General features: G+C 41.7%; 1 protein-coding gene and 2 long non-coding RNA genes across 4 annotated transcripts; 2 read left to right on the plus strand and 1 right to left on the minus strand.

Annotated features, from left to right (window-relative positions):
• Window positions 1-24,441: 24,441 nt before the first annotated feature.
• LOC116478995 (large ribosomal subunit protein uL23-like) lies at window positions 24,442-25,006 on the plus strand. The gene has a single exon (XM_032762189.2). The coding sequence runs from the start codon at window positions 24,461-24,463 to the stop codon at window positions 24,929-24,931; it is 471 nt and encodes a 156-aa protein (XP_032618080.1). The 5' UTR covers window positions 24,442-24,460; the 3' UTR covers window positions 24,932-25,006.
• A 13,696-nt stretch (window positions 25,007-38,702) lies between these two features.
• LOC131380810 (uncharacterized) lies at window positions 38,703-41,352 on the minus strand. The gene is made up of 3 exons (XR_009209045.1): window positions 40,981-41,352; window positions 40,103-40,198; window positions 38,703-39,207 (listed from the first exon to the last, which is right to left on the minus strand). It is a non-coding gene; the product is annotated as an uncharacterized LOC131380810 (long non-coding RNA).
• A 1,712-nt stretch (window positions 41,353-43,064) lies between these two features.
• LOC131380809 (uncharacterized) lies at window positions 43,065-58,051 on the plus strand. Of its 2 annotated transcripts, none has more exons than XR_009209044.1 (3): window positions 43,065-45,520; window positions 55,051-55,134; window positions 56,137-58,051. It is a non-coding gene; the product is annotated as an uncharacterized LOC131380809 (long non-coding RNA). The 2 variants fall into 2 exon arrangements; XR_009209043.1 differs by having other exon boundaries at window positions 45,277-45,499; window positions 56,137-56,541.
• Window positions 58,052-60,948: the final 2,897 nt, after the last annotated feature.

Consider the following 60,948-nt stretch of genomic DNA (forward strand, 5'->3'; position numbering starts at 1 on the left):
CAGCTACTGCTAATTCTTGAACTACAGCTGGTACAGCTATGTGCATGGAGAAGAGCAGAAAGCTGGTATACAGAGAGAGAATGAAGTTGATACACAGAAAGAAGCAGAGAGAGAGAGAGGAAGATACGGCCTTGGATAGAGTAATCTTGGCTCTGCTCTTCTCACTCACCACCTGCCTGTGTCAAAGCCTGCAGGGCAGCCCATGTACCCAGATCACAACTTTCTGGATACAAATAGTTTTACCTCTAAACCTTTGTAATTGATTCCTATGCAGTAGTTTCCACCCTTATCTCTGGGGGATACATTCCTAGACACCCAGTGGATGCCTGAAACTTCAGATAGAACTAAACTCTATAAGCACTATGTTTTTTCCTATGCATACATGTCTATGATAAAGTTTAACTTATAAATTAGACACAGTAAGAAATTAATGACAATAATAATAAAATAGAACAATTATAACAATGTATTGCTCTCAATTTCTTGGATAGATGATTCATTCTTACTAAAGAAGACCTTTAGCAACCTCAGCGTACAATTTTTTTTCTTTCCTTATTAAGTCAAAAACTTTCACCTTTTCACTTAAAAGAAGCACTTACGGCTTCTCTTTGGCATATTCAAATTGCCAGCATCACTACTCTTGTGCTTTGGGGCCATTATTAAGTAAAATAAGGGTTACTTTGAACACAAGCACTGTGATACTACGACAGTGAATTTGATAACAGGCTGACTACTAAGTGACTAATAGGCGGGTAATGCAGACAGCGTGGATCTGCTGGACACAGGGATGATTCATGCCCTGGGCAGGATGGAGTGGAACTGCAAGAGATTCCATCCTGCTACTCAGAACAGTGTACAATTTAAAACTTTATGACACTTTCTGGAATTTCCCATGGAATATTTTTGGACTGCAGTTGACCACAGGTAACTGAAGCTGAAATGGAAAGCAAAACTGTGAATACGGGAGGACCACTATATAAATTCCATCTATCGAATTATCTGACATGAGTTTTGTGTTCCTGGCTGGATCTTGACTGATGTAGCTAACTTTGCAAATAAGCACATACAACTCTACATCGTTTAAAACCTGCCTATGTTCCACTATATGAATGTTCTATGATTTATTTAATCATTTGGCTATTGATAAACATTTGTTTCCAATTATTTTGCTACTACAATCAGTGGTATAATGACCATCTTTGCAGATGTATGTATTTCTATAGGTCAAATTTCTAGAAGTAAAATTGCTAGGTCAAGGAAAGTATGCATCTTAAATTTTTAATAATATTGTCAAATTTCTTTCAAAAGTTTGTACCAAATAATACTTTCAACAACTGTGCGTTAGAGTACCTGCTTCTGTACACCCTGACCAACTCAATTGCGAATCTCATTGATGAAAGTATTACATCAATTTTGTTTAAGTATTTTGTTTGTTTTTTTGAAACAAAGTCTCACTATGTGGCTCTGGCTGGAGTGCAGTGGCACAAAAGTGTTTCATTGCAGCCTCCACTCCCTTGGTTCAAGTGATTCTCCTACGTCAGCCTCCTGAGTAGCTGGAACCACAGGTGCGTGCCACTATGCCTGGCTAATTTTTAAATTTTTTATGGAGGTAAGGTTTCACCATGTTGCCCAGGCTGGATATTTTATTGTTTTGCTTTGCATTTTTAAAAATTCTGAGTAAGATTGAGTATTTTTTTTATACTTATTATTCATCTGCATTTCTTTTTCTGTGAATGGCCATGTAACTGGTTTTATTTTTTGCTTTTTTTCACTTAATATTATATGTCGTGAACTTTTTCTAGAATAATTAAAAACATGATCAACAAGAACTGCCTATTAGTCCATTCTATGATTATACCATAATTATTCTTTCATTATTAGACATTTAGATTGTTTCCAATTTTTCTTTTTTCTTTTCTTTCTTTTTTTGAGACAGGGTCTTGCTCTGTCACCCAGGCTGGAGTGCAGTGGTGTGATCACAGCTCACTGCAGCCTCGACTTCCCAGGCTCAAGTGATCCTCCTGCCTTAGCCTCCCAAGTAGCTGGGACCACAGGCATGCACCACCACACCTGGCTAATTTTTGTATTTTTTGTAAGGACAGGGTCTTGCTATATTACCCAGGCTGATCTTGAACTTCTGGGCTCAGGTGATCCTCCCACCTTGCTCTCCCAAACTGCTGGGATTACAGGTGTAAGCCACCACACCTGCCCAATTTCTCTTAACATTTATACATTCTTTTTTTTTTTTTTTTTCTAGAAGCAAGAATGATTGAGAATAGGAACGGCTCAAGACGTTCACAACTAAGGTCATGAATAGCTAGGAATTCCCTTTAAGAGCAAAGGTTTTATCATCAGGCAGACCTACTTGCAGGGTGAGTAACTTCCCTAAGCTTCCATTTCCTTCTCTGAGGACTAAATGAGAAAGTGTATGGAACGTACTTTGCACAGTCCCTGGTACATGGTAGGTGCTGAATACATATTAATTAATTTAACATAAAATGAAAAATGGGCCTGTATTTTATGAAAAATATTGTAAGAGATACTTTTGATCTAGAATTCTTTTGTTTGTTTTTCAGGATTAGCATATATTGAGGCTGGGAATTGTTTGCCATATCCCTATTTCCTGGATAGCTACTGTGAAGTCCTGCAGTGTTGTCACTTTCTTAATTGGACTTGTGAAGGGCCTAGAAAACTCCGTGCAGGATATTGGGAACCATAGCACTGAGAATGTCATGATGCAGATGGAGGCTTCTGATACCAGTGGTCCAGTAGTGTATTCTAAGTACAAATACTTTTTGTCTTTTTTTTTTTTTTTTTTGAGATGGAGTTTTGCCCTTGTTGCCCAGGCTGGAGTGCAATGGCGCAATCTCAGCTCACCGCAACCTCCGCCTCCCAGGTTCAAGCAATTCTCCTGCCTCAGCCCCCTGAGTAGCTGGGATTACAAGCATGTGCCACCACACCTGGCTAATTTTGTATTTTTAGTAGAGACAGGGTTTCTCCATGTTGGTCAGGCTGGTCTCGAACTCCCGACCTCAGGTGATCCGCCCACCTCGGCCTCCCAAAGTGCTGGGATTACAGGCTTGAGCCACCGCGCCTGGCCACTTTTTGTCTTAACAATGGTTCTCACTGATTATTATGAGTTACAGATTGTTATGTTAACCACTGGGGTGGTGAGCTGAATCAGAAGAGAACTATCAAGAGTGTCTTATGTGGAGAGGATCTTGGGTTTTACAATCTTCTGGGAAAACTATTCCTGGGAGATGCTGTTGGGCATTGTAAGATCATCGGAGTCATCAAAGATCCTTCGAACTTACTAGTGACCCTTGGAAAGTTGAGACTAAGGAGAGTGTTGATCTAGTGCTAGTAACGTCTTACATTTCTTTAGATTTGATACTAATTTCTCATTTTTATAGATGAGTGAATTCAGGGTGAATGACAGGAGAGAGATTGTAATGGTATAAATGCTTTGCTTGCTGTAGGTTGAGTGTAGCTTACCAAATGGGAGGGGTTAACACTTGTAAATTGGTAGATCAGAAATTATTGGGAAATAAAGGATGTGCGCATGTGCGTGCATGTGTGTGTGCATGCATGTGTTTAAAGTTTTTGATACATGTTGCCAGGTTACCCTGTGAAAAGTTTACTCCAGTTTGCCCTGGCACCAGCAGGCTGTGAAGATGCCCATTTCCTCAGACAAATTTCTCCAGTCAAAAGGTACCTTCCAGAGAATTGTATCATGATGATACAATTGATGATGCTCCGGCCTATGGCCCAAGTAGTCTCCAGAACCGCAGGCTTGAGGCAGCTCATCGCTCCAGCATGAGTAGATTCCTTTGTCCATCAATGTGAAGTTAAACTACAGACTAGACCTTTCAATATGCTCTCATTCCTCTCACAGCTATTTTTGGAGCATCTATTGTGTGTCAGGGGCCTTTTCCTGTCTTAGAGCTCGCCCATCAAAAATAGTGAGACTCACAGTTACACATCATTAGAAATGCCATAATATTTAGAAACTGCTTGGGTCTTAGAGAACCCCAGTTTCAGACTGTGTGAACTTGAGTAGGTTACTGGATTTCTCTGAGGCTCGGTTTTCTCTTGTTTACAATTGAGATTTTAATATATATATCAGACGACGGACTTACACTGCCTGGCATATCTGGACACTGTAGATATTAGCATAGGGATGAACAGTGTGGGCTTTGGAGTCAAGTTACTTGGTTGGAATCGTGGCTCCGTTGCACACTGGCTTTGTGATCTCAGGCAAGTTATTTAACCTCTCTGTGCCTTACTTTCCTCGTGTTTAAAGTAGTCATGATCATACTTGCATCGTAGTGTAATTCAGAAGATCAACTGAGAGATGTATGTAAAGTATTTAGCATAGGACTTAGAACCTAGTTAATGCTCAATTAATATAAGTTATTTTTGGCCAGGTGTGGTGGCTCACGCCTGTAATCCCAGCACTTTGGGAGGCTGAGGTGGGCGGATCTCTTGAGGCTAGGAGTTCGAGACCAGCCTGGCCAACATGATGAAACCCTGCTTCTACCAAAAATACAAAAATTAGCCAGCCGTAGTGGTGCACACTTGTAGTCCCAGCTACTCGGGAGGCTGAGGCAGGAGAATCGCTTGAACTTGGGAGGCGGAGGTTGCAGTGAGCCGAGATTATGCCACTGCACTCCAGCCTGGGCAACAGAGTGAGACATGCTTCTTATTGAGGTATAATTTACATACTGTTATGGACTGAATTGTGTTCCCCCCAAAATACGTAGGTTGAAGTCCTAAACCCCAGTATCTCAGAAAATAACTGTGTTTGGAGATAACATCTAAACATCTTTAGCATGCACATGTCTATCTATATGTAATTAAACTAAAATTAGGTCATTAGGGTGGGCTTTAATCCAATATGACTGGTGTCCTTACAAAAATAGAAATTTGAACACAGCCACATACAGGAGGAATATGATGGAAGACAAAGGGAGAAGACAGCCATCTATAAGCTAAGGACAAGGACCTGGAACAGATCCTTCCCTCCCAGCCCTCAGACAGAACCAACTCTGCAGACCAACACTTTGACTTTCAGCCTCCAGAACCGTCAGAAAATTTCTCCTGTTTAAGCCACCCAGTCTGTGAAACTATATTATGGCAGCCCTAGCAAACTAACACACAAACCATGAAATTCACTCATGTTAGCTATAATTCAATGGTTTTTAGTGAATTTGCAGAGTTGTACAGCCACTACCACAATCTGACTTTAAAGTATTTTTGTCTCCTCTAAAGAAGCCTTTTTGCCATTTGCAGTCACTCCCTACTCCTACTGTCGGCTCCAGGCAACCACTCATCTTCTTTGTACCTCAATAGATTTGCTTTTTCTGGGCTTTTCATATAAATCATCTCCACTGAATAGGAAATTCTATATATTAAGAGTCAGCTCATTCTATATTCTTCTCAGCTTCTTATTAAAACTTCTTATAATGAGCTCAAATCTACTGCCTTGTAAATTATTCTACACAGTTAACATATTCCTATCATAGTTTATTTTTAACAGAAGTCAGGCAAAACTTATTATATGTGCCACATAATTGTTGGAGTGAAGATGGAAACATTTAGTCAAAATGACCCTTGTCATCATAATTTAAGAAATAACCACTTTGTTTTTAGCAGTCGATAAGGAAAAAGACTGCTAAGCAGTCAATAAGGAAAAAGACTGACAAAAGAAACTATAAGCAAGCATGCTGTTTTGAGTCGCCGGAGGATAGAGACGGCCCAAGAAGAATTTCAAGACAACTGCTAATGAGAAACCTTCCATGGTGAGACTTGACTGACAAGCTATTCCCCCAAGCTGCTCGGGAACATCTCATAACTAATCAGGACATTCCATCAAGACCACATGCACAGGGCCACAGCCTAGACGGCAGAGCATCCAAACCGCCAAAGAAAATGTTGAGGCTGCACCAATAAGGGACTTTGTGCAATGCCTCTTTTATTGAAAAAATCTATTTAAATGAAATCTTTCTAGGACATTATGTCAAAACTGCAACTGGAAAAGTCTGCTTTTCTCACCTGGAAGAATTGCCCCTATTAAACCTTAGTAACTATAAACAGTAATTATGTATAGCTGTGCATAAGCATGCAAGTGTGTATCTATAGGTAACCATTTATTTAACAATATATATTAAGCACCTTGTGTGTACCAAGTACTGTTTTTTGTTGTTGTTAGTTTGTTTTTTAGACAGGGGCTCCCTGTGTCGCCCAATCTGAAGTACAGTGGTACAATCACATTTCACTGCAGCCTTGACCTCTCTGGCTCAGGTGATCCTCCCACCTCAGCCTCCCGAGTAGCTGGGACCGCAGGCCTCTGTCACCACACCTGGCTAATGTTTGTAGTTTTTGTAGAGATAGGGTTTCGCCATGTTGCCCAGGCTGGTCTCAAACTCATGGGCTCAAGCAATCCTTCCACCTCGGCCTCCCAAAGTGCTGGGATTATTGGCATGAGCCACCAAGCCAGGCCCAGGTACTGTTTTAAGTGTTTGTGAATATGTCAGCCAATAAATGTCCGTACCATTGTAGTGCTAACATTTTAGAAGGGAAAGTCAGAAAATAAACAATAAGCATAATAATAAATTAATTAATTACAGTGTGAAGTTAGAAGGTGTTTCATGATACGGGAAAAAGAAAATTTGAACAGGGGAAGAGAGTTGGGAGTACTGAAGGGGAGTGTGGACAGGGTTGCAACTTTAAATGGAGTGGTCCATGCAGGCCTTATTGAGACGGTGGCATTAGAGTGAGACATGAAGGAGGTGAAGGAGTGAGTAGGCAGTTTTCTTTGGGAATAATTAATGGTCCAGGCAGAAGAAACTTCCAGGGCAAACTCTCCGAAGCGAAAGCATTCCTGATGTGTCTGGGGAGCACCCCAGGGGCCAACGTGGCCGATGCCAAGTGAGCAAGGGGAAGGTAGCAGATGAGGTCATGGTGGATACTGGGAACCAAACCACGTAGGGGTTTGGGGTTCATTGCAAGGACTTTAGTTTTTATTCCAAGTGAGACAGGAAACTCGAAGAGCAACATGATCTGACTTCAACTTGGAAAAGATCCCTCTGGCTGGTTTAAAAAGGAGCAAGGGTAGAAGCAGGGCTGAGGGACAGGAGCCCATTTCAGAGTCCAGACATGAGGTGATGAGGGTCGGGCGCAGTACACTTAATATGTCTGTGCAACTACAGATTCATTTATCCAGCAAATATTCGTAGCCACTATGCCATGTGCTGGGGTGCTGTGGCAACCAACTTGCTCACAGTCTCTCTTCTATTACTGTAAACAACATAAGAGTTGACATGGATGGAAGTTTCCCTGCAGGTCAGGCTGGCTCTAAGCGCTTGAAAGGTATTCTCGCTGAACCTGAACCTTATCTCAAGGGCTCAGGTGCCACTATTGTCCTCATTTAAAGGTGAGGAAAGTCCGGGCGCGGTGGCTCACACCTTTAATCCCAGCACTTTGGGAGGCTGAGACAGGCAGACCACAAGATCAGGAGTTCAAGACCAGCCTGACCAATATGGTGAAACCCCGTTTCTACTAAAAATACAGAAAAAATTAGCTGGGTGTGGTGGCGGGGGCCTGTAGTCCCAGATACTCAGGAGGCTCAGGCAGGAGACTCGCTTGAACCCAGGAGGCGGAGGTTGCAGTGAGCCGAGATCACGCCACTGCACTCCAGCCTGGGCGATAGAGCAAGACTCTGTCTCAAAACAAATAAATAAATAAAAATACAAATAAAAAATAAAGGTGAGGAAAGTCAAACACTGAAAGAGCTGGCAGCCCAAGGTTGTGCAATCAGGCAAGTCAAGATTCAAGTGCATAGGCTTGGGCTACAGAGTGCCTTCCTGAAGATGACTGTGTGATGAGGGTTATAATAGGATGACATGGGAGGGAGAGCAGGAGGGCCACCTGGAGGAGGTGACATTGAAGCTGAGGCTTCATAGGAGTTAGCCAGGGGAAGAGTGGATATAGGGAGGAAAGAATGCAGCGGTGGGAGGGGGAGGGAAGAGCATGTGCAAAGAAAGACCTAGAAGTGAGAAAGCAGGACATTGGAAAGACAGAAAAAAAAACCCCAGATGTTGCTGGATCCTAAGTGTGCTAGGGGTGTTCACACAGAATGAACTAGAAACACTGGCAGAGAGTAGAAGTTTGGGTTCATTAAATCTGTTAACCAAAAATCTACTAATTGCCTGGGTGCAGGGCTCATGCCTACTATCCCACCACTGTGAGAGGCCAAGGTGGGAGGATCACTTGAGGAGAGGAGGTCAAGATGAGTCTGGCCAACATAGTGAGACTTTGTCTCTACAAACAGTTTTTTAAAAATCAGCCAGTGATTTGAGGCTACAGTGAGCTGTGAACACACCACTGCACTCCAGCCTGGGCAACAACGTGAGACCCTGTCTCTAAATGAAAAAAAAAAAAAAAAAAAAAAAAAACTACTAATTGCAGATTTGTCTTTAAAATTTTCTTCCTGGGATCTCACATTGTAAAACATAGCCATTGAAAGAGTGGATCTTAGAGTCACAGAAGAAATGGCAGCCTAAAAAGTAGCTTGCAGTGGGGTCTTCAACCCCCCCACCAATCTCCATCCCCCGCTCAATCTAACCCAAAATGCACTAAGTAAAGAAATGAGTCTGGGCACAGTGACTCACACCTGTAATCCCAGCACGTTGGGAGGCCGAGACGGGCGGATCACTTGAGGTCAGGAGTTCGAGACCAACCTGGCCAACATGGCGCAACCCCCATCTCTACTAAAAATACAAAAATTAGCCAGGCATGATGGTGCATGCCTATGGTCCCAGCCACTTGGGAGGCTGAGGCAGGAGAATTGTTTGAACCCGGGAAGCGGAGGTTGCAGTGAGCTGAGATCGCACCACTGCACTCCAGCCTGGACAACAGAGCAAGACTTCATCAAAAAAAAGAAAAAGAAAAAAATAAAAGGCATGAGTTAGCTATGCAAACAGCTTCAAGAAAGTCTCCTGCTTACATTTCCATCAAAGGGCTGCCCTAACCCTTCTAATACAAAAATTTTGTAGCCCCTGTTACAGACAAGCCTAATTGAATCCTGCTCTCCCATTTATAGATAAATGACATCTATAAACTTCATTTGTCTACTCTCTAAAATTGACATGCTATTGGTCATCTCACAAGATCATCATCACTCTCTACTGAGCTAATGCATACAAATTGCATATTTGATACTTTTTATTCATTTGCAAAACTCAAATATCGAAACAATGATTGCATGTTCTGAAAAAGAGAACATTTTAATTTTATTTTTTAATTTTAATTTTTTAAAAGAGATACAGTCTTGCTCTGTCACCCAGGCTGGAATGCAGTGGCACAATATAGTTCACTGCAGCCTCAAGCTCCTGGGTTCAAGTGATACTACTACCTCAGCCTCCCCAGTAGCTGGGACTACAGGAACATGCTACCGCGACTGGCTAATTTAAAATGTTTTTTGTAGATACGGGGTCTCACTTTGTTGCCCAGGCTAGTCTGAAACTCCTGGCCTCAAGTGAATCTCCCATCTTAGCCTCCCAAAGCACTGGACTAGCAGGCATGAGCCACCATTCCCAAAGAGTACATTTCTTATTGTCCCCCAAATTGGACAAATTATTTAGTCTTAAGCGATACAGGAATAGGAAAAGATTCAGATTCCGCAAACTCTGTCCACTTCTGTCCAGAACATTTTATTGAGTTTGCGTCAAAATAAGATGACTTTCTTGGCATATAATGTCTGGAGGTAGGACAATGCACTGACTTCTTAAGCACAGAATCCCCTTGACTTCCAAAGTGAGACCTGGCTTGGCCCACTGAAAAGTGCCTAGACTTTGAAGCCAGATGGATTTGAGATTAACTGGGGTGATGTAATTGATTGCTCATTAGTGGCACTGGGAATGAATTCACACTGCTTTGTACTTACATGGCTTTCTTTCTCAGCAGAAATGTTGCCATCAGTTCTTTTTGGGATATCAATAATTTGGCAAGAAAGAAGGTCTCCGTCAATGTATTATAGTGATTGGAGGACAAAAATCTGAGAAATGCTACCTAAATTCCTGCAGGATGCATGCAGGTGTTCACAAAGAACATACACTGAGCAATTCAAAAAGGCACAGAATCATGCATGCTGAGCGCACACTTGCCTACATAAGGAGCAGCACTTTGACCCGGAAGCCAGGGACCAGGAAGGCAGTAAGAGAGAAAGAAACAGGGGATGTTGATTCCCCTGTTGCCCTTTGCACCCCTCTACTTAGTAGATCTAAGTTAAGTTGTTCAGTGGGCAAAAGTCCAGTGTACTCAGTAGCTCCAAACCAACATTTAGTGTCAAAAAGTTATCTGGGGCCAGGTGTGGAGGCTCACACATGTAATCCCAACACTTTGGGAGGCTGAGGTGGGCGGATCACCTGAGATCAGGAGTTTGAGACCAGCCTGGCCAACATGGTGAAACCCCGTCTGTGCTAAAAATACAAAAATTAGCCGGGTATGGTGGTGGGCGCCTGTAATCCCAGCTACTCAGGAGGCTGAGGTGAGAGAATCTCTTGAACCCAGGAGGCGGAGGCTGCACTGAGCTGAGATCATGCCACTGCACTCCAGCCTGGGCAACAAAGGGAGATCCTGTCTTAAAAACAAACAGGTATTTGGAGCAAGCAATGGACCCAGTGACAGTAACAATTTCAAAGCAAGTAGAGATCCAATGGCAAAGATGGGAGAGGAACAGCCTTAATGCATAGGAAAAGGTGGCTATAACTACAAAAGCCAAGACTGTGTATGGGGACAGCTGAGGGAAAGGGTTCACTGCCTGTGATCCCCTGGCCAGTCGGGGATCCATCCATTTCACACATGGATGCCGAGAGAAAGATGTCTGAAAGGGCAGTGGGCAAGAACAGTTGTGGCTGACTAGCGAGGGGATCACAGGCAGAAACATCAACCCTTTAAGATGCCATGAGCATTGCTGCCTGAAGGTGGCATCTCTCACTCTGAAGAATTCCTGTAAAGATTAAGAAGCCTTGCAATACATTTTTGGAAGGTCAGTTCACATCTGTTTTCTATTTGTCATATTCTGTCAGCACTTCTGTGAGAACTGAGCCATTACACCAGCCGTGGAAGCCAGAGGCAGCTGGATCCTTCAGGCCTGGCATCTCCCAGGCCCGCGGTCCTACCTCAGTGGAGGAAGAGTGGGAAATGCTGTGCATTCCAACTTCAGTTCCCTGTGTGTGCCGCTGCCACCATCACTAACCTGCAAACTGCTTCAAAGAGCAAACAGGCACTAAGAATTCAGGCTGGTGAATCCATTGTTCGCCTCCCCATAAAACAACAAACAACTTAGAGTCTTCTCAATCCTCTGATGTGTTTAATTTGTTATCTAGCAACAAAAAAAAGAAAAAGAAATTCTCCCAAATTCTATCCAATTTACAGTCCTCCAACTACGTAGGGAACTGGGATTTGCCTGAGAGACATATTGCAAAACGATCGGCCCCAAGGAAAATTCCAGAACTCAACAACACTCACAGTGGCCTAGTGATGGTTATCAGAATGGTGTTTCTAAATGGTGCTTATCAGTGTGCAGAGGCACTTATCACCAGTAGGCAAAGAGTGCCATGGATGTGGTTCAAAGGCCAGCCCAAGAAGCACCTGGGTCACATTCCTGCCCATCTCCCTGCAGCTCTCCCACGCCAGTAGGTAACCTAGACTTGCTTCACAGGGTCGGGGTTTGGGAAGACAAGGCATCTCTGACAAGCTACTTTGCTTAGATCAGTGTGTAATAATCAATGCCCAGTGCTTAATTTTAACAATAAGAATTTTATGGTGAAAGATGAACAGTCAATACTTAAGTTGGTCGGCCGAGTGTGGTGGCTCATGCTTGTAATCCCAGCACTTCGGGAGGCCGAGGTGGGTGGATAAGGTGAGGTCAGGAGTTCGAGACCAGCCTGGCCAACATGGTGAAACCCCATCTCTACTAAAAATACAAAAATTAGCTGGGCGTGATGGTGGGTGCCTGTAATCCCAGATATTCGGGAGGCTGAGGTAGAAGAATCACTTGAACCCGGGAGGGGGAGGTTGCAGTGAGCCGAGATCACACCACTGCACTCCAGCCTGGGCAACAAGAGCGAAACTGTGTCTCAAATTTAAAAATAAATAAGTAAATAAAAATAAAATGAAATAAAATACTCAAGTTGGTCATTGCTTAAAATTTTTTTTAACTTTTTTTTTTTTTTCTTTTTTGAGACAGAGTCTCACTCTGTTGCCCAGGCTGGAGTGCAGTGGTATGATCACGGCTCACTGCAGCCTCAACCTCCTGGGTTCAAGTGATCCTCCCACCTCAGCCTCTCATGTTGCTTGGACTACAGGTGCATATGCCATCACACCTGGCTAATTTTTTGATGTTTTGTTGAGACAGCATCTCACTATGTGGCCCAGGCTGGTCTTCAACTCCTGAGCTCAAGTAATCCTCCCGCCTCAGCCTCCCAAAGTGCTGGGATTACACATGTGAGCCGCCACACCTGGCTAGTCAGGGCTTAAATTATCAAGATCTTGGGTGATTACTTTGAGGCTTCTGAGCAGATGAGAACGTATGACCAATGCCTGAACATAAGGCTGCCTTGGTAGGAGGCTAAAAATCCTGTGACTCTACAGAAATCGGTTACAGTAGTCTAATTATTTGTGTTCACTAGTAATTCTGTGTTGTTTTAGAACTAGCTTTAAAATGAGGAAATACTTAATTTATTGATCACTACCCATGTACTGTGTTTCTGTGACTATTTATTGGTGTTTCTGTGAAAACAACAGCAGCTACTTGTTACTGCAGGAATGGTCCCTTTGGAAATCAGCAGCACTTAATTTAATGCTGGCATTTTTGTTGCATGTCTCCCCAGAAATGCTTGACTTAATATTCTTACAATAGGGAAAAAAAAAAAAAAGCAGTAAAAGCTTTTGAAGCCAAATTCCCTTAAAAAACTGCTGATGGGGAAATCTTTTCTCACATAGAAAGAGATTTCAGTTAAGATGATCAAATAAAATAAGCTACATTTAAAGTTTCTGGCTTTTTCATTTACCTTAGTCAAATAAAGCTTGTGTATTTTAGAGATGAAATCAAAGGTCATTCTTCTGATAGAGACAGATTCTGGGGATTGTCTTATATTAGGGAAGCCATTTTAGCAGTGACTTCAGCCTTGGCAGGTGATAATGCTGTTCAAGTTATATTCAGTAAATGGAAGAATTCCAAAATCTTTCATTTCTGGACTGAAGATCCTATGCTTGGAATATATATAAGGCATTATTTACTAGCCAGCCTGGCCCGTAAAGTAATGTGGCAAAACCCTGTCTCTACTAAAAATACAAAAATTAGCTGGGTAGGGTGGCGCACGTCTGTCATCCCAGCTACCAGGGAGGCTGAGGCACAAGAATTGCCTGAACCCGGGAGGTGGAGGTTGCAGTGAGCCAAGATCTTGTCACTGCACTCCAGCCTGGGTGACAGAGTGAGACTCTGTCTCAAAAAAAAACATTGTTTATTGGTTTTCTGATCTGCACCAAATCTTGATTGCCAGTTCGCTCTCCTTCTTTGTTAAATGTCTGCGATAAACAAATGCTCATCTAAAACATTCATTTGTCAACAAAGGAATGTATGTGTTGGAGGGAGTCAACAACCAATAATTAGAGTAATTTAAGTTGTTTTTTTTCTCCTACATATTTCCCTTGGTAGAATCTATCCCTGTGTGATAGCATTAATTCTCATCTGTTTCATACCAAACTAAAACCTACATAATCTAAATGCATTTGAGCTAATCCTTCAACTTTGCTACCTTCATCATAATTGCCAATAAGTTATAAATATAGCTGGCTTGAGCCAGGCACAGTGATGCATACCAGTAGTCCTAATTTCTTGGGGGGCTAAGGCAGGAGGATCGCTGGAGCCCAGGAGTTCAAGTTCAGCCTGGGCAACATAGTGAGACCCGGTCTCCTAAAATATATATATATATGTTTTATGTATAAATATATATGTACTAAATATGTTTTATATGAAAATATTTTTATATTAAATATATATATAATTTAAGCCATATATATATATATGAGGCTTAAAATTTACTTTAGTCATTTCCCCTACTCACCTCTGCTCATTCTTCCTTTAGTGCCCAATCCAAATGTCACCTCCTCTGAGGCCTCACTTTCCTGTTCTCAGTCATCCTCCATGAATAAATCCTCCCTATGCTTTGTATATATATCTATTATGCTCATCCTATTTTACTTTTTTTTTTTTATTTAGAGACATGGTCTCACTCTGTTGCCCAGGCTGGAGTGCAGTGGTGCGATCATGACCCACTGCAGCATCAACCCCCTGGGCTCAAGACATCCTCTTGCCTCAGCCTCCTATGTAGCTGGGGCTACAGTTGTGCCCCACCACGACTGGCTAATTTTTAAAATTTTTTGTAGAGACGGGATCTTGCTATGTTGCCCAGGCTGGTCTTGAACTCCTAGTCTCAAGTGATCTTCCTGCCTTGGCCTCCCAAAGTACTGGGATTACAGGCATGAGCCACCACCTGGCCTCAACCAACTTTATAGTCATGTGTTCATGTGTCATTTTCATTAGGTTGAATCAAGACAGGGACTATGCCTCATTCATCTTTGCATGCCAGGCCCTGGCTTAGTACCTGCCATTATAGAAGGTTTATATAAATAGTTGTTGAAGGAAAGAATGTCATGTGTTGAGCACTCTGATAGGACAAAGGATAGAGAAGGAGTCAGTCTCTCCTCTCAAAGAGCATACAATATAGTGAGCCAGAAAAGACCTGGGCATAAATACAATGCAAGAATGTGTGTGACAGGTGGCATTGCTAGTAAGACATTTGAGAAAGGCCTCAGTGAATGCTGGGAGGACCTTCCAAACAATAGACTGCATCAGCAAAGGAAGAAAAAGCATGAAGTTTCTTTAAGTTGCCCAGGTGATGTTAGGTAGGTGTCAAAAAGCAGTGGGAGATGAAGTTGGAAATCTGGCTGGGCCTGGGTGGTTGAAGGTCAGAAGCTTTGGAAATTCTTCTTCAAGTGATAGAGATCCACTAACAGTCTCTTAAGCACCAACAGTGGTGTGGGAAAGGTGGGTCGTCATTGGCTTTGAGGATAAAATGTAACTGGATTGTTGAGAAGAAAGTGGACAAGAATCCGGACTAATTGTCACGTCCCATTCCCTCAGCTACTGAATAGACAGCAGGAGAAAGACATTATCACAGCAATGTTTTAAAAAGATAATTTTTCCAGGATGCAAGGAAGGACATTTGGATGAGAGGGAGGAAGCAGGGAGACCAGTTGGGAAGCTAGGTGTTATAAAGGCCTGAAGAAATGCTGTGGCGGTCAAAGGAAGGGGATGTGCAAAGGAAAGGGTTACTGTGAGAACTCCGTCACAGTTAATTAATTGAAAGGGTCCTGGTTTGGTTAGGGGGAGGGGGACAGAGGCAAGATGACAAGTTGTGTTTCAGATATAATATATGTAAGGTGCTAGAAACACAACCAGGAGGAGATTTCCATCAGATCATTGGAGATGTGTGAAAAGAACGTGAGGGAGAGACAGGGACAGAGAGAAATTTGGCAGCTCTTCACAAAAAGGGATGGATGGCAAAAGCTACATGACTCCACTCATCCCATGAAGATGAATGGGATCCTAGCTGGAAAATTCCAAGACCAAACCTTAGGAGAAGCCTTCATTTAGGAGGCAGAAGGAACACAGCCAGCAAAAATGGTCAAAGGTGATAAATGTCATGTTATGTGAACTTTAACACAATAGAAAACACTGGGGGAGAAAAAGAGGCCCATTAGCTACCACTCCCTTCCCTTCCATCCCCTGCCTCCCAGCCCCCAGTGCCCACCAATCTACTTTCTGTCTCCATGAGTTTGCCTGTTCTGGATGCTGTACATGGATGGAATAATGATGTTATTTGAGGTCTTTTGCATCTTTCATTTGGCATAGTGTTTTTAAGGTTTGTCCATGTTGTGGCTGGCATCACTACTAATTCCGTTGACAAATAATATTCTATTCTATGGATATGCCACATTTTGGTTTTTGTTCTGGGGGGATGGGGTCTCGCTATGTTGCCCAGGTTGGTCTCAAACTCCTGGCTTCAAGTAATCCTCCCACCTCAGCCTCTCAAGTAGCTGGGATTACATCTGTGAGCCACGGCACACAGCTCTGATATGCCACATTTTGTTTATCTATCTGTCAGTTGATGGATATTTGGGTTGTTTCCACCTTTTGGTATTATAAATAATGCTGCAATAAACATTCCTGTACAAAAAAAAAAAGATACTAAGAATCATAATATGAGAAGGTTATCAATGAACATGAAGCCAAAATTAGTAGGAAAAAAATTATAAAGGTGTGTCAGGCAATTATTGAGTAAAAACATTATTTTCCTTTATTGTATAATGGTTTTGTATTTGTCAGCTATTAAAATTTTATATTATATCACATTTTCTTTTCTACTGCAAATTCGTGTTCACATGTGTACCTCAAAAAAATGGCATTAGGAATCTAGGAGAACCAGGAACATAAGGTCTAAGGAAGCCAAGCAGGGTGTAGTTTCTAGAGAGGCGGTCAGGAGGTCCAGAGAGTTCAAGGACAATGGAGATGGAGCAAACACCTGTGTATCTCATGACTAAGAAATCACCAATGACTTTCAAGAGGGCACTTCCAGGTGAAATACAGGACAAGACCACAAGTCTAGGCAGCTGAAAATTCAAATGCTTACAAGAAGGATACTCTGACAACCTGGTGACCACATGCCCCACCCAAAGGTAGTGGCTAGCGGCTGTACCCACATCATTGTTGCCATGTAGAAAAGGTGGCTCAGACCAGTCAGCTGTGTGACCTTTATGGAAAAGTCTGGAATCCTCATTTTTAAGTGAAATTTCCCACTTTTAAAAACACCGTGAAGGTTGAGTAGAACACCCCTATAGGCTCTATCTGGTATTTGAGCTACCAGTTCTAGCAACCCCTGCTCTAAGGGCTTGGTTTGAGGCATTGATGACAGGACAGGAATCTTCTGAAATGTAAGACAGTGCAAGCGTATCCAGTCTGATGGGCGTGTTATGGTTGGGAGGAGACCAGAGTGCTAACAGGTATCAAAGGGAAGATAGAAGATTCTGGAGAGAGACGTCCAAGGAGGGAGTGGAGGATGTGAGATCCTTAGGGAGAAGAGAGACCTTTTCCTTTGAGATGAGTGGGATGAAGAGAGTGAGCAACAGAAATGTTAGGTGTTGAGAATGAGGGTCAGAGTGAATGCAGGAACATCGAAGACCCTGAAATTAGTGTCTCAGTGAACTCTAAATAGAAGTAAAGCTCTCTCAGGTCCTCACTTCCAAGATGACAAAGAAAAGAAGAAACAACAGCCAGGTGCAGTGGCTTACGCCTGTAATCCCAGCACTTTCAGAGGCTGAGGTGGGCAGATCACTTGAGTCCATGAGTTCAAGACCAGCCTGGCCAACACGGCAAAACCCTATCCATACAAAAATAGCTGGCTGTGGTGGCACACACCTATAGTCCCAGCTATGTGGGAGGCTGAGGTGGGAGGATCACTTGAGCCCCGGACGTCAAGGCTGCAGTGAGCCAAGATCACGCCACTGCACTCCAGCCTGGGTGACAAAGCAAGACCCTGTCTCAAAAAAACAAACAAACAAACAAACAAAAAAAACAAGAAAAAGAAAAGAAGAAACTGGTTGTGCCAAAAAGGGCCAAGGCCACACGCAGCCTGTTCCCTGTACAACTGCACCCAATGTGTGCCCAAGGACAAGGCCATTAGCTCGTCATTAAAAACAAAGTAGAGGCCATAGCCATCAGGGCCATTTCTGAAGTGAGTGTCTTTAACACCTGTGCTTTCCAGCTGTATGAGAAACTGCACTGTGATATGAGTTGTGCCATTCATGGCAAAGTAGTCAGGAGTACTCATGAAGCCCAGAAGGATCCAATACCCCTCCCTGATTTAGACCTAATGGTGCTGTTCCATGACCTCTGCAAAAGCCCGTATAAGGTGTTTTCAGTCTTAAGGATGGAAAACAATCATCTGGAAAAAAATAAAATGGCAATTAGACTTTTTTAAAAAAGTAGACATTGAGATCATCTGCTGAGGATGAGAGAGACAAAGGCTGGGCTTTATGCTGTGACAGGATGAGGAGTGTCTGAAATAGTCCCCAGGGTCAGGATCTAACCAGCAACAAATCAAACCAATAAAGACCTGGTTGAGTTTGAAAGCACACAACCATAGGGATTTTTTACTTAATTGTCACTTTTTAAGTGGCTGCTTCATTCTGGGTACCGGGCTAAACTCCAGGGACTTCCAGTCAAGTAAAGGAGATAGATGAAGAAACAAGTAATTACCACAGGGCTGTATATGTCATAAAAGGGGTATAAACAGGGCACTTTTGAGAAAACAGAAGAGGAACATCCTAGAAGGCTTTCTGAGGAGGAGGCATTTAAGTTTATATTTGAAAGATAAGGTGTAGTTGCTATGAAAACAATGTGGAAAGCCAGAAGAGACAATCTATACAAAGCGCTAGAAGGAGCAACAAGCATGGGGCATTCTGGGAATCTCAGCTAATTCCACAGATCTGAAACAGAGTGCCTTGGCAGATTAGGAAGGGGTGAAATTGAAGAGCTGACACGAAGAAGGATAAATAGTCATGGAACTTGGACTTGCCCTATAGACAAGAAAGAGCCATAGAAGAATTTCAGGCATAACAGTGACATCATCAGTTTGTTAGAAAGAACACACTGGCTCCATCAACGAGGAGGCCAATTTTGATGTGCAATTATGAACCCAGCCCCAGCAGATACATCTTGCTGGATCTAACCAAATCATGGCACTCTTAATCTCTTTATCCACTAATTAATCTAGGGTGGGGACATGCAACCCAGTTCTGGTCAATGGGGTATAAATGGATGTCTAAGGGAGCCTCTGGGAAAGAGTTCTTTGGTAACAGAGAAATGCTTGAGAAGAAAGCATTTATCGTCCCCTTGCTTCCTTCTCTTTCTAGATATTACTCTATGAAGATGTAATGTTCGGAGCTGCAGCAATCATTTTGGAATCATGAGGCAATCAACCTAAGAATGAAAGCCAACAAGTTGAAGAAAGCAGGACAGAATAAAGACCCTGGATTCTTGGTGACACTTTTGGTTTCCAAAACTACTCTGAGATGGCCAGCTTTAAACTTGCCAAGTCAATAATGAAAGCTTGTATGGTTTAAATCATGATTAGTTGGCTTTTTTGTTAATTGCCACAATGCCTTATATGTGGCCATCACAGTAGAAAATTGAGGGAGCAAAAGATCCTAACCTGCTACAGGGGTCACTCAGAGCCTCATTTCCATACTCAGGAGACAGGATGCATACTCTTGGTTAATCTTCTATGTGTCTCGTGAGTCTTTATCCTTCCCTTCCATAGTCTCAGCTGAATCAGATGAAGCTACTTTATTCATCTACATTTTCTTCTTTGTTGCTTTCCTTGTTCTCTCCCAGACGGAATTCATTTTTCTCATTTAAAGTCTGATATGGTTTGCCTTTGCCTCCCCACCCAAATTCCATCTTGAATTGTAATCCTCAGGTGTTGAGGGAGAGACCTGGTGGGAGGTGATTGGCTCATGGGGGGCAGATTTCTCCCATGCTGTTCTCGTGATAGTGAGTGAGTTCTCATGAGATCTGATGGCCTTATAAGGAGCTCTTTCCCCTTCGCTCTCCCTCACTTCCCTCCTGCCCCCTTGTGAAGAAGGTGCCTGCTTCCCCTTCACCTTCTGCCATGATTGTAAGTTTCCTGGGGCCTCCCAAAGCCATGTAGAACTCTGAGTTAATTAAACCTCTCTCCTTTATAAATTACCCAGTCTCAGGTATTTCTTTATTGCAATATGATAACAGACTAATACAAAGTCCCAGGGTCTTAGTATATATTATTTATTTATTTATTTATTTATTTATATAGAGACGGAGTTTCACTCTTGTTGCCCAGGCTGGAGTGCAATGGCTCCATCTCGGCTCACCACAACCTCCGCCTCCTGGGTTCAAGCGATTCTCCTGCCTCAGCCTCCCGAGTAGCTGGGATTACAGGCATGGGCCACCATGCCCAGCTACGTTTTTTGTGTTTTTAGTAGAGACGGGGTTTCTCCGTATTGGTCAGCTGGTCTCGAACTCCTGACCTCAGGTGATCCGTCCGCCTTGGCCTCCCAAAGTGCTGGGGTTACAGGCATGAGCCAGCGTGCCCAGCCGGGTCTTAGTATTTATTATAATAAATTGTAGTTCATTCTGAGGCCAGAGACTCTGTTTTCTTTATCTTAGTGCTTATGGCAGAAAGACTGGCAAATATTAATAATAGGTCCTCAGAAAGTGTGGTTTTAAATGGAATTTTGAGAAAGGGGCCTGAATAACAATAAGGAGAATCGTGGGCTTTTTCATGAGCTTCCCCAGATTTGCCTGACTGGCTTCTGAGCTGCTTGCAGAATGGACAGCTCTGGTGGTCCACACCTTCTCCTGTGGAGTGACTACCTCAGGCATGGCCTCCATTGCGCCCACAAGTGAGAGCTGTAGCAGAACTGGTTCTCAAGTCAGTCCAACCAGACTGTGGAGTCTTTGGCACCTCCCCCGACTTCCAGATGCAGAGATAGCACTGTGCCTCAGGATGTGGCTTCCCCATTGGCTGCCTGGAGGGGTCTTTGCCTGAGAGTGCTAGAGAGTTATCACTCTGTGAGGTCTACTTGGACCAAAGAGAGACAGGAGATGCAAAGGAGCCCACACGTTAAGTCATCCCCCTCACTCCTTGGTGGACCACTCTGTGCACCATAATTCCATACAGCCCAACCAAGCAACCCACTGTGTGATCTCATGAAGCTGTAGCCCGCTTCCCGATGCCCCACTTTGCACTTGATTTTCCTCCATCCCCGACTGACTTCCTTTTTACTCACTCTTGCTGCCCTGGAATTGTACTCCCTTCCTTCTAATACAATATTAGGCCAGGTGTGGTGGTTCACCCCAGCATTTTGGGATGCCAAGGCAGGAGGATCGCTTGAGGCGAGGAGTTCAAAATCAGCCTGATCAACTTAGCGAGACCCTGTCTCTACAAAAGAAAAACAAACAAAAAATTAGTCAGGCATAGTGGTGTGTGCCTGTAGACCCAAATACTTGGGAAACTGAGGCGGGAGGATCACTTGAGCCCAGGAGTTGAGGCTACAGTAAGCCATGATTGCACCACCGAACTCTGGCCTGAGTGACAGAGTGAGACCCTATCTCAAATAATAATAAGAAGAAACTATTTGTATATGCCCTTGCCTCCATCTTTGCTTTCTAGGCTAAGACAAAGAGTTATAGCTATGACTCAGAATCCGTTTTCTTGTTGTATATTTGTGGATATGACTTCAGTTTAAATTCTCTCTTTTTTTTTTGAGATGGAGTCTCACTCTGTTGCCCAGGCTGGAGTACAGTGGTGCCATCTCGGCTCACTGCAACCTCTGCCTCCCAGGTTCAAGCGATTCTCCTGCTTTAGCCTCCCAAGTAGCTGGGATTACAGGTGCCTGCCATTATGTCTGGCTAATTTTTGTATTTTTAGTAGAGACAGGGTTTCACCATATTAGTCACGCTGATCTCGAACTCCTGACCTCAGGTGATCCGCCTGCCTCAGCCTCCCAAAGTGCTGGGATTATAGGCATGAGCCACCACACTCGGCCTAAATTCTCTTTTAAACATAGGTAACCAGGGATGCCAAAACAGCACAGGATTTCTAAACATTCTATTTGTTAAGGAAACCATTATCCAAGGGGGCATTTTGTAAAAAATCAATCTGTTCGTTTTAAAAATAACCTTAGAAGAGGTGAAGTGAGGTCTCAAGGGCAGCAAATTAACTCCTAGGATAAGCAAACATTTAATTGTCCTTGATTTTAAACATTATCAGTTTGAGCTTGATCATGATTCCTTTAAAGTAGCTTTATTTCTCAACGTATCAAGCATGTGTTGACAAGTTTCTTGAAAGAGAGTTGGAATAATAATTGAAAGATACATAATTATTCTTTGCTTGATGTTTGGCTATCTTAATGCCATCTAATGTCAATAAAAGTTATAGCAAAGTATCTGAGTTATTTTCTTTTGATGGATATGAAACACTATATTACTTTTAAGCATTATTCTGTTTATCACAGATTTCTTTTTGATGCAGTTAAGTTCGTTTTATATGAAATACACGTAGAAGTTAAATATAATTAATAGAAATATCCTTAGGGGAAAAAATAAGGTTTGAATCTCAGTGGCAGCATAATCAGCTTGGATTTGTGGATGCCTCTGCCTGTAGGGGTCTGGAATCATTAACCCAAATAAATGAAAAGCATAATTTACAGTAGAGATATTAACCTACTTAATCTTATCTGACATAAGAAATAAAGTAAAAAAAAAAATTAGTTAGTGTATTGCTAAACCACCCAGAACAGAAACACATATACAAACTGAAAAAGAAAAAAGAATAACTATTGGGTCTAGAAAGGATCCGCAGGGGAATTGTACAAGTTGAGAACCTACCAAGATAAAAATGGAGTACAAGAAACCTGGCAAAGATGACAATCTTGATAATTTGAATCTCAAATAATTTGATCATACTTTCCTGTGAAATACCCCATATGAGACTAGGAAATAATAGCATTCATACTGAAATATGTACATCTTAAATGCAGTCAGCTCTCAACTATCCTGCTAATTGATGAGAGTATAGTGGGGCCAGGCAAGGCAGCTCACATCTGTAATCCCAGGACTTTGGGAGGCCAAAGCAGGAGGATCGCTTGAAGCCAGGAGTTGGAGACCAGTCTAGGCAGCATAGCGAGACCCCATCTCTACATAAAAACTAAAACATTAGCTGGGTCTGATGGCACAAGCCTGTAGTCCTAGCTACTTGGGAGGCTGAGGCGGGAGGATCACTTGAGCCCAGGAGTCTGAGGCCGCAGTGAGCTGTTATTATGCCACTACATTCTGACCTGGGCAACCGAGTGAGACCTTATCTCTAAAACAAAAAATTTAATAAATAAATAAAAAAGAAATTAGAGTATAGTGGGTCCAAAATCAATCAGCAAATTTGTTAAATGCTAACTATGAGGATTAAAAAGGAGACTTTTGCCAAAAACAACACTGCCTGGGTTCCTCCAGCTATCAAACTGGTTGATTCTTGATCAAACTGGAAATTGCCAATGCCATTTACAACCTGTTTTATTATTGAGCTTGCCTACTCACCAGCCCCTCTGGAAAAGGAAAGATAAGAAGAAGTAGGGAGGGAATGGTAAGGGGGTAGGATGGTTCAGGGAGCAGAATTTTAAGAAGGCAATGGCCAGTGATCAAGTGTTGTTCTAAAACAAGAGGAATAAAGAAAGCCTTTGGTTACATAGAAACAGTCACTGATGTTCTTCAAAAGAGTAGTTTCAGACATTCCAACTTCTGGCCATAATGAAGTAGCTGGAACTGGAATTCACCTTGAAGAACTAGAAAAACAGACAAAATATGTGAAACAGCTGTTTCCAGACTTTGGACAATAGGTAATATGGGACTGTGATCCCTGAGATAATGTGGCCTTAAGATCCCCCGGGCTTTCTGCCTGAAGACACGTCTGGCGATGGAGAAGGGAAGGGCACCCGTGTAAGATACAATGGTCTTACTGAGTTGAGGAGACCAAGATCAGAATTCAGGAGGGTTGAAGTAGCTGGAAATTGTAGGGCAGAGTTGCAGAGTTTCTCTCTCAGAAAGAGAGTTCCAGAAATCTGCATGGTGTCATTTTGAGCCTTTGCTGAATATGGTGAAACTCCATTGAGCGAAGAGAGATTGAGAACTGAACAGCAGTTCCTGAGCTTACAAAGGGCTGGGAATTGCTCAAGGGCTGACCAGCCAGAGGGGAGTGTCCTCACTGATCACTAGGAGCATTCAGTGAAAGCACTAGAAGGGCCATGCCTTGGAAATGTTACTAAACTGTTTCTAGGATAAGAGCTACTTTAGGCCGGGCGCGGTGGCTCACGCTTGTAATCCCAGCACTTTGGGAGGCCGAGGCGGGCGGATCACGAGGTCAGGAGATCGAGACCACGGTGAAACCCCGTCTCTACTAAAAAATACAAAAAAAAAAAAATCAGCCGGGCGTGGTGGCGGGCGCCTGTAGTCCCAGCTACTTGGGTGTCTGAGGCAGGAGAATGGCGTGAACCCGGGAGGCGGAGCTTGCAGTGAGCCGAGATCGCGCCACTGCACTCCAGCCTGGGTGACAGAGAGAGACTCCGTCTCAAAAAAAAAAAAGAGCTACTTTAGGTCTGCCCTAACAAAGCTTGAAAACAAACCCCAAAAGGGCCAAACTAAACCAAAATTACCTTTCTGCCTGCCACTACAAAATACAACAGTCTTTGAAGGAAGAAGTAAGATCTAGACACTCAATAATATAAAACTGACCCTTTTCACAAGATGGCGCCGAAAGCGAAGAAGGAAGCTCCTGCCACTCCTAAAGCCCAAGCCAAAGCGAAGGCTTTAAAGGCCAAGAAGGCAGTGTTGAAAGGTGTTCACAGCCACAAAAAAAAGAAGATCCGCACGTCACCCACCTTCCGGAGGCCCAAGACACTGCGACTCCGGAGACAGCCTAAATATCCTCGGAAGAGCGCTCCCAGGAGAAACAAGCTTGACCACTATGCTATCATCAAGTTTCCGCTGACCACTGAGTCTGCCATGAAGAAGATAGAAGACAACAACACACTTGTGTTCATTGTGGGTGTTAAAGCCAACAAGCACCAGATTAAACAGGCTGTGAAGAAGCTCTATGACATTGATGTGGCCAAGGTCAACACCCTGATTCGGCCTGATGGAGAGAAGAAGGCATATGTTCGACTGGCTCCTGATTACGATGCTTTGGATGTTGCCAACAAAATTGGGATCATCTAAACTGAGTCCAGCTGCCTAATTCTAAATATATATATATATCTTTTCACCATAAAAAAAAAATATATATATATAAAACTGACAATGTTCAGCATCCAATAAAAAATGACTAAACAAGTCAGGAAGCAGAAATATGTGACCCATAACCAGAAAAATAATCACTCAAAGGAAACAGACCCAGAAATGACAGAGATAGAATTAGCAGAGAAGAATATTAAAACACCTATTATAATTATTTTTGACTATTTAAATTAAAACATGAACAAAGTGAGGAAAGAAATTGAAGGCATTAAAAAAAGAGAGAGAGAGAAGTTTCAGGAGAATGACACCATACTGAAGAAAGGAGTGAAGAAGACAAAATTAAGGTAGAGAACAAAGACCATTTATTCAAGAAGTATAGCTGGAAAGACAGAAAGGGGTAGCAAGGCAAAGGCTAGGCAGCTGTTGGTTGGTTTTCTTAGGAAAAAAAAGAGAAAAGCAAACAAGAAAAGCAAAAGAGGAGGCAGTTGAGAAAGCAAGCTTTAATTGTTAGAGGAAATTATGTGAGGTTAATGGTTCTAGGAAGCTTTAGGAGAGAAAACTTATCTCTAAAGAGAAGAGGAATGATTTTATCCTGAGATAATTGAAAGAGGTAAACATAAAATAGAGACAGAAAGTTCAAGGGAATTAAACAAGGCCAGGGTAACTAAGGGAGTTTCAGTAAACAGGAAGCAAAATCCTTCACTAAAAGGTGACAGGATTGGGAAGAGCAATGTGTGAAAAAAAAAAAAAAAAAAAATGAGAAGGGAGAGCCTGAACCAGAGACTGTGGGAAACAAGCCTCAGAGAAAATGTTAAGAGATGAATAATGAAATCGCAGCACTTTGGGAGGCCAAGGCAGGCCAATTGCTTGAGCCCAGGAATTCGAGACCAGCCTGGGCAACATAGTGAGACCACCATCTCTACTAAAAATAAAAAAATTAAAATTAGCCAGACATGGTGGCGCATTCCTGTAGTCCCATCTACTGAGGTGGGAGGATCATTTGATCCTGGGAGGTTGAGGCTACAGTGTACTGTGATCATGCCACTGCTCTCCAGCCTGGGGGCAGAGTAAGACCCTGTTTCAAAAACGAAAATGAAAATATAAAAAGAGATGAATAAAAGGATTGCAAAGGTATAACCCCATTTCCCAACACTGTCAATTAATTAGATGCCAGAATTAATAGAAGGAAATCATTAAATGCAAAGGAGGAGTGATTTGAGTTTAAACGTTAAAAAGAAAACCATTGTCCTTTTTATTTTAGTGTGCTAAATCCTAGTGAAGTTTCTGGAGGAATAATGATGCTGAAGGAGGAGAATTGTGAAGAAACAGTGGCCTAGGAAAGAAGGAAAATAAGTGGGAAAAACTTTGGATCTGTCAGACAAGAATAGAATGGCTATAATCTTTAGACTACTAAAATTTTATTTTTATAAAATTACGTTTGTGAACTTGGATAATAAATCTGTGTATCACTGACAATTGGTTGTAATAAAAATGACAAAGTCAGTTACATTTCTGTGTTGTATAGTAAGGTGAATCGTGTCAGGACCCAGAAGACCTAATGTTGTGTGTGACTTCTGACCCTGGCCATCTTTATGGGCTAATCATTAAATTCTCTGAGTTTGTTTCTACATGTACAAAATGAGCAAAATGCTGGTTATGCCTACTCCATATGAATTTGCACAAATCAAATGAGAGTATAAATGAAAACACTTTGCATGCTGCTAAATGCTATAAAACAAGATATGTCTAGACCTTTTTTGGGCTATCTATCCAGCTTGCAGTGACTCTTCTTTCTCTGAGTGTTGGCTTTCCAGCCACTGGGACACCTCTACCTCTAGATAGATAGAGGATTTATTCTATCACTCCACCCACCTACCCACAATTAACTAGACCAGGATTAAACATCTGATCCTAGATGAGTCCATCAGATTCTCCCTCCTGAGAATTTAGAACTGGGGCCAAGAATATTCAATTTGGACTGATTGCTTGAACAGAATGTAAACTTTGGAGCAATGAGTTGGTCATCTGCTGCTGGCCAAGGGCATGGTGCCACAGAGAAAGCCAGCTGCAGAGAGAATGAAGCCGACAGGCACGGGGAGGCTCTGATAAGAGGAAGAGAGGGAACAGAGCCATCTGACGGCCGTGCACTTCCCGGGTCTTCCTCCTAAGCCCTGATGGCTTTACTGACCTAAGAGTCTGTAAACCACTCCTGTGTCCTATGAATAAAATCTCTTTTATTTTCATAATCTGGCTCATATGTTTTTCTGTAATTTTCAATGGAAGATTTCAACTAAGGCAGTGTAGTGGATTGAATAGTGCCCCTCCAGACTCATGTCTCCCAGAACCTCAGAGTGTGACTTTATTTGGAAATAGAGTCTGCAGATATAATTAGTTACGTTAAAATGAGGTAAGACTGGATTACAGTGGGCTTGAATCCAATGACTGGTGTCCTTATAAGAAAAAAAGAAGACAGACAGAAATACACACAGAGAAGAAGCCCATATGAAGACACAGGATGCAGAAATTGGCTTTCTGCTGCCACAGGCCAGAGAATGCCTGGGGCCACCAGAAGTTTGAAGAAGCAAAGAAGGATTCTCCCCTACAGACTTCAGAGGGAGCACGGCCTGCTGATAACTGTAGACCTCCAGCCTCCAGAACTGTGAGAGGATACATTTCTGTTATTTTAAGCCACCCAGTTTGTGGTCCTTAGTTACAGCAGCCCTAAGGAAGTAATAATAGAAGCACTAGAATAGGAGGGTTGACCTCAAAAGTGCTCTTTTCAAAGTAGACTGTACAGTGAGGAGAACGCTTTGTTGTTCTTAAGTGCCTGCTAGGCCCACAGCCCGCTTCTGAGAAACAGGCTGCTAGTGGCTTATTCTCTGTTGTCATATTTCTTGCCATATAAAACTAACCCTACTACCCTAGCCACGTTTGTTTGGAGCCAAAGTCCCCTGGGACTGAGCTAGTCAGAAGGAGGCCAAAAAGGACTTCGGGTGTCAAACTGCCCAATAGGGACACTCAACCAGGAAATAGGAATACTAGATAAACAAAGTGTAGTTATCCCAATCCATGCTGAGCCTTTATTCCTTTTCTCCATGAGCCTGTACACATCCCTGGGAAGCTCTGGGACCAAGACTGGCTGCCCAGCTAAGGAGGCAAAGGACATCCCATGCTGCCCCATGGACCCTGGCAATAAACACCCATTATTGGGATTATCTGGGTATGCTTCCTGTTCCAACCTGCTTTAGTCAACATGGGCTACCATAACAAAATACCATAGATTGGGTGGCTTAAACAACAGAAATGTCTCACATTTCTGGAGGCTGAGAAGTCCAAGATCAGGTGCCAGTCAATTCCTGTTGAGCAGTCTCTTCCCAGCTTGCAGAGGGCCACCTTCTCGTTGTGTCCTCACATGGCCTTTCCTCAGTGCGGGGCGAGAGAGGGAGACATTGCTCTCTTCCCCTTCTTATAAGGTCGTCAGTTTTCTTAGATTAGGATCTTACCCTTATGACTCTGTTTAACCTTATTTACCCCCCAAAAGCCTTATCTCCAAATACAATCATATTGGGGGTTAGGACTTCAACATATGAATTTGGGGTGGGGGGTACAATTCCGTTTACAGCAAATCTTAAAGGATCTAACTAATGTAGGCTAGGCCAAAGGTACTTGTGTATGTATATAACTGCCACACAGGCTTAATATGTGTTTTTGAGGAGCGGGGAGGAAGCCCAGAAAACATTCCCTAAACTTTGCTCCTGCTTCCTCCTCCTCTACACCCTGGTGGTATCAGAGGAAACCCCAAGTCCTCTGAGAATGTTTGCTGGGGAGCTTGTTTCATGGGATTGGCCCTGCCCTGAAGAAGGCAAAATGTATTCTGGGTGTATGTGCACAGGGTCAAATTTATTTTTTCCCTTTAACATCTTGTTAGAATATTTTCACCAAACAGCTGACTCATTCATAATTCTAAAGCAGAAGTCACACTGAAAGACAATCTCAGATAATTTTTGTCACCTCCCAAAGACACAAAGTGCTTCTAATTACGTAAACAAGGACGTGTGTGTGTGTGTGTGTGTGTTCATACTTCTTATATGCCAGGTGTTGTGCTAAGTGATTTTTATATATACAATATACATAAATTTCTATATATATATATAGAAATTCACTTTATCCTTACAACAGCCTCGTGAGGCAGTAGTGTTATTCTCCTTTAACAGGCCAGACAACTGAGGCACAGTGAGGTTAAGTAACTTGTCCAAGATCATACAGTACTAATGCTAGGACTTGACACAATATGGCTTCTGAGTCTGTGCCTTTACTTACTACCCTGTATTGCTAAGTTAATAAACCATTAGTCCCAGCTATGAGAAACTGTTAGTGTAGTGGTTGGGGAAAAGGATGAGTAAGGAGTATATGGATGGGAAGATCAAAATGTAAACAACTACAGTGCAAAATGTAAAAAGTTGTATAATAGAGAATGTGCAAAAAGATATGGAATCGGAAAATTATCATGAGAAAGACATTCTTTTGCATGAACCATTTCTTAGCCTATTAGTCTCTATAGACTTTGATGGTCATAGAGTAACTGGCAGTCCCAGAAGTAAACGTAAATTACCTTGGAATAAATCAATATAAATTCATGGCACCACGTGTTAACTTTAACTGACTCAAGACAGTGGGCAAGCTATTTGGTGTATGTGGAAAGAGATGCAAAGTCTTACTTGTCACATTCTGCCTGTCCTGAGTGAAGAGCTTGTTGCTCTGAAGTTGTGTCCCCGGGGCAGAAAGGGAAGAGGATTGTGTTCCTTCCCATTGCTCTTGCTAATCAAGTGGCCCTGTGTGCTCCAACAAGAGGTTCTTCTTAGTTGAATGAATGGATGTGTAGAGAGGCAAGAGGCCAGGACTTATGGGCTTAAGAATGTGTAAGATTTATTGGAGCTGCTGGTTAGAACACTGCTGTTTTCGTGAAATGGACCAAAATGCTCTCACACCAACCTTTCACCAATAAAATAAATAGCCTCAGGTGTCCATCGACCTAAGGGGACCTGCTAGTAGTTCATATAATTGCCAAACCACTCACTGGGAACTTGACAGATGAGTCCTTTAGCTTTCAAACCAGGGTGAGACTTTGCACTGAATAAGGAGACTAATGCTTTTTACAGATAAATAGAAATTCCCATTTTCTTAATCTTTCAGATATTCAACAAATATTTATTGAGTGCCTACTATGTAACAGACACTGTTCCTGGAGATTGCAATATATAAATGAACAAAAGAAAGATTTATACCCTCATCAACCTTATACTCTAGTGTAAGGAGATAGGTGATTAACAATAGACCTACAAACTAGATCAATAATGTATATGCTAGGAGGTTATAAAGTGTTATGGAAAAAGAAGAAAGTAGAGCAGAATAAGGTGAATTGAAAGCATGAGGAACTCATTGCAGAATTATCAGGGTAGGACTCATTGAGAAGATGATTTTTGAGCAAAGACTTGAAGGTGTTGAGAGGATTAGCCAGGTGTTCATATGGGGAAAGAGTATACTAGACAAAGGAAACAGCAAGACAGGACTATATCTGGTATGTTAAGGCTTCTAAGGTGGCTAGAGCAGAGGGAGGGAGGGGAGACCAGGAAGATGGAAGAAATAAGAAGGACCTGATCCTTCGTGGGCTTGCAGGCCATTGTAGGGACTTCTACTTTTACATTGTAGGACCTTTACTCTTAATGAGATGGGACTGTATTAACGAGTTTTGAGAAGAGGAGTGGCATGCTTTGTCTCATGTTATAATCAGATCGCTCTGACTCCTGTGTTGTGAGTTGACTTTATGTTAGCAAGAGTGGAAATAGGAAAACCAGATAGGATGCAATTGCAGTGACGAGAGATGATGCTGGCTTGGACCAGGTTACAAATAGCAGAAGTGGTGAGAAGTAGTTAGATTTTGAGAGTAGAAGTAGGTGGAGTTGCTATGGATTGGATGTAGTGTGTGAGAAAAACAATTTAAAAAGATGATTCGGATGACTATGAACACCATGATGGAGAAGGCTACAGGTGAGGCAGGTTGTTGGATCTCCAAGTCTGGAAGTCAGGGAGGAAGTCTGGATGGAAATATAAACGTGAGAGTTGTTGGTTTACAGATGGTATTTAAAGCTAAAGGCTGGATGAGATTGCCAGGAAAGTGAGTGTGGACAGAGAAGGACGCAGACCAAGGACCGAGCCTCTGAGCTTTCCAACATTAAGGGGTTGGGAGAAGAGGAATCAGCAGAGGAGACTAAGATGGAGTGATCAGTGAGGTAGGAAGAAAACCTAAATGCCAAATTCTGGAAACCAAGCGAAGAAAGTATGCCAAGGAGGAGGTAGAAATCGATTGTGTCAAATGTCGCTGAGAAGTAAAAAAAATTTGAGGACTGAGGATTGACCATTGGATTTAGCAACATGGAGATCATTGGTGACTTTGCTATGAAAGTTTTGTTGGAGTGGTGGGAGAAAATCCAGATTGAAATAGATTTACAAGTGAATGGGTGCATTTTATTATATGTATATCATACCTCAACTAAGTTGATTTAAAAACACAAAAAGATGGGAGGGTTGACATAGGATAACCCAAACCTGGAAATAACACAAATGTCCATCAACATTGGAATGGATTTTAGAAGTCATGGCATATTCATTCCACGGAATATTACAGACTAAGCAGGAGTCAGCAAACTACAGCTTGAGAGTCCAATCCAACACTGGAAATGTTTTCATAAAGCTTGACTGGCACTCAGCCATGACCATTTGTTGAAGTATTGTCTTTGGGTGCTTTTGTGGGCTACAGAAGCAAAGTTGAGTAGTTGTGACAGACTTTATGGCCTACAAATCCTAAAGTATTTATTTTCTTGTCTTTACAGAAAAAGTTTGCCAATTCTGGCCCAGAGCAATCAGAATGAGTGAACCATTGCTATTTATAGCAACATGGATTAATTTCCCAAATATAATGTTGAGGGGAGAAAGCCAGATACAAGAGTACACACTGTATGATTTCATGTGTACGAAGTTCAAAAACAGGAAAACTCATCTATAACAAGAAAACTATTCTAGCACTCTAGGTGCTAGAAATTAAAATAGTGGTTACTTTGGGATGAGTGACTGGGAGGGGTTAGGAGGTGAGCTTCTGGGGTGCTGGTAAGATTCTATTTCTTGATATGGGTGCTGGTTGCCAGGAGTGTTCAGTTTGTGAAGATTAACTGAGCGCTTAGGACTATGTGCACATTTCTAAATGTCTAAAATAAAGTTTACTAAAAATTAAAAATAGTAAGAGAAGAACTGGGTTATAGCAATTCTTTCATGAAGTTTTGCTGTAGAGTGGAGGAAAAAAATGGAGTAGTTCACAGGAGTGCAGTGGCACCATCTCGGCTCACTGCAAGCTCCGCCTCCCAGGTGCACGCCATTCTCCTGCCTCAGCCTCCTGAGTAGCTGGGACTACAGGCGCCCACCACCACGCCCGGCTAATTTTTTGTATTTTTGGTAGAGATGGGGTTTCACCTGTGTTAGCCAGGATGGTCTCAATCTCTTGACCTCGTGATCCTCCCACCTTGGCCTCCCAAAGTGCTCGGATTACAGGCATGAGCCACTGCGCCTGGCCAAAAGCTTTTTTTAAGCTGGGAGAAATATTGGCATGTTTATATGTGGATGGGAGGAGGAAATTGAAGGTTTAGAAAAGGAAGGGGAGAGTGCTTGAGTGATGGCCTTGAGCAGGTGAGAGGGGATGCATTCTGGTGCACAGGGGGAGGGACTGACTTTGGACAGGAGTGCAGGGAGTTCATCTATGCTACCAGCACATTTTGGTTAAGTGAAGGCACCTACAATCTGGTGCCTACCCTTATGCATGGTAAAAAATAATTCTGGGTTACCGAGTAACCCCTTTATGATTTTCCCAAAGCATTTCCCTATTTGCCACTTCATGAATAATAATTTCACTAATAGTGAACACTTTACAAGTGCATTCACAGAGATCTCATTCAATACTTGTCTTCTAATGAATGCAACATATGTTCTGTCTCTTTAGTGAGATGACATAGAGCAGCTCAGAGTACGTAGAGTGATAGTCTACAGTCTCTGTAACCAAGCCAGGGCTGCGACCAAGGTCTCTGTATTAGTTTGCCAGGACTGACATAATAAAGTGGCTTAAACAACAGAAATATGTTGTCTTACAGTTCTGGAAGGTAGTCTTGAGATCAAGGTGCTGCCAGAATTGGTGCTTTCTGGGGGCTGTGAGGGAGAATCTCTTCCATGCTTCTCTCCTAGTATCTGCTGGTTTGCTGGCAATATTCGGTGTTCTTTGCTTCGTAGATGCATCGCCCTGATCTCTCTTTTCATATTCACATGGTGTTCTTCCTGTGCCCAGGTCTGTTTGTGTCCAAATTTCCCGTCTTTATAAAGACACTTGTCTTATTGAATTAAGGGCCCGTCCTATTCTAGTATGACCTCATCTTAACTAATCACATCTGCAAACTCATCACATCTATTTCCAAATAAAGACACACTCTGAGGGACTGGGAGTTAAGACTTCAACATGTTAATTGGGGCGGTGGGGGGAGGACACAATCCAACCAACAAAAGTCTCCTAATGCCACATTAGGGTCAGGCTTAATGACAGTAGATTAGGCAACTGCAGACCAAGTAGAATTTGAGGATCGGTGTGATGGAAAAGGTCTTTCTTATGCATCACTCGGCCTGGCAGTCCTATCATTTGAACATGTTTTCTTTGATGTAACTCTGATGTGACTCTTTTGATCTGTTTAAAGAAGCAGAATCTTGAAAGCCAGGTACAGTTGCATGTGCCTGTAGTTCCTGTTACACACAGGTACAGGAGGCTGAGGCAGGAGAATTGTCGAAACTCAAGAGTTCAAGGCCAGCCTGGGCAACACAACAAGCCCTTGTCTCTAAAAAAATTTTTAAAATAAATAATAAATACATTTCCAAAAAGAAAGCAGAACTTGAAGAATAGGAGGGAAGACAGGAAAGGCGAAGACTAAAGAGATTTGCGGGGCAAAGTGTTCCTCTCAGGAAGCCTTTCACCTCGTTTGGCCCACAATCAAATGCATTGACTCATGTTTGTCTTTTATAACATAAAAACAGCTTCCCTAGGCTTCACCCCTGAGATTCTGATTCTGCAGCCCTGGGGCCCAGGAACCTGCATTTTAGCATGCTTTCAGGTGATTCGGGTGTCACACTTCGACAAAGATTTCTCTAGGGAGCCAGTGGTTCATGGTGTGGGGAAATTGAAGCAATAAGACCCTGGGTTAAGGCAAGACTGGGCCTTGCCATCCAGACAGAAGGGATGGAACCATAGAACCCATAAGGTTAGAGCTGCAAAGGCCCACAGTGGCTGTCAAGGTCACCTCCTCACTTTCCAGATGAGAAAACAGAGTCCAGAAACGGTGAAGCCAGGGCGTTGTGAATGCTGAAGAGCAGAAGGAGAAAAACAGGATTTAAATATAACAAGAAGATTACAATGGATCAAATGAACAGAGAGAAGAGATATGTGAAAAGCTATCTCTTAAGCCAGTGTCTAGACCAGATAATGTCTCTGTTCTCCTTATCAGGTCACAGACATTGCCATGCTTCAAGGATGGGCCACTTCCATGCTTATGAGGCAAGCCCAAGTTCCTGAAGCAAGTACTTGCTCACAAAGAAGCTGGTTATTTGCTGGGTTTAACGCTTCTCAGGGCACTGCACTATCCTTAGCATGCCAAGATTAAATAAGAATCTCAAGAAAACATTTTTGGCATGCAAAGATAAAATAAGAAACCAAGAGAAACACTTTGCATGATGATCTTCAATTAACTATGATTCTTCATAGACTTCCTGACAGCATTCTTAGTATAAGCATCTATATCTGCGCCGTTCTTTGCTTTGCCGTCACCTTTCTGACCCCATTTAGTGTGCACAATAACCCTGTAACAGGTATTACCCTCAATGGGCAGATATTTTAAAGGTGAAAATCTGATCATGCCTTTTCCCAGCTTATAATCATTCAGTGATTCCTTACTGTTCATTCATTGGCTTGGGAAATGTTCCAAGTTAACAATCTAAAAAGGAAAAAAAGGCAATTTGTATAACAATGTATATAGTACCTTTATTCACAGTATTATAAATTTGGGACCGGGCACGGTGGCTCATGCCTGTAATCCCACCTGTTTGAGAGGCCGAGGCAAGTGGATCCCTTGAAGTCAGGAGTTCGAGATCAGCCCGGCCAGCATGGTGAAACCCCATCTCTACTAAAAATACAAAAATTAACCAGGTTGGTGGCATGTGCCTGTAGTCCCAGCTACGTGAGAGGCTGAGGCAGGAGAATTGCTTGAATCCAGGAGGCAGAGGTTGCAGAGAGCCGAGATCACACCACCGCACTCTAGCCTGGGTGACAGAGTGAGACTCTGTCTCAATAAAATAAATTTTTAAAAAACTGGAAACAATCCAAAACCCAATAATAGAGGGGAGGACTAAGTGAATCCTGCTCTATGAATACACTGCAATACTCTGTACCTACTTTAAATAATAAGAATCTGGTCTATGCTGCGGCATGAGTGTGTGTCTAAATGTATGTCTAATAGTGGTTTAATTGTGAAATCAACCTAACCAACTGGCTAATGAACAACCTGATTTCAACTCTGTCAAAATGGACACACTGACAAAGACTAGATGATACCAACAAGGGGCAAGGTATTTGATATTGTATGTGAATCAGATCTTCTGTTTAAGTGTGACAAAAGATTTAAATGGAGAAGATAATGCCTTTGGAATTTTCTTCTGGGGTCACTCACATAGGATTTTATACTGAGATTAAAACCGTTAAGACCTTGGTACAATAAGAATGGGATAGGGACATGGTGGCAGTTTTATGTGGGGATGTCAGTGTTTAGGTCAAGTCCGAATGGGGGCATGGCGGGCAGACTACAGCTGACTTCGTGGACCCATTGGTCACATGCACGCTTGGCCTGCAGGCACCTCAGCTACTGCTACCACAGCAGTTCAAGGCTAGTAAGAAGTCACAGAGCAGGAAAAGAACTGCCCTATTAACTGCAAAGGAAAAACTGGTCAGACTTGATCAAGCAGAACATGAGTGGTGATGTCAAGCTGACCTTATGTATGGTTTCAAAGAGGCTCCAGGAACAGTTCACCCAGTTCTCCTCTCTTTATTGGTATTTTTTGTGGTTCAAGTCATAAAAGCATGGTGCTGAAGGCTCACTATTAATGCACACAAATGCCTGAAGTACCTGAACTGCATGCAGTGTCTATTCAAGTGTGTTTATTAGGTCTCTTCCAGTTCCCTTTCAAGACTTTTTTCCTCCACCACATACACCTAAGTCTAAGAGTATTAGCCTCTTGTTCCTTTCCGTGAACAACGTTATCATGAATCCAGTCCTCTTTAGGCTTACTGTTTCACTGTGTGCAGTGGAGGAATAAGTTGAATGGTTAGGAAAGATGTTGCCCTTCTAGATTCTGTGGGTTTTCTGCCTTTGTAATCTGGTATCTCAACTTGGTTTATGCTGGCTTGATTAAAAAAAAAAAAAAAAGAAACCTGGCTCATGTATCCCAAACTCATATGAGCCTGATCTGTATGAGAAAATCAGTTTAATCATTTATAATGAGAAATGTAGCAGCCAAGAGCCAAGATATTTATGTTGGCCAGTTTGTGAGTTCCGTTCCCATGAAGAAAGCCCAACGATTAGAAGGTTGTTGCTGTGTGAGCTTATGTTATTCACATAAGGAAGGGGTCTAAGAGATATTTATTTACAAATTGATCAGCCTAAAATTCCCTGACTCCCTTTCAATGTTTACTCCTCTAAAGGCCCGGCTCCTAGCCACCTAGTCTGCAAAACTTGTCTTACCCCTGAGCTCTTGGGAAAAATTAATCATTAATCCTGCCAGGCTACCATAACTTTTGTACCTCTATTATAGCACCTATCACATTGTGTTCCAGTAGTTATTGATGTACCTGTCACCTGTCTCCCCTGCTATATCAGTAATTAGGGCAGAGACTCTCATCTACTTTTGTTTCTCTAATATCTAGTACATAATAGGTGCTTGGGACAGGGTTGCTAAATGAATGACTGAATGAATGAATGACTGAATGAATAAATGAATGAAATTATATCTCCATCTACCCTAAGGGCCGTTTTTTTTTCCTTTTCTTTCTTTTTTTTTTTTTTTTTTTTGAGACAAGGTCCCAGTCCCATCACCCAGGCTGGAGTGCAATGGCACAATCACAACTCACTGCAGCCTCAACCTCCCAAGTCTCAGGTGATCCTCCCACCTCAGCCTCATGAGTAGCTGAGACTACAGGCACGTGACACCATGCCCAGCTAATTTTTGTATTTTTAGTAGAGACATGGGTTTGCCTTGTTGCCCAGGCTAGTATCGAACTCGTGGGCTCAAGCGAGCCATGCACCTCAGCCTCCCAAAGGGCTGGGATTACAGGCATAAGCCACCGTGCCTGGCCCCTAAAGGCCTTTTATAAATCAGGTTTTATTAAATGGATGTAGATAGGTATTAAGAGTAATTGGTGGGGGGATGGGATGGGGCAGGAGGGAAAGAGAGAAAGAGAATCCTGTCCCCTAACCGTGGCAGACCTGCGTTAGCATTATACTATGGGGAACCCATAAAAGCCAGTTGTAGGCAACACCCAATGCTTCACGTTTTCACCCAGAATTATCTGCTTGTCTGCTTCATCTCTGTTATTGCCTAGCCTTATCTTAGGCCCTGGCTTATACATGCCTTGAACTGCCTCCTTATTTTAGTGAACAATTTGATCTCCTCTGTAAGCACATTGATTTGGGTTCTCCCAACTCACCTTTTCCCCATCCTCTCTACTGTCTTCTGCTAATCCTCAGGGTGCTTTAGAGCCCTAGTTTGCAAAGCACCAATAGCGTCAGCCTCTTCTGTGAACTTTTTAGAAACGTGCAACTGGCCAGGTGCCGTGGCTCATGCCTGTAATCCCAGCACTTTGGGAGGCCAAGGCAGTGGATCACTTGAGGCCAGGAGTTTGAGACCAGCCTGGCCAACATGGTGAAACCCCGTCTGTACTAAAAAAATACAAAAATTAGTCAAGTGTGGCGGCACGTGCCTGTAGTCCCAGCTACTCGGAGACTGAGGCAGGAGAATTGCTTGAATCCAGGAGGCAGAGTTTGCGGTAAGTTGAGATGACCACTGCACTCCAGCCTGAGTGACGAGCAAGACTCTGTCTCAAAATAAATAAATAAATATATAAAAAGGCCGGGCACGGTGGCTCACACCTGTAATCGCAGCACTTTGGGAGGCTGAGGTGGGTGGATCACTTGAAGTCAGGAGTTCAAGACCAGCCCAGCCAACATAGTGAAACCCCATCTCTCCTAACAATACAAAAAAAAAAAAAAAAATTAGCTGGGCATGGTGGCACACACCTGTAGTCCCAGCTACTTGGGAGGCTGAGGCAGGAGAATTACTTGAACCCGGGAGGCAGAGGTTGTGGTGAGCTGAGATCACGCCATTGCACTCCAGCCTGGGCAACAGAGTGAGAGTCCGTCTCAAAAAAAAAGGAAAGAAAGAAAGAAAGAAGAAGGAGGAGGAGGAGGAGGGAAGGAAGGAAGGAAGGAAGGAAGGAAGGAAGGAAGGAAGGAAGGAAGGAAGGAAGGAAAGAAAGAAAGAAAAAGAAAGAAAGAAAGGAAGAAAGAAAGAAAGGAAAGAAAGAAGAAATGTACAACGAACTAAGGGTAGGTCCCAAAACTACTGAGTCAGAATCTGCATTCTCACAAGACCCCTAAGTGTTCTGTCTGCACAGTAAAGTGGAAGGAGCTCTGCTTTATCTTTAATGATGACCACTGCTCCTGGTTCATGATTTTCTTCTCAACCTTGTCTCCTGTTGTTCTCAAGACGTCAACATCCATTGTATTAATTATCTATGACTACATATCAAGTCACTCCACCTTAGCAGCTTAAAACAACAAACATATATTGTCTCACAGTTTCTGTGAGTCAGGAATCTGGGCAACACTTATCTGGGTCCTCTGGCTTGGGGTCTCTCACAAGACTGCAGTTGAGTGTTGACTGAGGCAGCCGTCATCTAAGGCTCTGCTGGGGAGGATCTGCTTCCAAGCTCACTCATGTGGCTGTTGGGAGGCTTGGGTCCTCATGGGTTGTTGGACTGAGGGCTCATTTCCACCCTGGCTGTTGGCCAGAGGCCTCCCTCAGTTGCTTGCCTGGTTGGTCTCTCCACTGGGCAGCTCACGACATGGCAGCTGGCGTCATTCAAGCAAACAGAAGCAAAAGCAAAAGAAAGCAAACAAGGTGAAAGCCAGAGTATTTTTGTAACCGAATCTCAGAAGTGAGAGCCCACCATTTTTGCCACATTTTGTTTGTTAGAAGTGAGTTGGCTGGGCGCGGTGGCTCACGCCTGTAATCCCAACACTTTGGGAAGCTGAGGCGGGCAAATCACGAGGTCAGGAGTTTGAGAGCAGCCTAGCCAACATGGTGAAACCCCATCTCAACTAAAAATACAAAAAATTATCCAGGCCTGGTGGTGGGTGCCTGTAATCCCAGCTACTTGGGAGGCTGAGACAGGAGAATCATTTGAACTCAGGAGGTAGAGGTTGCAGTGAGCTGCACGTCACTGCACTCCAGCCTGGGTAACAGTGTGAGACTCCATCTCAAAAACAAAAACAAACAAACAAAAAAAAGTGTCACTAGACCTACACTCAATGGGGTAGGGGATTATACAAGGGTTGGACTAACAGGAAGTGGGGGTCACTAGGGGCTCTCTTAGAGGTTGCCTACCAAATCCATGTTCATTTTCATGTAGGAACTTGGCTGACTAGTTTCTACTTCAGTTACCCACTTGCATGGCCATACCTGGGACCTCAACACCACTTGGAATTTTATATTCTCCAAACTGTCACCCTCTGCGCTTGTTATATTGACCACAACTTATCACTCTGTCTACTTGTCTCGCCTCTTCACTTCTATTGGACCATCCTTCAGAGCAAACATGACTATGTACCCTTTTCAGCCTTTCTTATTATAGCTTGTTAATGCCATTCCTGTCTTACTCAAAGCTCCACACAGAGAGCTTCCTGTGGCTGGCTAGCTATGTATGGGTATACTAAAGAACTATAGGCACGCACACTCCACACTCACCTATTTGATTTGTGGGGTTGTCACTTTGCCTTCCTTCACGTCAGGGAAAATCCAGCATTCTCGGGTTTTTTCCTACTCCCAGGTTGATGGGCATGCCTGAAGAAAATCATGCCATCATGCAGGTGCGGTTCACTATCCATGTACGCCACCTTCACTGCGACACCACCTCTCTTCAGGAATGCATCCCTACAGAATTTATCCAGCGGCATTTCCAGAGCTTTCTCACTTGCCTCAAGTCCCCAAATCCACCTTTACTATTCTGGGTCCAGTCTTAGGTTTCCTCTTGTGGAAGGCCATTCCCAGCTTTGCTACCTCCACTTTAAGAATGTCCTCATGTCTTCACTCATTGTGGTTTGTCCCTCTGGTCTCAGAGGAAGAGGTGCTGATCATCCTCTCTGGATCTGAATGCTCCACGTGTCCTTATGTCTTCTCTTATCCCACTTCCTCTTTGACTTTGTTCCATCAGTTCCTCTCCTCCTCTCCCTGCTGCCTCTTTCCTTCAACTTGCAAATAAGCCCACAGTAAAAACAATCTCCACTAGTAACCTTTTTTTTTTTTAGAGATGGAGTCTTGCTCTGTCGCCCAGGCTGGAGTGCAGTGGCGCGATCTCGGCTCACTGCAAGCTCCTTCTCCTGGGTTCACGCCGTTCTCCTGCCTCAGCCTCCCAAGTAGCTGGGACTACAGGCGCCCGCCACCACGCCTAGCTAATTTTTTGTATTTTTAGTAGAGATGGGGTTTTACCATGTTAGCCAGCATGCTCCATCCCCTGACCTCGTGATCCGCCCGCCTCGGCCTCCCAAAGTGCTGGGATTACAGGCGTGAGCCACTGTGCCCGGCCCACAGTTCCTTTTTATAAAAATAATTATGATAATAATTACCTTGTTTTTCTCTTTGTTTTGTTTTCTATGTACTTGTCTCAGGTGATCATTTCCTCTCCCAGAGTTGTAAAATTTTTCTGTATATTCTATGGTTAATACATCAGCTAATCTGTCCGTTTCACAGTTCGGGTTTTTTTTCTCCTTCTTTTAAAAACAGCCTTTTTGAGGCCTCCATTGTCCTATTCCTATCTGTGACTGGTTGCTCTTTAGGCCTGCTGCACTGCAGGCTACCTGGGACTTCTGGTCATTCCCTTCTCCTCTCTCCTGCATAAGATTCTTTTGCTTGGATTCCATGTATGCCCCTTTCTTGGTTTCTTCCATTGTTTTGATGGAACACCTTCTCCAATAGCAACCTTAGAAGGGGTGCCCGGGGCCGGACGCGGTGGCTCACACCTGTAATCCCAGCACTTTGGGAGGCGGAGGCGGGCAGATCATTTGAGCTGAAGAGTTTGAGACTAGCCTGGCCAACATGATGAAACCCTGTCTCTACTAAAAATACAAAAAAATTAGCCAGGCGTGGTGGCGGGAGGCTGTAATCCCAACTACTTAGAGGCTGAGACAGGAGAATTGCTTGAACCCAGGAGGGGGAGGTTGCAGTGAGCAGAGACCATGCCACTGCACTCCAGCCTGTGTGACAGGGTAAGACTGTCAAAAAAAAAAAAAAAAAAAAAAAATGGGGGTGCCCGGAAGTAAATTTTTTGAGACCTTGAGAGACTGCATATCTTGAAATGTCTTTAGTTTACCCTTACAGGTGATTTGTGATTTGTATAGAATTCAACATTGGAAATCCATTTTGATGACAATTTTGAAGTCACTGTTTTATTGTTGTCTAGGATCTAGTATTGCTATGAGAAGTTTAGGGCCATTCTGTTTCTCCTTCCTGCATGGTCTTTTTTGTTTCTCTATATTACCTTAGGATTTCTGGCAATTAATTCTTGTAAATTTTCTTTAATTATTTGACTATTGCTCTCAATTTTTCTCTATTCTCAGTTTGAAATTTTGATCAGTTGGATGCTAAATTTCCTGTGTTGAGTTTCTAATCTTATTATCCTTTCCTTCCTCTTTTCTACTGTCTTAGTAGACATATTTTCCAGTCCTATTAAATTTTCTATCTGCTATTACATTCTTAATACTTACAAATTTTTCTAATTCTCTGAATGTTCCTTTTTAAGAGTATCTTATTATTGTTTAAGGAGTACTTACCAAAGTAAAGATGCAATACTTTATCTTATCTTTCTAAGAATATTAGTTGTAATTTATAAGCTTTATTCTTCTATTCCATCTACTCTTTCTATTCCTTATAAGTTGTTTGTTTGTTTGTTTGACGTAGTCTCGCTCTGTTGCCAGTCTGGAGTGCAGTGGCACAGTCTTGGCTCACTGCAACCTCTGCCTCCCAGGTTCAAACGATTCTCCTGCCTCAGCTTCCTGAGTAGCTGGGACTACAAGTGCGTGCCACCACACCCGGATAATTTTTTTGGTTTTTTTTTTTTTTTTTTTAGTAGAGATGGGGTTTCCCTATGTTGGCCAGGCTGGTCTCAAACTCCTGACCTCGTGATCTGCCTGCCTCAGCCTCCCAAAGTCCTGGGATTACAGGCGTGAGCCACCACGCCTGGCCATAAGTTCATTTTTTAAAGATTTGGGGTTTTTTTCTATATTTTGTATTGGAATCTTTCTTCTATATGTCTTCTAATATCTGGTGACCCTTGATGGTCTCTTGATTTAAGAATGAGGCAATAAAAAGTCCATTGGAACCTCTGTGCCTGGCAGGTTGATTAGGCAGGGCTCTCTTCCTCTTTCCCAAAATGCTTTTCTCTTGGGAAGCCAGCAGCTCCAATAACGAATATTCTAATCTCCTAATCTCCTCCCTGAAGATAGTGTACTGTAAGTCTGTCAGCTAGTGTCTAGAGCCAATGGTTTAAAAAGGCTGGAGACCTCATTGTTCAATATGTAGACTGTCACTGAATGCCCCATAGTTGCAGGGTCCAGAGTTGTTCTGGTTCAATCTCTCCAGATAGAAGCATTTTCTTTTTCTGCAAGAATGGGTCTATCAGTCAGGTTCATTAAAGAAAACAGAAACCAATGTAGTTTTTTTTTTTTAGCAGAGAAAGATTTAATTCAAGTAATTAAGAATTTCCAAATTTATTGGAAGGGCTTGAGAAGAAGGCTACACCAGTTCACAGTATACAACAATGAATAAAACAGACCAAAACAACTCTTAGTTCACGGAGTTTACATTCTCGTATAGAAAGAGGAGCAACAAACACAATAAAAAAGCAAAATTTGTTGTATGTTAAATTTTACATACTTTATGATAAGTGCTGTAGAGGGAAATAAAGCAGGGAAGCCGGATAGGGATTTCTGGGACCATTTAAAATAGAGTGGTGAAGGAAGGCCTCATTGAGAACGTGACATTTGAGTAAAATCCTAAAGAAAGTAAGGAAGCAGGCCATAGAGATATTTGGTGGAAGGGCATCTTAGGTAAAGGGAACAACAGATGCAAGGGCTCTGAAGTGGGAGCATAAATAATGTATTTAAGAAACAGCAAGGAAGCTACTGTGGCTAAAGCTGAATGAGAAAAGTGAGGGTCATAAGAGATGAGATCTGAGCAGTAAGATGGGGAGTGTGTGTGTGTGTGTGTGTGTGCATGTGTGCAAAATGTAAGGTGTTCTGGACCATTATAATGATTTTTTTCTCATGGTGAGGTGATATTTTTCCATTCGAGGAAAGGAAAATTTGGACAAAGGAGTAACACAATCCGACTTTCTGTTTTAAAAGGCGCATTCCTGGGGACAAGAGCAGGAGTAAACTGAGTGGCTTTCAGAATAACCGGGACAAGAGATGATAGTGGCTTGGACTATGATAGTGATGGAGGTGGTAAAAAGTGATTAGAGATAATTAAAAGATAACCCATGAGTAATTATGGCCCAACTAAGCTTGGGTAACATTCACTGGGTAGTTATTGATCAACTTTTGTTTTCCTACTCTAGAGGAACTTTCTCTAGTAATGCTTAGGAGCTGAGGCTGTGATGGAGAATGCAAAGGTGACCACCCCATTGGTGGGGATTGGTGTGGCTGTAACAGTAAATGGGCAAAGATGATCATGGCTTGGGCCAAGATGGTACTAGTAAAGGTGGTGAGAAGTTTCCAGACTCTGGATTTATTTTGAAAATAAAACCAACAAGATTTTTTGATAAATTGGGCATGGAATGCAAGCAAAAGTGAGAAATCAGGGTGACTGTAGTTTTTTGTCCCCCCTTTTTTTGTTATTGTTGGAGTTTACATTAGTGATAATGACAAGACTTCAAGAAGACCAGATTTTGTGGGAAATATCAGGAGCTCATTTTGAACCTGCTGAGTTTGAGATTCCTTTGATACATCTAAATGTAGATGCCAAGTTGGCAACTGGATATATAAGCATAGAGCTCAGGAGAGTTTAAAGAAAATTTTATTAGTTAACATTGTTGAGGTAACTAACAAGCACCAAATCTCAGTGGATTACAGCAACAAACATTCATTTCTTGCTCTTGCTACATATAGGCTACAGCTCTGCTCTAGGTTGTGGGCCAGCAAATAGGTCTGATTCAAGTGTCTTCTAATCTTGGGCCTAGGCTAAAATTACAGCCCCTGTCTGTGCTATACTCGTGGCAAAGGGCAGAAGCAAGAGAGGCCAAACTAATCCATTCAATCCAATTTAAAGATTCTCCTTGCATATGGCGTACACCACATATTTCCATTCTATTCCATTCCACCAGCCAAAAAAAGTCACATAGCTCAGCCCTGCAATGTGGCAAAAAATGTATACTCTGCTCAGCAGAGGCATTTAAAGACAAATCCAAAGGGTGCAGATGTATAATATTCACAGAAGGGAGAAAGCAAGTAGTTGTAAACCATAATTTAATCTACCACAAAGTGAGTATAGATAGTGAAGAGAAGAAATCCAAAGCCTGCGATATTTCAATATTCAGAGGTCAGGAAGATAAGGAGAAACCAACAAAGGAGACTGAGAAGGAAGAGATAGTAAAGTAGGGAGAAACATTGGAAGTCAAGAAAAGAAAGTGTCTCAAGAAGAAAGGAGGGATCAGCTGTGTCCCATGCTGCTAATAGGTCAAGCAAGATGTAGGCTGACATTGACCATTACATTTAGCAATGTGGAAACATTGGGTGATAGTGACAACAGAGTTAATGGCATGGTGGGGGATGCTATGGTTTGAATGTTTGTCCCCTCCCACACAAGTTGAAATTTAATTGCTATTGTGACAGTATTAAAAGGTGGGATATTTAAGAGGTGATTAGGTCATGAGCACTCTACCCTCATGAATGGATTAATGCCATTATCTCAGAAATAGAGTTGTTATTGTTGGAGTAGAATCCTTATAAAAGGATGAGTTCAGCCCTGTTTTGTCTCTCTCACCCTCTCTTTGCCCTTCCGCCATGGGATGCTGTCCACCATGGGATGATGCAGCAAGAAGGCCCTGGCAAGATGCACTTTTCAGTCTTGGACTTCCCAACCTCCAGAAGTGTAAGCCAATAAATCTCTGAGGTATTCTGTTATAGTAGCACAAAATGGACTAAGATGGGGAAAAAAAGCTGATCAATGTGGATTCAAGAGAGAATGGGAGCGGAGAAGTTAGAAATCGTAGGTATAGGCAGGCTACTCTTTAAAGGAATTTTGCTAAAAGGAGAAGGTAGAAAATGGAGTAACTGAAGGGAAAAGTAAGGTGAATAGTAAGGTTTATTTTCTTTTCTTAAGACAATAGAAATAAAATCATGGTTTCGTGCTAATGGGAAAGATTCAATAGAGAGAAAAAACTTGATGATGCCAGAGATAAAGGAGAAAATTGCTGTAATGGGGTCCCTAAATCGACTACAGAGAGTGAGATCTAGCACATAATAGAGAACTGGCCTTCATTAGGAGCATAGACAGTCCATTCACAGTAACATGTGAGAAGGCAGAGCACGTGAACACAAATGCAAGTAGGTGAGGAGATGTGACAGTGAGAACACATGAAAATTCCTTTCTGATTGCCATTATTTTTCAATAGAAATAAGATACAACTCATCAGTTGAGAGTGAGGATGGGGGGATGTTTTCAGAGGCTTGAAAGTTAGGAGAAACTCTGAAAAGTCTAGAAGAATGAGAGTCTGGACTAAGAAACAATAATGATTGGTAGGTAGCATTAAGCACTCAAGTGAGGTTAGTGATGGTTATGTGTTTTTCCCTCCAACCACATTTAGCTGCAGAGGTGCAGTGCAGATTTAAATGGAGAACTGGATCCTAGTAACAAGCAGGCAGAAAGTTAGATTTAACCAGGATTTGCAAAGTTAAAAAAAATCAATAAAAAGTAAGAGGGACAAGACAAGAGAGTTTAGGATGCATGCAAGGTTATAATGATTGATCACAGAATTTAGGTTGAATAATAATGAAAATTGGCACATGACACAGGTTAGGGACAATAAATGGTTGAGGAATTAATATATTATAGGTACAGATATATTTGAAAAATGGTTGGAGTCAAAGAATAAGCTTTAAAAACAGAAGATCTTGCCTACAATTCCAGCCACTTGGGAGGCTGAGGTGGGAGGATCACTTGAGGCCAGAAGTTCAAGACCAGACTGGGAAAAATATCAAGACCCCATCTCTAAAAAATAAAAAATAAGGCCAGGCATGGTAGCCCACGCCTGCAATCCCAGCACTTTGGGAGGCTGATGCGGGCGGATCACTTGAGGTCAGGAGTTCAAGACCAGCCTGACCGACATCGTGAAACCCCGTCTCTACTAAAAATGCAAAAAATTAGCCCAGCATGGTGGTGGGTGCATATAATCCCAGCTACTTAGGAGGCTGAGGCAGGAGAATCGCCTGAACCTGGGAGGTGGAAGTTGCAGTGAGCCAAGATCTCACCACTGCACTCCAGCCTGAGCTACAGAGTGAGACTCTTTCTTAAAAAAAAAAAAAAAAAAAAACTCAGGAGAGTGTGGTGGCATTCACCTGTAGTCCCAGCTACTTAGTAAGCTGAGGCGGGATGATCGCTGTAGCCCAGGAGTTTGAGGCTGCAATGAACCATGATCACGCCATAGCACTCCAGCCTGAGCAACAGAGAGACCCTGTCCCTCAAAAAAAGAAAAAGAAAAAAAAAAAAAGGTCAGAAAATATGATGCTTAATAATGACATTATGGAGAAGCTGCAGTTATTTATTGGTAATGACAAGATCTAAAGCAGCACTATCCAGTAGAACTTCAGTGGAAGAAATAATATTTAAATTTTAAATTTAATAAATTTAAAATTTAAAAGCAACATGAGAAATGTGGTTATCATATTGGACAGTGCAGGTCTAGAGGTATAACCATGTTAGTGAGTTGCCAAGATAGAAGACAATATCAAGAAGAGGAGGCCAAAGAACTTAGAAGCTAGGTTACTGGAAGGTCCATATAAGTCGATATTAAAATCACCAAGAATTATGACAAAAGTAATATTGGAGTAATAGTGAACCACCAGCTAAAATCTTCAAGGAAAGATGAGTGTCTCCAGATGGGAGAATGAATGTATAACAAGGAGCAGAAGTGAGTGGTATAGTCCAATTACATCTTAATCAAAACAGAAGTTTCAGGAAGGAAAGAGGGAAAAAGATTTAGAACCATCAATGCAAGGAGCACACCTACACCTTTTCTAGGTCCAGTGTGGCAAAATGCTTTGAAAGTATGTTCTTTCATTGCAAAGGTAAGTTTGTGGATTGCCTTATCACTTACTTACGGTGTCACTTGTCAAATAAAGGGTTTAATGCTTAAATTTGACAATCCTTCCTTACCTTAAGGTCATAAATACATTCTCTTGTTTTCTTTTAAAAGTGTTATAGGTTTGCTTTCTACATTTAATGTTTTGTTTTGGTTTTTGTTTGTTTTATTTTTTGCAACAGTATCTTGCTCTGTCACCCAGGCTGGAATGCAGTGTCACCGCTCACTGCAAGCTCTGCCTCCCGGGTTCAAATGATTCTCCTGCCTCAGCCTCCTAAGTAGCTGGAATTACAGGCATGCATCACCCCTCCCAGCTAATGTGTGTGTGTGTGTGTGTGTGTGTGTGTGTGTGTGTGTGTGTGTGTGTATTTTTAGTAGAGACGGGTTTCACCATGTTGGCCAGGCTGGTCTCGAATTCCTGACCTCAGATGATCCGCCCAGCTTGGCCTCCCAAAGTGCTGAGATTACAGGCACGAGCCACCGTGCCCCACCTATTCAGTTCTTACTGTGTCTTTGTCCTTCCTCCTCCAGTCCACAGCTCTGTATAGTGCTATAGCCTCAGCAAGAGAAGTGGAATCAGCTTTGTTTTTTAGCTGCCTATCATAAGTGGATTTGGAAGAGATGGGGTATCTCAAAGTGTCATTCATCTTGACCAGAAGTCTTCTGATAGTTTTATAATTTCATTCTTTAACCATTCAAGTCTTTCGCTGACCTGGAGTTAATTTTGATGTAATTTTGATATAAAAATCTAACGCTTTTCCTCCAAATATTTAACCAGTTGTCCCCACATCATTTATCAAATTACTTATTGAGTTGCTAATTTTTGTGACTGCCACTTTTTAAATGGCTCTCAGATCTGTCTTCTTATTCTTTATAGTCCCATTGTTACTAACCCAGTTGAGGTCACTGTTATTCTGCCAGCTTTCACCTAGGTTGCTGCCATGGCCTCCTAACTCTTGGTCTTCAATCCCTTATATACAGTACAGCCAGAATGACCTTGTGTAACACAAAACTGGTCATGCTATTCCCTGTATACAGCATTCCAATGACCTTCCCATTTCCTCAAGATGTTTGGTGAGGTTTACCATTATATCAGCTTATTTATATCTTTATCTCTTCCCATTCATCTTCCTCATCCTCCACTCTACTCTGGCAGCCCTAAGGCTTAGCCTGTTGGATCATGTCATGCCCTCCTTCCTTTCCAGATACATGTTGTTCTTTGCTTCTGTCCTCACCCACTGTATCTTGGATGACTAACTGATCCATCCTGTAGGTTTTACTAAGGTGTTACAGCCTCCAAAAAAAAAAGCCTTTTGTGATCTTCCTTGAGCCTCAGAATAGGGGCTTCTCTAGATGATGCTATACTCACCTTTACTTCCCCCCACCATAGCACTAATTATGCAGAATAGCCATTTCTTATTTGCTTTCCTACTTACTTCTCTCCTAGGTTATAAGCCATGTGAGAGAAAGTTTTGTTTCATTCCTGAGTCCTTAGCACCTCACACATAGTAGATTTCTGTACATTTTTATTATTTTTAATTTTTATTGATACATCATAGGTGTACATAGTTTGGGAGAACCTGCGATAATGTAATACATTCATATAATTTATAAAGTTCAAACCAGTATAACTGGGATAGCCATCACCTTATATATTTGTCTTTTCTTTATGTTTGAAACATTCAAATTATTATCTTCTAGCTATTTTGAAATATACAATAGATTGTTGTAAACTATAGTCACCCTTCTGATCTATCAAACTCTAGGTCTTAATTATTCTGTTAAACTGTATATTTGTACCCATTAATCAACCTCTGTCCATCCTCGCCTTCCCCTCTACCCTTCCTGGCCTCTGAAAACTACCAATCTACTCTCTATCTTCACAAAATCTACTTTTTAAGTTCCCACATATGAGTGAGAACATGTGATATTTGTCTTTCTGTGCCTGGCTTACTTCACTTAACATAATGACCTCCAGTTCCATCTATGTTGCTGCAAATGGCAGGGTTTAATTTTTATTGCCGAATAATGTTCTGTCTTGTATATATGCCACATTTTCTTTATCCATTCATCCGTTTATGGGCACTTAGGTTGATTTTATATTTTGGCTGTTGTGAATAGTGTTGCAATAAACAGGGGAGTGCAGACATATCTTTGATATATTGATTTCCTTTCTTTTGGATATATATCTAGTGGTGAAATTGGTGAATCATATGGCAATTCTATTTTTAGTTTTTTAAGGAACTTCCTTGCAGTTTTCCATAATAGCTGTACTAAGTGACATTCCCACCAACTATGTATGAGGGTCCCCTTTCTTTACATCTCTGCCAGCATGCGTTATTCCCTGTCTTTTTGATAAAAGCCATTTTAACTGGGGTGAGATGAAATCTCATTGTGGTTTTGATTTGCATTTCTCTGATGATTAGTGATGTTGAACTTTTTTTTTTCATATACCTGTTGGCCATTTGTATATCTTCTTTTAAGAAATGTCATGCAGCAAGCCAACATGGCACATGTATACCTATGTAACAAACCTGCACGTTGTGCACATGTACCCTAGAACTTAAAGTATTATAATAATAATAATAAGAAGAAGAAATGTCTATTCAGATCTTTTGCCCATTTAAAAATTGGATTATTTGGGATTTTGCTACTGAATTGTTTGAGCTCCTTATATATTCTGGTTATTAATCCCTTGTCAGATGGATATGTGAATTCAATAAAAATTTATCAACTATACAGTATACACCAGACACCATGCTAAATAATGGGAATACATAGGAACACAAGATGACCTCCCTTGCACAACTTATACTCTAGTGAAAGACACACACAACCAAACAAATAAATAAAACAATTACAGCTTGTATTGGGAAGAATATAAACAGTTGGCTGTGAAAGGGAATAATAGAGAGTCCTACTTAGATAAGATGACCAGGAAATTCCGCCTTGAGAAATTGACGTTTTTGTTTTTGTTTTTTGAGATGATGTTTCACTCTTATTGCCCAGGCTGGAGTGCAATGGTGCGATTTCGGCTCACTGCAACCTCCACCTCCTGGGTTCAAGTTATTCTCCTGCCTCAGCCTCCCGAGTAGCTGGGATTACAGGCATACCCCACCACACCCGGCTAATTTTGTATTTTTAGTAGAGACAGGGCTTCACCATGTTGGTCAGGCTGGTCTCAAACTCCTGACCTCAGGTGACTCATCCTCCTTGGCCTCCCAAAGTCCTGGGATTATAGGCATGAGCCACAGCATCCAGTGAGAAATTGACATTGAAGTTAAAAACTAAAGAATGAGAAGGGGCCAACCATGTGGAAAGCTGAAAGAAGAGCATTACAAACAGAAACAAGAGCAAGTGCAAAAATCCTGAAAGAGGAAAGAGGTTGGTGTGTTCTAGGAGCATCAATTGCAGAGGACACTTTTTCTGAGACAGAGTCTCGCTCTGTTGCCCAGGCTGGAGTGAAGTAGTGCGATCTTGGCTCACTGCAACCTCCCCCTCCAAAGTTCAAGTGATTCTCCTGCCTCCTGAGTAGCTGGGACCAGGTGTGCACCACCACACCTGACTAGTTTTTTTGTATTTTTAGTAGAGATGAGGTTTCACCGTGTTGGCCAGGCTAATTTCAAACTCCTGGCTTCAAGTGATCCACCCACCTCAGCCCCCCAAAGTGCTGGAATTACAAGCATGAGCCACCATGCCCAGCCTGCACAGGACACTTTGACTGCAGAGTTGTGACTGATGAAATAAGATACATGGTGCGAAGTTGGAGACTTCAGGCAGGTGTTCCAATCATGCAGGGGTCTTTCTAGCCATAGCCAGGCACTTGGATTTGTTCTAAAAGGCTGGAAAAACATGGAAGTGTTTTAAAGAGGAGAATGGCACGCTTCAATTACATTTCAGGAGTTTACTCTGGTTATGTTGATAATGGAATGTAAGGAAGTTTCCATAGAAGTGGAGGGGCCAGTCAAAAGCCATCACAGTAAATCAGGAGAGGAAGAGCAGTAATTTAAACTGACACAGTCCCAAGTGAAGATGGGAAAAGTGAATGAATTCAAGATACATTTGGGAGGTAGAACCCCGTCTGGAGTGGCTAGTGAACTGACAATGAAGGATAAGGGAAAGGGAAAGGATTTTAACTCCCAGCCTTCTGACTTCGGTAACTGAGTGAATAACATTGCCATTTATAAGATACAAATAATGGAGGAAATAGATTGGAAGGGCACAGGGAAATTAAAGATTCTATTTTGACTATGCTAAATTTGAAACGTGTGTGACACAATAAAGTAGAGATGTCAGATAAGCAGTTTGAATATAGTAATCTGGGGCTTAGATGAAAGGTCTAGTCTTGACATATACATGTAGGTGTCATCGGCATGAAGCGTTAGAAAGTGGATGAGATCCCTAAATAACAGAGTAAATGTGGAGAAGACAGAAAGATATTCAGAAACTAAGATCGAGACACGGAGTGCTCACCATTACTATGGCATTGCTTCTCTGAGGCTGCCTCACTAACTGAGCTAGGGCAATACATGTATGCATATACATATGTACCTATATAGGTATTTTCACATATACATTTATATACATATATGCATACATGCATTTACATCTATGTTAATTAATTTATTTATTTATTTTTGGGATGGAATCTTGCTTCTTTGCCCAGGCTGGAGTGCAACGGCACGATCTCAGCTCACTGCAACCTCCACCTCCCAGTTCAAGCGTTTCTCCTGCTTCAGGCTCCTGAGTAGCTGGGATTACAGGAGCGTGCCACCATGTCCTGCTAATTTTTGTATTTTTAGTAGAGATGGGGTTTCACCATATTGGCCAGGCTGGTCTTGAACTCCTGACCTCAAGTGTTCCACCTGCCTGGGCCTCCGAAAGTGCTGAGATTACAGGTGTGAGCCACCGCGCCCAGCCCTGTGTTTATTCTTTATATCTGTCTTTATATATTGAAAACCATAAGTTCACACTGATAGGTTCAACTCTGATCCATTGCCACAGGGCTTATTCTAGCTTTCCCCGTCCATGTTTACACCTCTTTTCTCTGACAGTGAGCAACTTGACTGTCATTATCCTTAATATTCTACTAATTTGCTTAATCTCCCTACATATTGCCAATTTCCTGACACCTTTAGGCTGCTACCTTGCTAGAACACTCTTCCTATGCAGGCCTGGCCCCCATGAGGCTGCCTTCTGGCGAGAAAGGGAGGAAAACTCACTTTCCTTATTTAGGTTCTGCACACTAAGTATATTCTTTGGCATTTTATTTGTTTTGTTGCTATTTTGAATAAGCATTTCTTTTTCACTATATTTTCTGTTCATTGCTTGTATTTGAAAAGACTACAATGTATAGTTTCATTTTTTCATATTTGCCTATTTGAAGTGAAAAAGTTTGTATTTCATTACTCATTGGTTATTAGTAATATTGAACATTTTCAAGTGTTTATTAGCCATTTTAATTTATGTTTCCATGAACTTTCTGAATCCTTTGCCTTTTATTCTATGGAAATCTTTTATTACTTTTTTTTAAAAAATCAACTTTCTTGAGTTCTTTATTTTTATTATTATTATTATTTTTTGAGAAAGGGCCTTGCTCTATCACCTGGGCTGGAGTGCAGTGGTGTGATCTCGGCTCACTGCAGCCTCCACCTCCTGAGCTCAAGTGATCCTCCCATCTTAGCCTCACAAGTAGCTGAGCCTACAGGCATGCACCACCACATCCGGTTAATTTTTAAATGTTTGTTTACAGATGGGTTTTCATCATGTTGTCCAGGCTAGTCTCAAACTCCTGAGCTCAAACAATCTGCCTGCCTCAGCCTCCCAAACAGCTGGGATTACAGGCATGAGCCACCAAGCCCAGCCTTGAGTTCTTTATAAATTCAGGATAACTATTTGTTGCAAATATTTTCCAAGTTGGCTGTTTTAATTTTTATTTATTTTTTTAATTTACAGAATTTTGATTTTTCATATGGTCAAATGTGTTGATCTTTTTCTTTGTGATTTCTTTGTTTTTGTTTTTGCTTTTTTTTTTTTTTCTTTTGAGAGAGAGTTTCTTTCTTTTTGCCCAGGCTGGAATGCAATGGCATGACCTTGGCTCACTGCAACCTCTGCCTCCCAGGTTCAAGCGATTCTCTTGCCTCAGCCTCCCAAGTAGCTGGGATTACAGGCGCCTGCCACTATGCCCAGCTAATTTTTGTCTTTTTAGTAGAGACGGGGTTTCACCACGTTGGCCAGGATGGTCTTGATCTCTTTTTTTTTTTTTTTTTTTTTTGAGACAGAGTCTCGCTCTGTCACCCAGGCTGGAGTTCAGTGGTGCAATCTCGGCTCACTGCAAGCTCCGCCTCCCGGGTTCACGCCATTCTCCTGCCTCAGCCTCTCCGAGTAGCTGGGACTACAGGCGCCCGCCACCACGCCCGGCTAATTTTTTTGTATTTTTAGTAGAGACGGGGTTTCACCATGGTCTCGATCTCCTGACCTCGTGATCCGCCCGCCTCGGTCTCCCAAAGTGCTGGGATTACAAGCGTGAGCCACCGCGCCCGGCCTGGTCTTGATCTCTTGACCTCGTGATCTGCCTGCCTCAGCCTCCCAAAGTGTTGGGATTACAGGAGTGAGCCTCCGCGCCTGGCCACTGTGATTTCTTATACTATGTTTAAGCTTCGAACTCCCTTTCCTATCCAGAGGTCAGATATTCACCTATGCATTACTTTAGCTAAACATTTTTAGAAAATTTAAATTGTATCATTTTATCCATCTAGAATTGGTTTTATTACATTTTTAGCCAATTTGTGGATAATTTGAATACATTAGGAATATTAATCTTTTACCTGTCATAATTGACACAGCTTTTCATTTGCCTTTTTAACCTATTTCATTTTGATTTATCCCCTCTCCTTGCTTTTAAGCTTAGAATGACTTCCCCTATCCAGAGACTTAATAAACATACACTTACACTTTCTTTTTTCTCTTTTTTTCCTCTCCTCTTTTTCTCCTCCTCCTTCTTTTTCTTCAGCATGTGCCTCAAGGACAGCTATAAGTAAAACAGAACCCCTAAACTAGCCCCAAATCACGTTGGTCTCTTGAGGGTCTTACAGACCAAGAAATACGTGGGATTGAGGTGGATTTTTCTAACACACACTCCCCTCCCTTTCCCTCCTACATAAAAAGCAGTCCAGTGTTGAACTTCCCAATAAGTGTATGTATATCTGACAATTCATAAACTGCTGAAGTGAAAGGTGGCCTTTAGATATTCCGTATATAAATTTAGCCATTTATACAGAGGGAATGAAAAAAAAGTGGCCTGATTCTGATCAGATGCTGCTTGTTTCTCCTTACACCACAGGGTTCTGTTCTATGTCATTTCCTTTGAAGTCAGTGGGAGCTCTGTGCAGGACGGCAACATGAACACCGGCCTCTATACATGAAGGTGAGAACTGCCATTACGATAAACTATTCAGCAGTGTGGTGGAGGGAGCATTGGTTTAACACACTTGGTGGCTACCCTGCAGATCCCACTGTCTGTGAGAGCTTTGTTCAACTGGAGCAAACAAGAACTTTTTGAATCTTGACATACAAGGGCTCATTCAGCAGAGCATCCCCTGTTATGAGAGGAGGCACAGTGCTGGGCAGACATTGCAGTTTTTAGCCAGCACACTGAGGACATTTCTCTCATTCTCTCCATCTGTAAGGAGTCTGTTTTCAAGACCCCCAAAATGGTTTTCTATAGATTAGAAAGGAGTATAAATATTTTTACATGTTTGTACCCAATTACACAAAAAGGAAGGCAAAGTGCAATTGTATAAAAGTAGGTAGGCCTTTTCAAGATGGAAAGAAAGAATTCTTTGAAAATTTTAGTTGAAGGGGTTATTTGATGAAAAGCAGAGCTCATAAAAGAAACAATGAAAAAAACTTTGACATGGAGAAGGTATTGAAAATGAAGAATCATGTATATTTGCTTTCTATCTCAGGATCATTATTTTGTTCACTGGTCAACAGAGTCTTTCTCCCTCCACCCCTTGTCACAATGGCTTACATGCCATTTATTAGAAACCTGAATCAAATGATGCTTTCAGGTTATTAGTCTACAAACATCTGAATGAGTAGAAGTTAAAGAGCAAATTGCCCAAGGTGATTTTTTCCCTACCCATCCCATCGCCGGACTTTGTAGTGGTGGTGCACCCTTCCTGATTCCTTCATCACATCATTCTGCTCCTGCCTATAGGCCTTGACTTGAGCTGTAGCATATACTCAGCTTCAAGACCCCTCACTTACAAGCACCCCTCTGAGGGCAGTACACTAGTGTGTTGTATTTGTAATTTGTCCTATTGGATAGCATTGGTGGAGCAGGCATTTCCAACTTACAGTTTCGAATGCTTTTTCAGGAAATGTGTATCCATCTGTGTATATAGAATACTTTTTCTTTCCACAGGCCATCAAGTGGTTAACATATAGACAGTATTTAAATCCTTGGGACTGGATGAGATTACCAAGGGAGGAAATGTAGTTGAAGGAGAAGAGAAAGGACTGAGTTCTGGAGCACTACAAATTTAAGAGACTGGGGAGAAGAGGAGAAACCCAGAAAATCTACCTTGGAGATCACTTCACAATATTACACTGGGAGCAGTATCATTCTTTGAAATAATAATTATAATGTAATATAATAGTTATAAACTATTCCAGTGTGTGAACATGCCCTTTATTCAAGCAGTTCTCTACCAGTAGCTTCTTAATTAGTCTTCCTGCTCTCAGTTTATCCTTACTCCAATCCTTTGTAAATACTGCTTATGTTAACCTTGGATTAATCTTAGTTATTTATGCCTGGATGAAAAATGGAAAAATTGGACACATATTGCATTTATATAATGAAATACAATGCAGTTCATTAAAAATCATGTTGAAAAACTCACAATATAATGTTGAATAAATAAAACATTATCTCAGTCTACACACACACACACACACACACACACACGTGCACACACACAAATATATGACCAGAAATAAAATGCTGTACATTTAGCCATCAAAGTTTAACATATTTATGGATGATGGATTTCCAGGTAATTTTTATTTTTATTTTTTATTTTACTATTATGTATGTATGTATGTATGTATGTATTGAGACAAAGTCTCACTCTGTCACCCAGGCTGGAGTGCAGTGGTGCGATCTCGGCTCACTGCAAGCTCTGTGTCCCAGTTTCAAGGGATTCTCCTGCCTCAGTCTCTGGGTAGCTGGGATTATAGGCGCATGCCAATTTTTATTCTATTTTTGGTGGTTTTCTGTGTTTTGCAAATTTTCTTCATAAAAAAATAAAGATTTTTAGAAAGCATACTTTAATCATGTTGCTTCACAGGAAACCAGCTTTGATTCTTTATTGCTTAAAAAGATAATGTCCAAATATCTTAATTTAGTAGTCAAGGCCCTTCAGAGCAGAGGCCCAACCTACTTACTCAAAGTTTTCTCCTAGTTGGCACAAACCCTTTGTTGCAGTTAAAAGGATCTGCTCAAGGTCTGCTAGATGTGCTTGGTACTTTGCTGCATCTGTACTTTTTTTTAATGCTGGGATCCTTTTCATGTCCCTTCTTTTCCTGTAATTTCCAAAATCCTTTAAGACATGATTTAAGTTCTATCTCTTACCTGGTCCTAAGACCATGAGTGAGGGAAGAGGTCTCCAAAAATGAATGACTCTGTTATTCATTCAGCATTTACCACAGGATCCTTAGCATTATTACGGTTCTTTTTCTATGAGCCCCTAACTTATCTCCCTAACTGGCACTTTGAAGCACTTAGAGAACTTGTTCTGTAACTTGGAGTTCTTGGTATTCCCCTGACCTCCTACGCATATTGAGTATGCAACAAACATTTGTAGTAGTTTAGATCCAGGGTTATTTCAAATAAATATAATTTTTGAAATTTGAAATAATTCTGGATCTCTCTGTCTCTGTGCATTCTATGTGCATTGAACTTGCTAAAGGAATAACAGATTTTCAGCAGTTAATTTCCTATAAGGGAAAAATTTAAATAAACTTAATTATAAACTATTGCTTAAATATTTTTCCTGCACCAAAGGTCATTGGTTATTTTTACTTCAGGGAACGTTCTCTTTTTACTGTCTCCTGAAATACAACTGAAATACAATGTAGCTTTCCTTTTCTTCTTTGTTCCCTGGTCCCAAATATAATCTCCACATGTGCTCTGTCTTTGTAGGTGAAATACTTCCTGCCTCAGTGAAATCCAGCTCCCAGTGAATTTCTTTGGTTTAGAGAGCAACTTGAGGATTTTGCATTTGGCACCATTCAATTTCCTTGGCATCTCTCCATAGTTACCATTTAGAAGGCTCCTGGTCGGTAGGATTTCTCTCCATCATACACTCTGTAGAGATTAAGAAAGGATTGTATTACATGGGCTTGGAAATGTGATGGAAAATGAAATTTGCTTTAGCAAAAATGGAAGCTTTTGAAACTCAAGTTGTTCTAACAGGACCCTTAGACAAGAATAGTTTTTAGGGGAGCAAAATGGCAGATACAGTTTAAGTTCCTTATTTAGATTGCCACTAAGAAATATCATGATGTGTAAAATCGCTCACTTAAATAAAGTCATTTGCAAAACAATATGATTACATTTATGTATTTAAAAATATTGGTGCATACATACGTATAAAACAAGCTTGGATTAAGATCTTAAGACAGATCGTGGCCGGGCGAGGTGGCTCACGCCTGTAATCCCAGCACTTTGGGAGGCCAAGGCAGGCGGATCACCTGAGGTCAGGAGGTCAAGACCAGCCTGGCCAACATGGTGAAACGCCGTCTCTACTAAAAATATAAAAAAATTAAAATTAGCTAGGCATGGTGGCAGGCACCTGTAATCCCAGCTACTTGGGAGGCCAAGGCAGGAGAATCACTTGAACCTGGGAGGTGGAGGTTGCAGTGAACCAAGATTGCACCATTGCACTCCAGCCGGGGGGACAAGACCAAGACTTTGTCTCAAAAAAAAGAAAAAAGAAAAATCGTAAGCACTAAAGAGCTTATTGTCCATAGTAAATATTATTTTGTTTAATTTAAGAATTAAAACCATGTTAAAATTAAATTAGTATAAGGAAGTCCTAACAAGCTGATTTTTTTTTATATCTATGAATTTGTAAAAACACAAATTTCTTTTTTTTTTTGACATGTGTATAAGATCTTTATTATCAAAAGTTTCTCTAAGAATTTCACTTTGGTAATTTTTTTTCATATCGCATTGAAATTTTAACCACATTTTCCTCCTTCTATTTTGTAAATTACTTAATAATGATTGAAAAACACAAAATCCTTTAGATTTTTTTTTTAGTGGGGCCAGGCACAGTGGCACATGCCTGTAATTCCAGCTACTAGGGAGGCTGAGGCAGGAGGATTGCTTGAGCCCAGCAGTTCGAGATCAGCCCAGGCATCATTGTGAAATTCCATCTTTTGGGTGCTTTAAGCACATACTTTCATGTTTCCATTGGGTTTTCTTTATATGAATATAAATGCACAGATAAATGCCTGGAAAGCAACACACCAAATCATTTATAGTGGTTACATCTGCAGAGAAGAATGGGCTGGGGCATGGGGAGTATTAGTGATGAAGAGGTACTTTTAAATTTTACTCAATTTTTTCCTAATCATTTCTATAATAAAAATGTAGTCATTTATTACATGCACAATGATTATAAGGAATAAAAATAGCTGGGCACAGTGGCTCATGCCTATAGTCCCAACACTTTGGGAGGTTAAGCAGGGCAGATCACCTGAGCCTAGGACCAGCCTGGGCAACATAGCAAAGCTGTGTCTCTACAAAAAATATAAAAATTAGCTGGGCATGGTGGTGCACGCCTGTAGTGCCAGCTACTCAGGAGGCTGAGGTGGGAGGATCGCTTGAGCTCAGATGATCAAGGCTGCAGTGACTGCGCCACTGCACATCAGCCTGGGTGACAGAGCAAGAACCTGTCTCCAGAAAAAAAAAGACTAAACAGACTGGGAAAATGAAAATGAAATGTCTCACCTTTCCTTTTGATATCAAAGTTCAATATTAAAGAGCTTATATTTGATGAATATTAACATGGTAACCTAGAGGGCAGTACCAATTATTCTCCAAGTTGAACAGATTGACTTACTATCCAATAACATGGCTAGACTGCTGCCCACTTTTTTTTTCAGATATTGCTGCAAGTCATCACCACTGCTAATGTTCACTGAGCCCTTATAGTCTGCCAGCCACTAGTTCAGAGTTCTACGTGTATTAATTTGTTGAACTCTCACAAAAATCCTATGAGGTGGGTATTATTATTATTGTAATTTTTATAGTGAAGAGATAGAGGTTGGAGATTAGCTGTCTTGTATGAGCTGGGTCACACAGCCAGCAAGTGATGAAACTGAGATGTGTCACCGGCAGTCTGACTTCAGATTCTGCATAGGAAAGATTTTTACTTGATTTAGTAGTTGGTATATATACTTTTGTCTAACTGGGAGGTGACTAAAGGCATCTGGGTCTGGTTGATGTGTTGGTTGAAAATTACTATTATTATGAGGATGATTATTATAGTATTTAGCAATTATGCAGTGCTTTATACTTCAAAGAGCTATGCTGTATAATCATTTATTAGCTATGTCTCACAACATCTCCAAGATATAAAGATGCATTTATCATGCATATTTTGCAGAAAGAGAAGCTGAGGCAAGGTAAGATGGGCAGTGTTTTCATAAAAAAGGAGTAAGAGTGGAAGGCAACCTCTTAAATTCCTGATACTACATAATTCAATGTGGACAACAGAAATTTAGTTAATTTAAGCCTTTTAAAGAAAAGTGTGAGTTCCAGTACTTTTTCGTGATATTTAGTTAAAAATTAAATGTAAAATATACCAAAGGTTGATGATCATTCCCTTTTAAGTTCTCTATTTTTGAACTTTCTCTGCATTTGTGTCAATGTGACATTTTTGATCAAATTCAACCTTGACATCTCCCATTTCTCCACACAAGCACAATTTGACTAGAGATATTGGTTTTCAATGTCAGTATTATATGGCTTCAAATTTCTTCTGTTGTTTGTGAAACCACGTGCATAGGATTCGTATGATAACTTTCAATAGAAACAAACTTCATGCAAGAACTATCTGTGAATTAAAATAAGTTTTAGACACCTGGCAGTTTGTCCATTTCAAAAATGAAGATTATAAACATGTCAATATGACTTGGGGTGGGAGGGGGAAGAGGATCTATGTGG

Source organism: Hylobates moloch, unplaced genomic scaffold (assembly GCF_009828535.3).
Source record: "Hylobates moloch isolate HMO894 unplaced genomic scaffold, HMol_V3 SCAFFOLD_12, whole genome shotgun sequence".
Classification (NCBI taxonomy): Eukaryota; Metazoa; Chordata; class Mammalia; order Primates; family Hylobatidae; genus Hylobates; species Hylobates moloch.

Bases quoted from the DNA above. Each gene is read 5' to 3' on its own strand.
- LOC116478995 (XM_032762189.2), top strand. From the start codon at position 24,461: ATGGCGCCGAAAGCGAAGAAGGAAGCTCCTGCCACTCCTAAAGCCCAA.